At 39.4% G+C, this 54848-nt stretch overlaps 4 protein-coding genes across 5 annotated transcripts; 2 read left to right on the top strand and 2 right to left on the bottom strand.

The window, feature by feature from the left end:
* Window positions 1-1951: 1951 nt before the first annotated feature.
* Window positions 1952-8466, bottom strand: RAD1 (RAD1 checkpoint DNA exonuclease). Its single transcript, XM_082836348.1, has 6 exons — window positions 8368-8466; window positions 7639-7904; window positions 6644-6752; window positions 5025-5283; window positions 3053-3151; window positions 1952-2719 (listed from the first exon to the last, which is right to left on the bottom strand). The coding sequence occupies exons 2-6, from the start codon at window positions 7831-7833 to the stop codon at window positions 2542-2544; spliced, it is 840 nt and encodes a 279-aa protein (XP_082692474.1). The 5' UTR covers window positions 7834-7904; window positions 8368-8466; the 3' UTR covers window positions 1952-2541.
* A 170-nt stretch (window positions 8467-8636) lies between these two features.
* On the top strand, window positions 8637-16952 carry BRIX1 (biogenesis of ribosomes BRX1). Its single transcript, XM_082836813.1, has 10 exons — window positions 8637-8800; window positions 10940-11051; window positions 12420-12463; window positions 13980-14050; window positions 14189-14238; window positions 14343-14416; window positions 14577-14627; window positions 14757-14858; window positions 16130-16258; window positions 16504-16952. Exons 1-10 carry the CDS (start codon window positions 8642-8644, stop codon window positions 16771-16773), a joined length of 1062 nt encoding a protein of 353 aa, XP_082692939.1. The 5' UTR covers window positions 8637-8641; the 3' UTR covers window positions 16774-16952.
* Window positions 16953-20487: 3535 nt separating this feature from the next.
* On the top strand, window positions 20488-52372 carry DNAJC21 (DnaJ heat shock protein family (Hsp40) member C21). 2 transcript variants are annotated; one of them, XR_014326132.1, is made up of 13 exons: window positions 20517-20732; window positions 28051-28144; window positions 32118-32241; window positions 32555-32677; window positions 33053-33357; window positions 34586-34737; window positions 36696-36783; window positions 38970-39128; window positions 39537-39579; window positions 44023-44195; window positions 46972-47047; window positions 47576-47970; window positions 51133-52372. XR_014326132.1 is itself a non-coding variant. In XM_082837293.1 (12 exons), exons 1-12 carry the CDS (start codon window positions 20636-20638, stop codon window positions 47738-47740), a joined length of 1599 nt encoding a protein of 532 aa, XP_082693419.1. In that variant the 5' UTR covers window positions 20488-20635; the 3' UTR covers window positions 47741-48051. The 2 variants fall into 2 exon arrangements, 1 of the variants encoding a protein (XP_082693419.1); XM_082837293.1 differs by lacking the exon at window positions 51133-52372 and having other exon boundaries at window positions 20488-20732; window positions 47576-48051.
* Window positions 30295-31057, bottom strand: LOC309958776 (riboflavin kinase-like; the record flags this gene model as incomplete). The annotated part of the gene is made up of 1 exon (XM_082834892.1): window positions 30295-31057. The coding sequence occupies one exon, from the start codon at window positions 31055-31057 to the stop codon at window positions 30551-30553; it is 507 nt and encodes a 168-aa protein (XP_082691018.1). The 3' UTR covers window positions 30295-30550.
* Window positions 52373-54848: the final 2476 nt, after the last annotated feature.

Raw genomic sequence — 54848 nt, 5'->3', positions numbered from 1 at the left:
ACTCTGCTAATTACCAAAACTTCTGGCCATGACTAAGATATGGATGCCAGAAACACCTGTGACAGCCGCCTGTGGCATTTCTGATTAGAGCACGAGCTGTCCACTGCTGGAGTGAGAAACCCACGGGACAGCTGCCAACTGCCTGGCGCAGGGGTGCATGTAGCCTGACACGTGGATAAACACGCTACTAATACATACTTGGGAAAAGAGAAAATACTATACAATGTCCCTAATTTCTCAGGACCCAACAGCTTTAGTTTCACGTGGGGACAAGGGCCAGCAGTGTGAAGACAGGAAGGGGAGAAGGGAGTCTACACTGTTCTGAAAACCCCTCACCCTAAGCTATAGGGAACGCCAAATGCTGCCCTTTCAGCAACTGTAACTAATTCTTAGCAGGACTACTCAATAGCACCACAGAAATTCTGTGGCTTCTTGTAAAAATGATTATGTTACAAGACTTATTTTTATTAGAATAGAATTTAACAAATCATTTTATTTTTATTGTTTTGAATCATTCATTCTAGGTGGAAACACATCATCATCAAGTAGGGAATAAATGAATTAAAAAACGGAAAAAATATTACCTACCTATTCCTGGTAAGCACAATTTTACTGGAAAGAATATGAGATAAACTTCAAACAGGCAAAGATAATCTTAAAAGTAAGATTACAGTCTTCTATATGTGTGTGACACATGAACTGAATTTGTAGTCACCAAAGCATCCTGCTCTGCCTGAGGAAGTGCTCCCCCTAGTGGTCTTTCATAGGAACTTGAACAAAGTTAAACTAGACAAATAGAGTGCGCATAAAAAAAATTCTTTATTAAGTCACACCTTGATGTCAGGGTGATTTAGAAAGAATTAAATTCATTAGTTTCTGAATTCTAAATAACTCAAGATACGTGCGGCTAAAATAATAGTCTTAAATGTGCAAAAAAGTCTTATTAAGTCGATACATGTTTTAAATTCTTTACAGGTTCAACTTGAAAAAAATACATTAGGTCAAAATAAATTCAAACCGAAATAATGGAATTAAATAGTGACTAATAATCTGAAAGTGGGGGTTCTTTCACCTAACAAATATTATTGCATCCTAGGTACTGTTCTAGGTACTAGACATGCCAATGAAAAAACAACTGCCCTATTTTAAATTTAAAGGAAAACTGTAGTCCTTGAAATGTTTACTGATTAAATATTTTCATAATTATGTTTTAGACTTGTTTTGATCTTGTGTTTATCCAGACAAAAAACTATTTGGACATTTAGTAGATTTAATCATTTCCTTCTCAAACATATACTATACTTTACAAAACTCCAACTTCTTTTGTACCAGCTGGGCACCCTGAGATTGCCTGGAAGATTTCTTAGTTATCAGGTACTCACCCTGGACTAGACACCCAGAATTGCACAAATTGTACACGTGCCTGGAAGCAGTGCCTACATAACGTTCTGGAAGAGCTTTTCCCTGAAGTGCTTTGCTGAAACACTCTCCAAAGGCCAAAAGTGCCTGGCCACTGAGAGACACTGAGCTGTTGTCACATGGTGCAGAAACTTCATTTTAGTTATATACTTTTTCTAATAGAAACCAAGTTACATAATTTAGTGTTATGTTTTCTTAACCTACATACCACAAAAATTATTTCATTGAAAACTACCTATGAAAGTATAAAATCACTTAATAAATGGTTTTGTACACCTTGGTTTGATTGAGAAACTCTTACAGGCAAATAGAAGGTATCTAATAAGTACTTACTACACTGAACAGTTTTCAGAACAAGATGAAAATCTGTAACTCTGAAGACTGTTTTATAGCCTGTTCACAGATGTCTTCAAAATGTACACTTGAAAAATAAATCATATAATTATTCAGACTTGTCTGACGAAGCCTAAACTTCAGAACATTTGTGAAGAAATCACAGTTAAAAGCAGTCACTTCAATGCAATTAAAGACTATTTTTAAAAAAGTATCCTTTAAAACAGTGATTCTCAAACTTGAGCACTTGTCAGAATCTCCTGGTGGGAAGCTTATTAAACTACAGATTGCTGGCCCACCCCCAGAGTTACTGACAAGTTCCCAGGTGATCTAGGCACAACACTCTGAGAACCATTGCTTTAAGACAGATTATCCAGAATTTCAAATAGGGAGCGATGCCCGTATGCCACTGCTTTTTCTAACAGTAAATAAATAAATGAACATTTCAGATATGGCTTCACCAAACTTTAAATTTTTAGACTCTTGGAATGTCCTGCTTAAGTAGAATAAAACATAAAACTTACTCATCTTGGCTCATAACGATTCCCATGAGTTCAAAAGACAGAACCACAGGCTAGTCCAGTACTGGATAATCTGTGACTACGTGAAAACATTACTTATAAAATATACAGCAACTATTAGGGGGCAGGGACTTAGCTTCTATCTCTTCCATGCTTCTTTCCCTTAGAAAATCCAATAAGAAATCACAGAGAGTGCTACACTCAGAATGAGAACATGACCAATCATGAATGTGTACATAAATAGCACAGTGGATTGCCATACTTAAGACTAAGATTCAGGAACTTCTTCATCAGGACAGCAGTAATATTCCACAAAACATATTTGTCCATCTTCATTTCTAATCATATACTGTAATGAGAGGAATCCTCGGTTATCTGTTCGAATAGATACCTTACAAGATAGGACTAATGCCTTTGTAGAGGGTTTCAGTAAAGAAATCTTGTATCTGTAGAAAAATAAATAAAAAGCTGTTATTTGGACACACTTAAAGCAGTGCTCATAATTCCAAGTAAAGGACAAAAATTAGCCAAGAACTACCAAGTAGCAAATATAAGAATAAAATCAAATACTTGTCCAATTTGCAAGTATTTTCTCTTCATTTTAAAAATTTCATCCACTATTGCAATCCAAAATGCCCAAGTAAACCCAGCAACCTACTATTTATTTTTCTTAATGCTATACTTTTATCTACACATTGAAAGTTTTAAAAAATTTAATAGAAATGTGGTATTTAACCTCACCTTCATCACCAATGGCAACCTCTATATTAAGAACTGACCTGTTGACCTGGGTCTGATTACAGTGAAATGATTCCATCAAATCAGAATCTTTGGGATAGTCAAGGTGGGAGCTTCCTGCATTCCCAAAAGTAGATAACCTATAGTAGAAAATGAGCAACTCATTTATTCATTGGTCCAACAATAAGCCACATTAGGATCCAAATAAGAAAACACTCCCTTAAGAAGCTCATTCTCGTGAGTGAAACAGGTATGTAAACACCTGGTGACAAGACACTGTAACAAGTACATAATAAAGATTCCTGTAGGATGCTGTGGGAGTACAGGAGAGCTAGCCACTAATAAATGGCTTTGAAAAAAGCCAGTCACAAAAGGAATCCATAGGGGTTTGCCTCAATTTCATTACCTGAATTCTACTCTGATATTGTCCTTTCCTCCTCCTGAAATCAGAACCATATAACAGGAGAGAGCTGAGGAGTGACAGAAAACCCTGATCTTCATCAGCTGCAAGCCTGGGGTCCTGTTCCCTGTCTCTACTGCCCCACCAAGCAATTAGGGCTTTTCTGTATCCCAGACTGTTCTTCAGGCTGTTTTATGGTTTTCTTTGCTTGGTAATATCAGCAGTTTACTTAATCTGCATGAACTTACTGATCATTTGCTTTGGGGTGTACATGTGGATAAGCACTATATGAGCACAGCGATAAAGACCTAGGTGCTGGCTTTCCTCAGGATCCACCTTTTCTCTCTTCTAACGTCACCTCTTTCTCTCAGCTATGTTGTCCATGCCCAGCCATGCTGATGGTTCCCAAATCTAAATTTCCAGTCTAGACTGATCTCCTGAGCTCTAGATCTATATATCCAACTACTCCCTAGTGTCACAGGCTCAAGTTCAACGTATCCAAAAAAAAAATATTTCAACTTCCAGTTCCCCACCATCAAATAATTTCCTATATGGGAGATGAAAGATATCATGATCCATCTAGTTACTGATGCTGAGAGATCTTTTAGATGGGGAGCCTCTGGAATACTCTGTTTAAGTGCCTGGAATTTTAATTCATATCACTGCTTAAGTAGGGTTCCACTGATTTCCATTTTGATTAACATTTTAACCAATCTTGAGCCAAATTTTTAACTGCCTAACCTATGAGAAAGGCCTGCAGTTCTTCTAAAGTAGATACAAAAAGAACAATTACACCTCTCATACTATATGTATTTAACTCCTTTACTCTTTAATATTCTGAAATATTTCAAAAGAGAAGACATTTAAATTCTCTCTCTAAATTGATTCTAATCATGAAAAGAGTTTGGCCATTTCATAATTTGTTGGGTCAAAACATGGGAAGCAGCTTGATAGTTTTTGACACTGTATTCCTGATGAAAATTGCCCTCTCTTAGGAAGCTCACCTTGACCATTCCTGCCTAAGTGCTGGTTCCCTAAGTATTTATTATTTTGGAACTTAATGGCATGTAATTTTGTCCCCTCTGAGCTGTTTCACATATATCCTTGTCACCTTGATTTTAAGCTGTTCCTTCCTGTAGTGCTTAATAAGGCAAATATGCACACAGTAGGTGATCATTAGATACTTAGTGAGTGAACCATGTATAGAAAACACCTATTTCCTTTTGCATCCTGTACTAACTTGAAAGGAAAGAAAAAGAGATGCCATATACTACAAACACCTTTTCCAAAAGTTTAAGCCCAATTTTCCTCACGATGCAACCTATCTACAACAGTTAAGTAGTACAGCAATGAAAAGACCACTAGGTTATGAACTAGGAGACTGGACTACTCTTCTAGAAACCAACACTACCTATGAAGCTTTAAATAGTGAGTTAATCTTCCTGGGTCTTCCTAGTGTCTTGACCTAAAAAAGTATGAAGTAAGAGTAAAAGCTCTCTAAAGTTCTGAAACTTCTAGTAACCTGGATAATAAAAATTCTGCATCCTAAGCAAACGTGTAAGTAGGGAGATGGAGTAAACTACATTAACTATAACTGCACTGCTTTCAAGTACCTGAAATAAGGTTTATCTGGAGACATGGTGATCTGTAGGACCTCACTTGTCATATCCAATTCGGAAAATGCTTCACGGAGTCCCTCTGACTGCAGAATAATTTTATTAATGACATTGGTGCTGCAGAAATCAAAATCCAGAGTCTCCTCGGGCTCCTGAGTGTTGATTTTACAGACTGTCACCACTCCTCCTTCTTCCAGAAATAGCATCAAAGGGTAACCATAACCTTGGTAACACATCCTAAGTGCAGTTAAAGTCCCTGCAATGGAAACAAATCATACTTGGGGCTTAGCTTTTGAGCTCTGGGTTCAGCTTCTACTCAAATGATGCCTAAAACTCCTCAAGAATATCTTATCCTGTCCATTTCTAGCATATATGTATGTATATCCTTATAAGAAGGGATCACATCTTCCCTGATGATAGCTGTCTGTAGACAATTCCAAAAATAACTGTAAAAAATTGGGAACAAAATGTAATGTAACTCTTTGAAATCGTTTTCCAGGTTGCCAAAAAACACCTCAGAAAGAGTTAGTTGATTATATACAACTTCAGGATGGAGAATCTATATGGTCCAATACTTCATGTAATAACTGTTGTGGAATAGGCTATGCTATTAGTGAACGTTCAATTTGTGCAACAATGGATATCTTTGATATTGTCTTACTATAACATCAGTGTATTCACTGTGATAAGGACCCTTCCAACTTTTTCTGTTGGGAGATAGTCTTTACATTTCCTCAAATTTTAAGGTCTAACTGGGAGAAAAAGGATGGTTACTGGTGGTTAGGGTTTTACGTCTGCAAACCACTAGAGAGGAGGAGGAATGTGACAGGACACTCTAGTTCCTTTTCCTTACTGGGTGGAGAACTGGGTGAGGAATGGGGGAAGGCAGATGCTTTTATGGAAAACTAGCTGGGGAACACTGCATTAGAAAATATAATTTTAACCAATTCCAATAATAATGGAATTGTCATTACAAAATTAAAATATATTTTCTAGAAGACCATAACTGAATTTTCCCTAGCAAATATCCAGATTCCTTTCCTATGAAATAAAAATCATTCTTCTAGGGATTCCTTGTTGTTTTATATCTAGAGCAACCAAATTCACTATTCCTAAAAATATATAAATATTTTAAAGGAAAGCATTTAAGAAAATAAACGTAATTTATAAACAGGGATTAAAGAAAAAAGCAAACAAATTTCGAACACAGTAAACTGGGAGTCAGGACAATTGGTATCTATTTTTTCTGCCACTAACTGTAATTCTAGACAAGTTAGAAAAAAGAAGTAATTAAAACATATTTCTCAATGTTAAAGATATTTAAGACATGTTCAAAGTCTTCTTTTGATTAGTTCAAATTTAAAATCCTAAAATCTTCATAAATTAAAAAAAAGATGAATGTAAATATTTTTGCAAATATGAAAAGAACCGTAAGCATACTTTCTATTAACACTGTGAAAAATCAGAATCATGATTGTGGCAAATGAAAAATAAATTGGCAATTAATTTTCTAAACAAATGTTTATATTACTTATATTCTAATAACTTTGCCTGTATTTTTCTGAGCATTCTATATAATTCTTTTATGTTGTTATAATGATAATAAAATAGTTCACCTGGCATAGGGCTTGATCCAAAAATAGATAAACAGTCTAAAAGGATGTTTAAATTAATTCGAAAAGTAACAGACTCTTCTTGAACTCTAAACTCTTGAAATATTCCAGCCTATGAAAAAAAGTAAATGTGAAAATGTATATATATTAAAGAATGAAAACTCACATATAAGGTTCTAGATTTCACTTTATATGTTTTTAAAATAACAATATTGTGCTAACCCCATGAAAATAATTTCTGATTATCAATCAAAACATCTTAAACTTTTTCAATTGTGATCCATTACAATACTGCTACTCAACAGTTGAAGGTGTAACTGATTTCAGTCCCATGCGAAACTTTATGAAAGGTCCTTCATCTAGCTTCTTGGAGCTAAACTATCCTCCACATGCCTCTCCCTTGTCTCCATTTTGTGCCCATCAGTTTGGTGAAGGTCATTTGGAAAACAGCCAATTAGACACCGCATGAGTCATACTGGTTTTCAATTTCTTTTGAGAACAGGAACCAAGTCTTATTTATCCCTCTGTACCTGAGGTCACACTGTGCGCTTAGGTGTTCTAAAAAAAAATGCTGAAGTAAATCTGAAATCCTATCTGAACCATAAAATATTACTTTGTAAGAACAAATAGATTATAACCACTACAAGGAAAAAAATTAATAATAGGAAGGTAGTGCAAAAGAGCATATACTATGGAAACAAATGTTCTGGGTTCTCATCCCAACTATGCCACTTGCCAGCTGCAGGACTGTTGGCAGCATATAAAACACTCAGAAAAGTGCTCGCCTATAGTTTAGCTTAATATATTTCAGACTTTATTATTATTAACCATTATCTCTGTAAAACACGATGGGGAAAGAATTTACCAAAAGAGAAAAATAATTCAAATAATGCTATTTTGTTCTCTAACTGAAATGATGTCTGTTAAGACCCTCGGAATTCATTGAGCTGGGTGAAGAATATCATATGTCACAGGCTTAAAGGTGCCTACTTCCATACCTGAATAAAAGCATTTGCTTGCACACACTTTGCGTTTTCCACTGTAACCTTGATTCCATTTTTAGTAGCGAAACACGTGGCATGTTCTCGGAAATGAATGGCCTTCAAGATAGTGGAGAGATTCCTGACGTTGTCAAGGCTAGCCACTAAGCTGTAATCATTCTCATCTGGGATCTGCTGGGTTAGGAGGGGCATGGTCCACGACGCATTCGGCCCCGAGGGATGCTCCAGGTGCCAACACCCGCTCCCGCGGGGTCACAAAACACCTGAGGAGATGCGACAGATAAAACTCCGCGTCAGTGCTGACGAGGCCGGCGATTTCAGCCGGCGCTGAGCTGAGTGTAAGAGGTCTAGACGTTGAACTCGGCGGAGCAGGGATTGAACCCCACCTCTCTGCCACTTAACTTTCTAACTTGGGGGGAAATTACTGTCTGTAAGCTACGGTTTCGTCGTCCTTACTAAGGAGACAGTAACACACGAAAAGTTACGAAGGATAAAAATACGCCAACTAACACGGTCATTCGGGGCCAGCTTCAACCAAACTGGGGCTACGTATCCCCAGGGTCGGCTTTGAGGTGTCCCGCACCTCCAACCTTACTCCTAACAGAACAGGCGATAGAAGGGCGGGCTTGAGTCCTCGGAAGGTCCTCGAAGAGTCCTAGACAGCGCGGCTCACCAGCCCACGGCACCCGCTTACTAGTCTCGGGATCCCGAGCACCCAAACCTTACCTTTGCGCCGGGCCAGGACGCAGCTCCCGGAAAACTGGGGAAGAAGTGGAGAGGCTCCCGCCACTCTTTTCAGATGGCTCGGCCAGCTCGGCCACCGTCACCACAGAGATATACGAGGCCTAGAGAGCCGAGCGAGCCGTACCATAGAGACGGGAAGGAGGCACCATAGAGCAGGAGGAGGACTGCCGAGGCCGAGCCTCGGGACCATAGAGATGAGAAAGCTGAGCGAGCGGCCGAGCCGGAAGAAAGGCCCAGAGTGAAGGCGGGGAGCAAGATGGCGGTGGCCAAGAGGAAGCGGCGTGGAGGCCCGGCGTTTCAGGCGAAAAAGCTAAAAAGAAACGAAAAAGATGCTAAGACGCCTGCTAAGCCGAGCGACGTAGCAGAGGAGGCGGCGGAGGCAGAGAGAGATCGTATCCCAGGCCCGGTTTGCAAGGTAGGGGAGGCTGTATGGCCGTGGTTTCACGCGCCTTTGTTGGGGCTGGTTACCGCATGATGGCTCTGCGGGTTTCCGAGTTGCAGGGGTGTTTCGGGAGCTCGGTCCCATGTGTCCCGGCGGGACCCCCTACAGCGTTTACATTTAACTCTCGTGCACGTGGCTGCAGTCTTGGAGGCTGCGGGCTGAGCAACAGGGCCGACTTCTGAGCTCTTACCCGGCTCGCAGGAAGCGACTTACGGGGACTCAGTTACGGTGTTTGGTCTTCCAGTTACTCCATTTTTTGTTGTCGTTGAAGGATAGTACTTTTTCCCTAAAGTTGTTCCTCGCTCTCGAGTATATCCCTTCCAGTGATGAATTCCAGTGAATACCTTCCAGAATTCCACATTCTGCCATATTGAGCTGCAGTCAGTTAGGGATCCTGAAGCTTGTTATGTGGTCGTTTAAAAGTTGCTCTCCTTTGGGATTATGATTTTGACTTGTTTGATCTTTAACTCTAAAGGGGTAACGAAAACTGGAGTAGATAGTATGACCTTTATGTATATTCGACAAAGTTTTAACGTGGCAGGCACGTAAGAAGTTAGGTTTCCCCTGCTTTGGGATTGCAAAACTAGAACATGACCACTTCCTCCTAACATGTTGGAGTTTAGAAGAAAACTAAGAACTCATATGAGTTGATGGTTTTTATTCAAAAGAAGGTGAACACAAGTTGTTGGACTTAACTTTCAGTCAACTGAGGGCTCCGTAAGCTAGATCAGATACTGTGGAGACAAGAATTGTGTTTGATTTATTAATTTCTGTCTCCCACGCTCCCAAACTTAGCGTAAACCTCTGTCTACCACGTAGTGAGTGATAGATCAATGACCCTTTGTGGTGGTGGCAAGCACTGGGAAAGGAGTTAGCTTTTAGTAATGAAAGATGAGCTTGAATTCTAGCCCTGATATTAATGATCAGGGACGTTTCGAACTCTTCACTCACCTGTAAATTAAGAGCAAGAAAATGTGATTTACTTCTTGTGAAGAATAAACTGAACTTGTAGATTTTCTGTAAATGTTAGTGTTCTCACTCTTCACTTTAGGAGCTAGAAAGAAATATGATAGTAGCTATGATCTGAGTCACAATATAAAAAATATTACTGAAGTGCAAGAGATAAAGATTACTTTAGGATAACCAGGTAAGGGATCATGAAGGATTTAGCCTTTGAGCTGGATCCCAAGGTAAGGGCAAAATTCCGATATTCAAAAATGAGAGGGAACAATATAAGAGGGAGAGAGCGAGAGAGAGAGAAAAACTAATCAAAGGTGTTGAAGTGGACGAAATGCTGACAGTTTAAAAAGTACAGCCAAATTGGCTAAAGTGTAGGGTTTATTTGGGGCAATAGTAAGGTAGAAATATAGGTGTATTTTAGAATCCAGTGTTAAAGCTGTATCATTTTGGACTTTGTTTAGAAAACCCTGGAAGGTAAAGATGTGATTGGAGCATGTAGGCGGTAGTCTGCCTTGTCTGTTGGAGGAGCTTCTGGCTGGAAAGACCAGCATTTAGAAGATTTGCAATTGATCTAAGAATCTGAAGCTTGAAGGCAGTATCACTAGGAGAGGACTAAGTTGTTGCAAAGAGAGATTGATAGCATTTACTAGTGCTTATGATATGAGAGAACAAGGGCAAATGGAAGAGTCAAAGTGTGGGGGACTGAAATGATGGTGACATCATCAGAAAAATAAATAGCGAAGAAATTTACCGGATTTTAAGGGTTGGTATTCTAGAGTTGAATTTGAGGTAAGCCAAATACTTGGATTATTAGGGCTAGAAAGAGTTCCTTACCTTTCTGTAGAGTTAGTTGACAATCAAAGCTGTGAGAATGATTATGAGAACTCTGTCCTGGAGAGATCAGAAACAAAAAAGGGCTAAGAAAGGATCTTTAGAGTCAGGAGGAATTGGAGAGATTGAAGAAAAAAAACAAAAAGAAGGGAAGCCAAGGAGATTTCTGGGTAGCAGCTGGGGTCAGTGCTGCAGAGATTCTGAATTAAAGGTCAAGGTCAGGATTGTTTGGCTTGCTACTTGGAAGCTTTATCTGTAAACAAACAAACAAGGTAGACTCATTATGAAATGTTAAAATTCATCTCACTTTTTTTTCTTTAGGGCAAGTGGAAAAATAAGGAACGGATTCTCATCTTTTCTTCTAGAGGAATAAATTTCAGAACAAGACATTTAATGCAAGACTTGAGAATGTTGATGCCTCATTCTAAAGCAGGTACCTTTATATCATATACTTTAAAATTTTGTATTTGTAAACTTGCCTGTTTATATGTTTTCACTTTGAGTCACACTTTGTTCGTTCAGCATGTCAGGTAAAGAACCATGACTTCTCAGAAGTGTATCTGTTCAGTGCCAAGATTTTTCCAATTAATATTTTGTTAGAAATTCTTTGCAAAATTCATTAAACATTCTCTTTCCTTTCTTAAACAGATCCCAACTAGCAAAACATTTCTTAAAGGTCCAGGAATGCCTTCATTGTAATGTTCTCAGAGGTCATGAGCTGGTTTGTCCTTCTAAATGATTTGGGACTGCCATGTATTGCTTTCTGTATTTAAAATAACTTTTTATTAAAAAACTTAATGGGCCAGGAGTAGGATTTCAAGCACCTTCAAGTTGGGACTCAGTCTGCTCCTAAGTGCCAAGCTTTTCTTTTTAGTAATGGGGTATCTTACAGGCAAGTGAAGAACATCTAGTTTGGGGTTTATAACTGTGATAGCGCCCTCATGCAGGTGTTTTTGTGCCTGTGTTGGGAGGTGCTTTTGGTTTTAATTCTAGGTAATAACTTAGTTCTTTAGACCAGTGTTTCTCAAACTGAGGTCTGCTGTTACATCTTCAGGTCTCTGAAACTAATGAGAGAATTTTAATTTATGAGCTCTAAATGTGGTTTGTGAGAATTTTCCCATTTTTGAAAGGGATTCATAGAATTCAGGCATACCTCTTTTTATTGCGCTTCGCTTTATTGCAATTTTTTCCCCCATTTGAAGGTTTGTGGCAACCCTGCGTCGAGCGAGTTTCTTGGTGCCATTTTTTCAGTGGCATTTATTTGCTAACTTTGTGTCTGTGTCACATTTTGGTAATTCTTGGAATATTTCAAACTTTTTCATTGTTAGCATTTTTTAGCACTAAAATATTTTTAAATTAAGGTATGTACATTGTTCTTTTAGACATAATGCTATTGTACACTTAACAGACTACAGTATGGTATAAACGTAACATTTATATGCACTGGGAAACCAAAAAAATTTGTGTGACTCGCTTTATTGCGATATTCGCTTTGTTACGGTAGTCTGGAACTGAACCGGCAGCATCTCTGAGGTATGTCTGTACACAAGTAAGAGACACTGCTTAGAGCTTTATAATTCTTGAGGACTATTTTTAATCACTCTTGTTTACATTTCAAAAGAACAAGATTTTTAAACAGGTCATGTGTTTTCAGGTCTAATCATTTTGAAGATTAATAAAATCTCATTTAAACTGAAGATTATAAAAAATACTTAATATTTAATTTCCTAGAAAGTATGTGTGATTTGATTGAAGTAGCTTTGAAATTTTTTGTTTACTTAACCTGTTTTTCTTTTTATAGATACTAAAATGGATCGTAAAGATAAGTTATTTGTGATTAACGAGGTAATTTTAGAAATTAATTAAAGTAAAATATTCTAGCAACATTGTATTTAGGAACACAATATTTGGAACACTAGAAATAGTTCATTTAGAAAATAAGTCAGTTATTCAGTGACTTTTAAGTTGTTTTGTATAAGATACGCAAATTTTATGAACTTTATCTGCCTTTTAAATTTTTATAGTACTCATTGTCTATTTCACACAGTTTAGTGCTTCAGTATATAATTTCTTGATCATTCTTATATTTGTCTTCTCTCAACAAGCATACTGAAATTTCCTGAGGACAAGAATTAAATCATTCTTTTTTTTTCTCATTATGTCTAGTACAGTGCTAAATTCATAGTAGGCACTCATAAAAATTATCAATGTAAATAAAAAGCCCATTAAATATTTTTTAAAACTCATTGAAAAGTATTTTGCCAGTTTTAAAAGCGGTGCATGTGATATTTGCTCTTAAGATATTACAAACTAGTAATATGTTAAATTTTCAAAGTATTGTTGAAGAGTAAACTTGCGTTTTTAGAGCAGATTTTAAAACTTAGAATTGTTTTAAGATAACTCTCTTTAGCTATTAGAAATGCCTCTGTTATTTATTTAGCACAAATTTTTGAAGTGCTGCTCTATCATGGCATTATAGAAACAGTGTTTAAAAAAACGCCCCTATCATCATGGAGCTTACATTCTAATGAAGGAGACAGGCCGTAAACAAGTAGTATAATTTCAAGTGAAGATAGGAGAAATAAACAGGATATGGGTTGCCAGCAACTAAAGCTCACAACTTAGTGTGTAGATGTGTTTATTGTAAGACCAGTAAGGAACAAAAGCATTGGACTGAAGAATTCTTTAAGCCTCAGGTAGTGTATATGTATTAGTTTATGAACACTACAATAATATAGGACTTCATTCCTTTTGTATATTTCTCAATTGTGACTTTGTAAATCCTTAAGATGTTGAAGTTTAATTCAGCTTGAAATGGGTTTTGTATACTTGCCTTTCACCAGCTCCTTAGTGATTTTTACAGAACCACATCACAGAACGGTAGTACAGATGAGGAAGAAAAAACAAATTTCTTGAGCTTAAAATCGAAAAGCTAGAGAGTTAAAAATCAAAGTAACCATTATAAAGGATGTTTTTGGTTCTGTAAGGACTGTATTTTTCTACAGTTGGTGAGGCTAATTGTAATGTGCTTTATCCCTGGGGCATTTGTTTTAAATCTTTGTAGTTTGTACACAGGACCATGGTCAGAAGAAGAGGCTCCCCAAGGGAGGCCAGTAAAAATGCCAGGCCAGAAAGAGTAGCTGCTTCCACCAAAGAGGTGGGCAGAGCACAGTTTACCTTGGACAGAACACCTAAGAGGAACTTTAAACGTTTCCATGAATAAATTTACCTCGATTTAGACCTTTGTAGCCTATTAACCTGCTTAAGTATTTTTGAACGTATCTAAATATTCATTGCATTGAATTACTTTAGATCTTATTTTTATTATCCACTTCATTTTTCTATACTTTGCCCCGTTTAGGTTTGTGAAATGAAAAACTGCAATAAATGTATCTATTTTGAAGCTAAGAAAAAACAAGATCTCTATATGTGGTAAGAGAATGTATTAAATAAGATTAGAGAATATGTGAATATTATTAGCACATTATGGTGTCTTTTAAACTGAATTGGTAGTAAGCTTTTACTACGTTCTAAATTTTAATTAGTTGAAAAAGCTTTTATATTTTTTAGGCTTTCAAATTCACCTCATGGACCATCTGCTAAATTCCTTGTTCAAAATAGTAAGTTGACTCAATTTAAGTTTTTGTGAGAAAATTGAAAATAATCTTTCGGGATAATCGTGCCAAAGTTATAACTATTTTTGTTGCTGTTGTAATTTTTCTAGTTCATACCCTAGCTGAGCTAAAGATGACTGGAAACTGTTTGAAAGGTTCTCGGCCCCTCTTGTCTTTTGATCCTGTAAGTTTCTCATTTAGTGTATGAGGTCTAATTTTCTTACTGTGCATGGTTGTTTTTTGGTGGATATAGTTGTATAATTCAGTTTAGTTAATACAAAAACACAAACAAATTTTAAACAAAACTAATGTTGTCAAGTAATATGTTCACTCTATTTTTATAGGCTTTTGATGAATTACCACATTTTGCTTTGTTAAAAGAACTCTTAATTCAGGTAAATATCTTTACTAGAAACTATTTTTAGTAAAATGTTCTAAATGAGTGTCTTCCTTTTAACTTAGCTATCTGAAGCACACATGGTATGTCATAGAATACAGAACTAATGTGTCCTTTTTCCCACTAGATCTTTAGTACACCACGGTATCATCCCAAAAGTCAACCATTTGTGGACCATGTGTTTACGTTCACTATTTTGGATAATAGGATATGGTTTCGGAACTTTCAGGTTAGCTTTAATTAACTTTTAATTATACTTTGAAATAAATTAGGATTATATTGTTTTTATAGACATGGAAAATGCAAATGATAAATTCTTTTCTTTTCGTTTACATCGCTTTCTTTTCCCCACAGACTTGTAGTAAATAACCTTTATCTCATAACTTAGGTTCATGGCTATCAGCTAATATGGTGTATGGATTTTCTAACAAGCCACTATATATTGAGTAAAATATAAGTTTCTCTTCCAAGACGTTAAAATCTACCAGGGGTGAGGTGGGGTTTAAGACTTTGAAAAACATAACCCCTGTAGAAAGCATTCAATGAGAACTATTAGATGAGTCATACAGTGATTCATCCAGGAGGAGAGGTGATTCTGGACATCTGTGGAGAGGTGGAAGAGAGCAGCAAGGCAAAATTTCAGACAGCTTATGAAGTAAACTGGGCTCTTTTCTGCATGTTGTTGTTATATTGGATACTTTGCAGTGTGAGTTAAACATATCCCCTTCTTAACCCCTGAGGGCAGGCATACCTTAACCAACTGTAGTAATATTTGTAGTTCAGAAGTTGTCTCTTAATTCCACAGTCAGTAACCATTCAAAAATAAATTCTGCCAACGTCTTTTTATCTACCTTTTAATCTAATTTGAATTAAATTTATAAAAACAATTTAGGGGTTGATTTAAATTTTGAAAGGGTGCCCCATAGGGTGCTTTAATCCATTTTGTTATCATGGTTGCAGTTTTTAAAAATTTTTTATTTATTTTTTTTGCGCTACGCGGGCTCTCACTGTTGTGGCCTCTCCCGTTGCGGAGCACAGGCTCTGGACGTGCAGGCTTAGCGGCCATGGCTCACGGGCCCAGCTGCTCCACGGCATGTGGGATCCTCCCAGACTGGGGCACGAACCCGTGTCCCCTGCATCGGCAGGCAGGCCCTCAACCACTGTGTCACCAGGGAAGCCCATGGTTGCAGTTTTAAATATTCATTTAACCACAATTTTTCAAGAAGACACGCGTTGTGAGAAGCAAGATACAGACCAAATTGAAGTGACTCAATTTTAAAAACACACTGAAAAAGCATTTGTATTTTCCTATGACAACTACCTGTAACCAGTAATGTATTTCAGAAAGTATTGATGATTTGGCACTTGCCAAGTTTCACTTCCACCTTAACTTCATTGGTTATCAGTTCTTTTAGGCACATTTGTAATGAGGATATAGCCTGTATACGTTTTAGGAGTAGTATATCCAAACCAAAATGAAATGTTTCCTTTTTATTAAAGATCATAGAAGAAGATGCTGCTCTTGTAGAAATAGGACCCCGTTTTGTCTTAAATCTCATAAAGATTTTCCAGGGAAGTTTTGGAGGACCAACTTTGTATGAAAATCCTCACTACCAGTCACCAAACATGGTAAGCTGTTTTTGTTCAGTGGTCCTTTATGTCCCAGAACTCTTGGGCCAAAATAATTCTGTCAAGTAACTGTTGTGTTAACTGTGAAACTGAATTTGGTTTTTGCTGCGTACAGTCTTACAAATTGCTTTTTTTTTTTGATGACACAGGGTGAAGGGAAGTAGGGTTCATAAGTTAATGTCTTTGCCGTGTATAAAATGTTTATTTTTATTTCAAAAGCACCTTTAATATTTTTTTGTTTCTAGCATCGGCGTGTCATAAGATCCATCACAGCTGCAAAATACAGAGAGAAACAGCAAGTGAAAGACGTGCAGAAGCTGAGAAAGAAAGAACCAAAGACTATTCTTCCCCATGATCCCACTGCAGATGTTTTTGTTATACCAGCTGAGGAAAAGCCAATAGAAATACAGTGGGTAAAACCAGAGCCAAAAGTCGATTTGAAAGCAAGAAAGAAAAGGATTTATAAAAGGCAAAGGAAAATGAAACAGAAGATGAACAGTGGGAATGCAAAATGAATCAATGGATAACTAATTTGTTCTCATTTGTTTTATATTTATTTTATGTTCAATGTGTAAAAACACTTTTATTATTCGGGACAACCTTATATCTAATTAGTGTGACATTTAAAAGAGAAAAATTAAGATTTTGTGGCTTCGGGGGGGTGGGTCCTATTTTTTTCTAAATAAAATATCGCCAGAACTCATCACTTAATTTCTGTTTTTCTTTTCAAAGCTTGTTTGTATTATTAAAAACTTAGCACAATTAGGGTTTAGGCCTGCTCTCTTGGATTAAAATTTTGAGTTTAGTAAAGCTGAAATTCAAACAGATTTATTGGATCATTATTACATGTAAAAGAGCATTAGGCACTTTGAGAGCATAGTTTCAGATGGTGAAGTTGGGGTAGACTGCTAGAAGGGAAAACATCCTACTGAGGTTTGAGCCCCTGAGTCACAAATCAGTGAGGCCCCGGAAAAGCCAACCTCTCATCTTGTTTTCTTACCTTGAAAATGCATGCTAAAAATACTTAGGTTTTGGGCTTCCCTGGTGGTGCAGTGGTTGAGAGTCCGCCTGCCGATGCAGGGGGCACGGGTTCGTGCCCCGGTCCGGGAAGGTCCCACATGCCGCGGAGCGGCTGGGCCTGTGAGCCATGGCTGCTGAGCCTGCGCGTCCGGAGCCTGTGCTCCGCAACGGGAGAGGCCACAGCAGTGAGAGGCCCACATACCGCAAAAACAAAAAACAAAAAACAAAGGTTTTGCAAATCAAATGAGTTTATATGTGTTGAAAGCTTTTTGTAGATTACAAATTTAATTTAGAAGCAGTGCCTGTAAATTACTTATCAAATTAACAGTAAAAGAAAGAAAAACAGGACAGTTGTTAAGAGGGCACCAGAAGATTTGAATTTCTCCTGTTAAGAAAGAACTTTACTTGAAGTAAAGAGAGCACTGGGCTTACTACCCTGGAAATCGATTAGTAATGGAAAGACAAGATTCTGGATGCAAGTGGCCAGGGATGGGGGTCATGCATGTGGTGTTTTGTCACCCACTAATTTCATGCTAATCATTTTCTCCTGTCTTTTTCTGCAGCGTGATTAGTAATTCCATAGTATTCCACTCTGTCACACCTATCTAAGCAGTCCCTTGTTGGATATTTGAGTATTTCAATTTTATCTTTTTCTGGTATAGGTGCTTGCAGCAAACTTTCTATAGGTATTTTGTACAATATTTGTGGTTTCCTATAAGAACTCTGGTCAAAAATTATGAACGTGTTCCCCTAAATATTGTACCTCACCAGAGGTTAGTGTTCATTTCCTTACACCCTTGCTGAGATAATCTTTGTCAATTTGATAGGTAAAAAAATGAATACTGTGTTTTGGCTATGTACTGGGTTTTCTTTTGTGACTGGTCTTTTGTGTGGTAGTTACATGAATTTGTAAGGGCTCTTTTATATAGTGAGGTTTTTCTAGGCATCTTTCCTAGTTTGTCACTTGGGTTTTGATTTTGTCTTTATTTTAGATCTGTGTAGGCAGAATGATCAGTTTTTCCATTTTACTTTTTCCTAATTTTCTGCTAAGAAAGGCCTTCTTGAGTGTATAATTAGGCTACTTTATCTTGAAGTGGTATAAGTTAGGCTACTTAACCTTGAAATTTAAGTAATTCAAGTCAGAGGTTCACTTGAAATATTCAATACTTGTATGTGGCTAATGAAAGGCAAATCTGGTTAAGTGCAGGGGAAAAAAGGCCATTATTTAAGTGACAGAATATAGGCTGAAAATTAGCTGTATATTTCCCTTTCATAATCATTTATATGGATAACTCATTTGAATGAGAATTCCGCATCTCCCAAGTCCATGTTCATTTAGAAGTCAGCCTGTTTAGTGAAGATCTTTCTTTAGACTGAAATTTATATGCAGTGTAATTATCTTTAAATTTTGATACAATGTTATAAGTAAAAATAGATCCCTTTTTCCCTCAGGAGGAAAAAAAGAGGTAGCAAAACCAGATGGAGTTGGAGGAAGAAAAAAGTACTTTGTTTTTTCACTTTTTGTCCAACCCCCCCCTCCCCTAATTCCATTCTCAGATGGGGAAAGGTCCTGTTTTTCATTGCACTCAAATTTCTCAATCCCTACCTATTACCAATTTACAATCCACGACCAAATAGTATATTCCTTTGGAAAAGAGGCAAGTATGAATTTTGAGTAGTGGGTTGGACAGTGTTGTGCCTAGAAACTTGATGAGGTTTAGAGTTGGTTGGTTTTGATTGTGCAGGGGGCAGGGTATTAAGGAAGAAAGGGACAGCTTCCTAAACTTTGGATACCCAACCCTGTACAATAGATATTTGTTAGCAACAGAGCCAGCCCTTCTCTCTAACCATATGTGGTTGACAAAGACAACCTACATCTAACAGCTGATATATGTAAACATTCCACATTACAGTGAAATATTCTAGTGTACTGATGGATTTCTTTTAAAATTTTATTTATTTATTTTTGGCTGTGTTGGGTCTTTGTTGCTGTGTGCGGGCTTTCTCTAGTTGCAATGAATGGGGGCTACTCTTCATTGTGGTGCGTGGGCTTCTCACTGCGGTGGCTTCTCTTGTTGCAGAGCACGGGCTCTGGAGCACAGGCTCAGTAGTTGTGGCACACGGGCTTAGTTGCTCCACGGCATGTGGGATCTTCCTGGATCAGGGCTCGAACCTGTGTTCCCTGCGTTGGTAGGAGGACTCTTAACTACTGTGCCACCAGGGAAGCCCTATACTGAGGCATTTTAACGACAATTAGGATAGTATTTTGACACCTTATCAAATTGCTTGGAACAGTTGTTCAGATCTTACATCCCATAATACAGTGTATCAGTTAGATCAACCAAAACCTATTGGTTAAATACTATCTCTTAACTGCATTTTTTGGCTTTTTTGGGCAGCCCGCTGGTCTTGTGGGATCTTAGTTCCCCTGACCAGGATGGAACCCGGCCCTTGGCAGTGAAAGCGCCATGTCCTAACCACTGGACTGTCAGGGAATTCCCTTAACTTCATTCTTAAAGTAAACCAATCTTGGAAATGTAGGTTTAGAGGCCAAAAAGTTAGGATTAAAGAGTGATGGATGGGTGGACCAGCACAATTTCATTCACATTGGTGGTAAAACATGTAGTACTATGTTACTTCAAAACGTGTTGATGCTTCCTCTTAAATTGTTTCAGTTTAAGTCATCTACTCTTACTTCTCATGCACATTGGTCAGGACAAGCAATATTAGAGATCTCATTAAGTGGTAACCGAAGATATCTGAAGAGCTAAAAAAACCTGGATTCGATCCAACCGAATCCTGCCACTGATTGGTTGGGGAGGCTGGAGCAAACCACTTGCCTGAGTGTCGTCCTCATCTGTAAAAGCGGGGCTCACGTTAAAGAACCACAAGATGTTTTCCAGAATATCATCCCATGAGACTCCTATCTTAGCTCTCAGGTCGGCTGTCAAGTTGGTGTCACTCTGACTGCCCTCTGTGTCCCTCACAATAACACCCACCGTGGCCCCGCCTCCCGTGGCCCCGCCTCCGTTCTCCTAAGGCCCCACCTCCGTCCCTCCGCGGCCCCGCCTCCCTCCTGCGCGGCTATTTCCGGAGCAGGGTCCTCCCCCAGCCCATGCGGAGCCGCGGCCTCCGGTAACGCCCCCTCCGCGCTCCCGCGTGCCGCAACCGGCGCCGCCGCGCGCCGCCGTCGCCCCGTGCCGCCGTCGCTGCCGCCGCGCTCGCTGGCTGGCCCGGTGCGGGCGCCGGGCTCCTGCCACAGGAGAGAACCACCAGCGCCACCACCACCACTTCGGCCCGGGCCCGGGCACCGGCCCCGCCCCGGGCCCCGGCCTGAGCCCCCCGCCCGGCCGGACGATGGAGTGTCACTACGAGGCGCTGGGGGTGCGGCGCGACGCCAGCGAGGAGGAGCTCAAGAAGGCCTATCGGAAGCTGGCCCTGAAATGGCACCCGGGTAACTACTCCGCAACCGCCGTGGCCCCTCGCAGAAGCCTTGGCCCTCGCGACCTTTCTCAACCCTCTCCCTAGGGTAACTCCAGGGACCTGGCTGTGCCCGGAGCTGCCCGCTCGGTAACTCCCCTCGCCCTGGAAATCGGGCCGGCGCCCGGCCAGGTGCCCCTGCGCAGTTCTGGCGATGAGCGTCCTCGGCTCCTCGGTGGACGCAGCCCTCCACCCCCAGGCTTCACTCGAGCCCCGAGCACCTCGTCCCTTCCTAGACGCCCCTCCCCCCCCCCGGGTTCCCGCGTGGCTAACGGCTGGGGAAAGAGAAATGTCCTAGAGACTTCCCTGCCCCTCCCACTCCTTCGCAGACGGCCCCGAGCGGGGAGGAGTCGCGAGCTCTTAACCCAGTCCTGCCTCAGGCTAGTCCCTTGCTGGACTCCCCTGCAGCTCGGCTTCCCCGGGCTTCTCCTCGGCGGCCCTTAGCTTCATCAAGGAATCCCAGCTACTTAAGTGTAATTAAGACAAAGGAGCTAGTGAAATGTCTTTTAAATGGCTATGCCTTTTTTTTTCTCTTTTGGAGAAAAGACCCTGTACTTCACTTCGGATTTTGAGTGTCTTCCCTAGTGAAGTTCATGTGTTTACTTAGAAGTGTGCTTGCTTTGGATGTTTTATTTGGTTGTAGTCCAGGCCTTTGTGACTGTCGTGAAGTAATTTGATCTTCCAGACTGGGGAACTAAGAATTTGAATCTCAGCTTTTTGAGGTTTATAAGAGGCTTTCGTATTAGTACTAGTCCATAAGCATGTTTCTAGAGTCTCTGAAATGCTAAGATGGAAACCTCAGAGTCTTGTTTGGAAAACATGCCTTACACATACGAAAAGTTAAATACAAATGCAAACAAAATAGCATAGCATATATAATTGGTAGTTGTGTTGATAGAACAACTAATAACTGCCCCAGGAATTCAGGGTCCACTATGTACTGAAAGGCAGTGAGGCTCCCCCTTGGCAGAGGAGTCTAGCCATTAGCTGGATCCTGGAGGAATGGGATTGAGAGAAGTGAATATAACAGTATGGGAAAGAGCACTGAGTGTCCCAAAGATGGCCTAGGGGACAGTTCGACCGAAGGCAGTGTTTATCGGAAGTCTGAAAATATGGGTTGAGAGAAGAGCTGAAGGAAGGGCTCGGGACCCAAAGTCAGAAGGTAATGGTTATAGTTGATGGAACGGGAAATAAAGGTATGGGTTTGTTGCTTAAAGTTGTAATGATGACCAACAGAGGAACTAAAAAAAATCTGATGAATATTGGAAGGGAAGAGGTAAATGAGCTAAATGTTCATTAAGAAGTCATTAGCTATATACAAAATTAATAGGTCCAAAATTAGTGTAAGAGTAATAGGGGTTACCGTTAGAAATCGAGTTAAGAATTTGTTGACTCTGGGTGGGAAAGGGTGGGAAAGAGGATTACTGCTTGTCACCAAGTGCATATATAATTTTGATGACAGTATTAAAACGTTTTTGAGTAGTAGTTTGAGATTAGATTGTAAGGGGCTTTGAATGTTAGGCGAAGGACTGTGAAATTTGTTTATCCAATAGTGGAGAGTTGAGGCTGGTTTTATTAAGATGTCTTGGGAAGGTGCTATGAAGGCAGCTTAGTAGTATGAGGAGGGGTAGAGACAGAAGTCAGGTAGAGTCCGCCTTGGGCACCGATGGGCCAAAACTAGGCTTGGGGTCAGTGGGAAGGGTAAGGCCTGGGATGAAGAGAAGTTGCAAAAGAAAAATTACCAGATTTGGTGACTAGTTGGAAATCAGTGCAAAGAAGAAGGCAAATGTTACTAAAATATCAGTTAACTATTTTGAAACCAAATGTGTTAGTAACTAAATGTGAATAGCTTCTTTGAATGTCATCAGAATTCGTAACATCCTAAATATCTTGGTTTGAAAATGCCTATACATATAAGGGGTAAATACTGTCCCAGGAGATGCATGATTTTGATATGCTTTGCTTTGCTGGCTCATTAATTTGTTAAGTCTGACACTCAGCAAATGTTTAATTTCATTCTGTGTATAAGGTACTGTGTTAGATGTTAGAAGACATATGGGCTGTGCTTCAAAGACTAATACGTACCTCATATAGAAAGGCTGCCCATTTTCATTGTTAAAAAAGAAAGAGATTACCTTTATTTCTGTTATTGAGGAACTGAGAATGATTTCCAGTAGGGTCAATAGCACTGCGTAGTGAGGTTACTCCTTGTGAAAGCCAGGCTCTCAGTAATTCATCTGACGACTGTTCCCTGAACACCTTACTGTGGAACGAGACAGGGGTGGTCCCTGCCCTGCTGGCCCTGCTGTCTTCTGGGAAACACAGAGGAAAGCAGTCACTTTTCATCCGGTGAGATAAGGGCAGTATGAGGGCAAATACAAGGTGCTTATGAGCACATGTACCAATCTGGACTGGGTTTTCTAGTGGGTGGGATAGATGTGCATCCCTGAAGAAGTGACATCTAGGTCGAGACCTAAAGTGGGAACACAGGGAATACAGGAGGTGGAAGGCAAGAGAGGCCACGGCAGAGTCTAGGAAGGGAAAGAGGTGAGCCTGCCCAGGTGAGCAGGGGCCCGGTCTTGAAGGTTGTGGTAACCTGCATTAGGCAGATTGGGTTTTAACCTAAGGGTGTTGGGAAGCCATTGAAGGGTTGGAAGCAGGAGAAATGATAGGTTTTTATTTTTCTTGTATCTCTCGGGCTGTAGTGGGGAGAATGGATTGGAGAGGGCAAGGCTGGAGGTAGGGAGACCAGTAGGTCCAGGACACTGACATGACTAGGATGAGGATAGGACCTGGGGGTGGAGCCTGAGTCACATGGTAAAATCCTCAGTGAGTAGGGGGAGTAGTTGGGAGGCGAGTGGACAGTGAGAAGGAGGGGAAGACGGAGAGATGGCCAAATGGCCTGAATCTCGATGGAATGCTGGTTTGTCCTCGGGTGAATAGAGAATCAGTGACCAGGAGGATGTCAGCTTTACCACCAAACCTGCTGTATGACAGCTGTGCTGGAGCCCGAGAGGCCTGTAGGGAAGTGGTGTTCTCAGGGAACCTGGCTTCAGTCAAGGCAGGACTTAAAAGGCACAGTCCATGAAATGTTCTAGAAGGTAGTATGAAAACATTTGGGACAAAGTGGAAGAAGGTGTGAATGGATCAAGAGAAAAGCACAGGATGCCTTTTAAACTTTAATGACTGGATTTGCAATACCTGTGGCTTTTGCATTTGGCTAATAATTAAGGTGGGCTTTCCATTTTTTATGATTGCTTGTTAACTCGACTACAGTCATGTTCAACCTCCTGGTCAACCAGTTACAAGTATACTTAAGTGAAATAAAAAGCCATATGACAGATTGAAAAAACTAGTTAAAAAAGAAGCTCCAGCAAGTGATTAGATCTTACTTTCAGATGGTACACTGGTGGGTTTTTATGTGTAAAAGCTTTAGCTCTTACCAGACTTCTTTGAGGGAGGAAGGAAGGGAGTGGGAAGAAACAGGACAACAAAGTACAGATGAAAAGGTGAAGACAGCCACCACGTACCACCCCAAACAGCCGCCTTTTTTGTCTCATGTCAGGAGATTCAGTTGCTGGCTTTTTCTGCCTTTCTGCTTTAATTTTTTTTTAATTTAACATCTTTATTGGAGTATAATTGCTCTACAATGGTGTGTTAGTTTCTGCCGTATAACAAAGTGAATCAGCTATATGTATACATATGTTCCCATATCTCTTCCCTCTTGCGTATCCCTCCTTCCCACCCTCCCCATCCCACCCCTCTAGGTGGTCACAAAGCACCGAGCTGATCTCCCTGTGCTATGCGGCTGCTTCCCACTAGCTAGCTATTTGAACTATGCTTTTTTTGTTTATCTGACCAAAATGTTATTAATGATTTGACGAAGACACAGAAGTCATGAGCTGGACTGTCACCCTGGAGGCATATCAGGATTGTGTTCAGCTGCACGTGACAGGAAACTGGCAATTGTGGTCAAAACAAATAGTCATTTTATTTTCTTCATGTAGCAAGAAATCCAGAGGTGGCCCATCTTGGTAGCTCCAGATGAAGCCATCGAAGACCTGGTCCATCATCCTGACCATAAGACTTGAGTCCTTTCATCAAGTGTAAGCAGTTAAGCCTCAAAGAAGTTCATTACTCATGTGGAGGTGCAGAGAGAGGCAGGTGAGCCCCAGTGTAGCAGGTCTCCTCCATGAGGTCCTTGGACTCTGCTCAGCAGCTGTCAGATCAGGCCTCACTCACCATCTGAAACGGCAGCAGGGGATCCCAGGCAGCAGTGTGGAGGAGGAAAGATTAAAGCAGGGACAGAGTGTGTGCTGGTTGCCTTTCAAGGAAGTCTTAAAGCCACCATAGAATACTTTTATAGATTTTATTGACCGGAGCTTAGTCACATGGTCATGCCAAGCTTCAAGGGAGACTGGAAATGGAGTCTTTATTTGGGGGATCAGGTGCCCCCATAAAATCAGGAGTCAGTTGTTACCGGAAGAAGGGGATGAACTAGCAGTCTCTGCCTCAGTCCTCATAATCTGCCTGCAGGCAGTATACCCGGGCTTTGGGCAGGACACAGGGGATGAGTTAAGGGCATAAGGTGAGTGCCACCCAGGCCCATCCCTTTGATCAGGAGAAACAATCTTCTCCTAGGAGCTTCACTTAGTAGATTTGTGTTTGTATCTGATTGGCTAAAACTGGGTCACCTGACAACCCCAACTTCAAGAAAGTCTGGGGAGGTGAATTTTTAAAGTGTGTGTATTACCCCTGTGATCAAAATCAGGTTTTGTTAGGAGGAAGAGGAGAATGGATATCGAGTAGTTAACTAGTAGTATTTGCCACAGAGTAGTAATAAAAATCCAAAATAATTAAATCTAAAATTATCAAAACAGGATACTGGGTGTCCTGTGTTTAGAATCCAATTGCAGCAAGGCCACAACAAGATGGAATTTGATAGTATGCATTGGAAGTAATGGAAAACCTAGCCACAGTGGCTTAGTAAGTTAAGAATTTATTTTTCTCACCACAAGGAGTTTTGGAGGTAGGTGCCTGCTGGCATTGTTTCAGTGGCTAAGTAATGTCACAGTGAATCTCTTGACTTTTTCTTCATGGTCTCAAGATGGCTGCTGAAGCTCCAGCTCTCATGCCCATGTACAAGACAAAAAGAGGAAGGAAAGAAAATACACTAACAGACTTCTGCTTTCATCTCATTGGTCAGAACTGTGTCACGACCCTTCCTAGCAGCAAGCGAGGCTGGATAAGCTAAAATACTTGCTTATTTTTTAGCTTATCCAGCCTCCACAGTAAAGGCTGCAAGAGATAAAGGAGGGGGAGGTGTTAGATGATCTAACCTTTAGTATCTACCACAGAATGGATTGAGTACTATGTTTGAGTTAAAAAAATATTTGTTATACAGTTATATTGGCTTGTCAGGAATTTTTTTAAAAAATATTTATTTATTTATTTAGTTGCATCGGGTCTTAGTTATGGCAGGAAACTCTTAGTTGCGGCATGCATGTGGGATCTAGGTCCTGACCGGGGATCAAACCCCAGCTTCCTGTATTGGGAGCATGGAGTCTTAACCACTGTGCCACCAAGGAAGTCCCTCTTGTCAGTAATTAATATGAAAAATACTTGAAACTTTGTCACCTATAAATTCAATATGACTTACTGTGATATTGTTGCTAAAAGCTAATATAATTAGCTATAGTGATTAGAAGTAGAATGTTAAGGAATTAATGAATGGCTCCTTGATGATCACTGTCTTTGACAGCATTTGAAGTAGAGGGTATTATAGTGTGCATAAGAAATGGGAGATTTAGTCCAGAGAAGAGGTAGGCTAGGAGATGACCCATGGGCTGCTCTGTGGAAGGGGAGTTAGACCAGCGTTGTATTACTTATACAGCTAGGCTCCTGTGATGCAGTTTTTTTTGTTTCTGTTTATTACTTTTTTTTTTAATTCCAGGGGAGCATGATTCTATATCTAAAGCTTTTTGTGTTAAAGCATCTTAGTAAAAAGAGCTATGGCAAATTGCTGCACTTGAGAAAGTGTTGTCTGTGTCAGTTGTTGAGCAGAAGGCCGTTTGAAGGACTTGGGACTGTGTAATGGTATCTGAAAAGAGGAGGTAGGATACCCTTGAGGGCCTTGTTTTAAGACTACTTCTGTCATATTTTTTTCTTAGAGGCAGATATTGAGTTGTAGCTTAAAGAACATTGATGTACTCCACAGTAGGTTCAAAATATTTTACTTTCTGAGTGTATTAGTTATCTACTGCTGTGTAACAAATTACTGAAAACTTAGGGCTTAAAACAACAAACAGCAAATACTTTCTTTTTTTTTAGCAAATATTTTCATAATACGGACTCACACGGTTTCTGGGGATCAGAATCAGAATGGTGTAGCTGGGTGGTTTGGCTCAAGCTTTCTCACCAGGTTGAATCACCATTGTCGGGGAAAACCCACTTTCAAGCTCACCCCCACAGTAATGGCGGGCCTCAGTTCCTTGTTGGCTGTGGGCCGGAGGCCTCCATTCTTCACCACGTGGGCTTCTCATGGACCACTGGAGTGTCTGTGGCAGCTGGCTACTCCCAGCGATCCAAGAGAGAGCGAGCGCCCAAGATGCAAACTGCAGTCTTTCATGATCTAATCTTGGAAGTAATATCCTGTACCGTCACCACTCCTGCCACCTGCTTTTGGTCACAGAGACCAACCCCGGTGACATGGGAGGGGACCACACAGGGCATGAGTGCCAGGAGGTGGGGGTCCTTGGGGGCCATCTTGGAAGCTGGCTACCACCCTGAGGCAAAGATGCTTTCTGAATTCCGCAGTTAAGGAAGCACAACTAATTAGGGGAAAAGTAATTAGTTAGCACATCGTTTTTAAAGTTTATGAGATTTATTTTGGTATATGCTGGTAAGAAAGAAAACCTTAAGGATGGTGGTAAAGGTGGATTAAACATAATCTAGCACTGAATAGTAACAGCCTTTCTATAAATGATTGATTTATGTATTTTATTCCTTCTAAAAATAAAATGTGTACTACTCAGCATTTTCTGTTTGTGGATATCCAGGTTGAGTGCTCAGTGACGCACTGAGAGTTAGAGAAAAGCATGAAATTTCTACTCAAGTTCCCACTTATAACAGATCCTGATTATCAGCTGTCATCCATTTTCTGGTTTTCCTTAGTTGTTTTTCTTCATTTTTGTACACTCATCTATTTATGGCATTTCTGATGGAAGAGGTCCCTTTTAGAGTCTGTCCTTTACTTTTTTGATGACTGAATTTCTGTGCCTTTATTTTAACAGATAAAAATCTGGATAATGCCGCAGAAGCAGCTGAACAATTTAAACTAATCCAAGCAGCGTATGATGTGCTAAGCGACCCTCAGGAAAGAGCATGGTGAGCATCACGCTGTCCCTCCTTGTGTATCTTGTTGGGAAGAATGGTCAACAGAGGGTTTTTAAAAAATTTAATATATTAAATGGTTTGGGGTGTGTTCTAAAGCACCAGTCACCTGTTCATTATATAAAATGCAGTGTGTTGATAGGAAGGAACCTTAGAGATGATTACTCCAACTCTGATATTATAGATGATGAAACACAAAGCTTGGCAATCGTAGATAGTTATAATTTTGATACTTATGAAGTGCCTTCTCTTTGAATAAGGTCTTTTTGATGTCTGACAAATTTACTGATGTCAGAAAAGGAAGAATGTTGACTTTTCCTTAAAAAACAGATATAGTGTTTTCATCAAGAATTGTAATATTTTCCCAAGAACTACTTTATATAAGAAATTGAGTTAAGCTTCTACATCTATGACAGATTCTTTAACTCATGATGACCCAATCATTTAATGCCATTTCCAAACAAAAATTTCTCCGTTTGAAGTTCTGGGTTTCCAGATTCTCAGTGAACTTTTTGCTACAAAGTCCTGACATAACTGTGCAAGATCCCGCAGAGCAGGTGGGTGTTCAGTTCATCCGTGCAAGTCTTCTGTGTGATAGCATACAAGCACGGCCAGCTGTCAAGAGAGAAAGGCTGTAAAGAAAATTCTTTTTTTTTTTTTCACTTGGTCAAGATTTTATTTCAAGGCCTGAAAACACCAACTAATCGAAAATGGCCCTACTGCAATTTGTTATAATATATAAATAATATAAAACTTAAAAAAATGTAGACACTATTAACTAACTCCTAAACCACACACTATAGGCTTTTCAAAAGCAATAGTTATTTAACAAAATGTAAGGTGACAATATCAAAGAATTTTCACACTTAATGAGGACACAATCTGTCACAAGCTACTCACACAAACACAAATCTTTTTTACACTTTCCATGTTTGTTTTTAACTTTGTTTCATAGAACCACTGATAATTGAGGCTTCTTTCAAGTATAGGATTTCTAACATTAAATTACATTTTTGAAGTATTTCTATAAAGAAGAAATGAAAAAGACACATACTACATTGTTTACCATAAATTCATACACCAAAAACTCAAACAATCCAACTGAATTTATTCCTGCTTCCCCCTTCTCCAACATTAGCTTTAGATGTTCTTCTAAATATTATATAAACAGTTTTGTTAAAATCAGTTCTCTCATTTATGCACATTAGGGAAAAATGGTTTTATAATGAGTTATCTTTAAAATTCTAGATAACACTCTTTAGCCTTAAATTACATTGTGTACACACAACTACAACAGTTTGCATTTGCTCAGGAGCATATAATCACATTAAAAACAAATGACTTTGTAGTTCATAGTTTAGTTGGCTCTTAAATAGTTTCCCTGGGGGGGAAACAAGTATTTTGTGTTGTTTAAGAAACTGATATAGATAAATGAAATGCTAGGTGTTCGTTTAAACTTTGAGGAAACCTACAGATGAACTTTTGGGCGTTTTTTCTAAAATGCAAGAGATATGCGCTTAATCACTGTTCATATAGTGAAGGGATGGGATGGCAGATACAAACGCAGATGAAACTCTACATTTTGTAAATGTAGAGTTGGATATTCTAAATGGAAGAACTGACACTGACAATTGTTTACAAGAAACAAAGGTGAAGAAAAATGTTGAAGAATATCTACCCTTAGAAAGAGAGAAGTGTTTTACAAGACAAAAATGAGAACTAGAGATTCCAAAAACACTCATTTTACTGTTTTAAAAAAAAAACAAAAAAATAATAGGGAGAGAGTCTAGACCAATTAGAACTGAGGCAGCTGTAACAAAAATGGAACACAGTACAGTGATTTGAGCCCTTAAAGGAAATGACTGACTAAAATGAAATTTCACAAGTCTTCATGTCTATAATAATAAATAAATGTGCAAAATATCAAAAATACAAAGTCTGGATTTTTTCCCCTTAAGTTTGTAGTAAACTGTCTAGCCTCTGCTTAATATAGTTACTTTTATAAGCCTTCTGACTAGCAGAGCATGCTATACAGGCACATGCGTGCTAGAACTTTACCGTGAGAGTTACAGTTCTCATCTCAAGCTAGTGACTTGCCTGTTACCCATATTTATATATATTTCATTCCCATTGTAAAACACTTAAGGCCTTTCTAGTGGTACATTTTAATCAACATATTACATAAAAAAGCATCTTGATTTTTAAAATGAACCTTTTTAGTCCTGTAACATGGTGGGTTTAGTTGAACAGCTGGAACATAATATGGTAACTACATTGGACTGTTTAATTCACAGCTGTAGGAAAATGTTTGATTTTTAAAATATAACCAAGATGAGACTGTAGAGTTATGAGCAGTAAAATATTAGAAAACAGTGAATGAATAAATAAGATGCTTTTCCATCAGTGGCCGTTCATTGTTTTGCTTTTAGGAACCTGGAAGAAATTGTCTTCTTTGAGTTTCAAATGTTCTGGTAAATCTAGTCGTTTCTTAGCTTCCTCAGTATCACCTTGAATTGCTGAAATAAGTGACTCTAAAGAATCAGTTCTTTTCTGGTCTGAGGTAGCAAGAATTTCCCCATAGAATTCCTCTTTGAAAGTATGCATGATATGAGCTTCCATGGACTTTTTTGTATTCTTGTAGTATGGGTTCCATCCTATGCTCACCACCATCTTATGGACGTCTACACTTCCATCACTGGCCCAACCATGATATACGCCAGTGGATGCATCAGCCGGAAGATTATCTACTACTTGTTCAGGAAAGTTAGCTGTAGGAATGCCCAGGTGCTTGGGGCCGCGACCGAACCGCACCACCTGGCCGCGGCAGAAGTACGGCAGGTGCCTCATGACGCCGTCCGTTCGGGTTGCGGGCTGCGGTCCAGTCCGCGCATCAGGCAGAGCCGCCATCGAGGCGGTGCCCGGACCCCCGGGCCAGCCGGGGGACACGGGCAGGAGCTCCGCGGGCCGGGTGGGCGGGCGAGCGCACGGGCGTACAACGGGCCGAGCGGCGCGGACGACATGCCTCGGCGAGACCCTTACGCCGCTGACCAAACAGAAGGTGCCGGGCGACTCAGAGGCTGCGTCTGGAGGAAAATTCTTATTAAATTATCTTTTATATAAAAATCAGAGAATCCTAAATTTTTCTCCTCCTGAGGAATTTGGAAATCTGGCCTTAAGAAATGCTTTTGCCTTCCTTTGGAAACTTTGAAATTCTTTCCTGCCTTCCTTTTACTCTAGCTCTTCTCTAGATCTTAGGCTGTTTTCTTGTCCCGAGGATCCCCTTGTCTTTTTGTTTGAAGGCCCTGCCTATTAACTCTCCTGTCATCTGGAGGCAGTACTGCACGGTGGCGAGGAGCATGGGCCTCTGGTGCAGGACACGTGGTTTTGAATTCTAGCTCTGCTGCTCATTGGCTTTATGACTGTGGACAATGTTATGTAATATTGCTGAGCTTCAGTTTCCTGTTATATCAAATGAGGATAATAACCAGCTTTACAGAGTGAGGGGCAGTTGTATGTGTCTGAAGCTCCTAGATTGTTTACATAAACATTAGAAGAGTTTTATTCTGGTCCATGTTGGTAAATTCCCAGATCCCAAATGTGTAGTTAGCCTGTGGACCAGATGATGTCCACTACTGTCTTATTTAGTAAGGTCTCTTTCATGTGAAAGTGCAGCTACGTTTCTGGGAGAGTCATGGACATTCCCTGGCTCATTAAATTCCCCTCTTTGTATTGGCTAGTACCGTATACTGCCTGTAACGTACTGGGAGTTGCAGTCATAGTTTTAATCAGCACTTCTGTGAAAGATTATTAAGTCTTTGCCTGTTGATATTTTTCTTCAGATTTTTTGGTTGTGGGTTGACCATGTTAAAATGTACAATAATTATATTTTGACTGTTTCAGAGTAAGGAATCCTTTTGAATTCTTATTTATTCAGCCTTCACTGATGTCGCTAATTTTTTTGGTTTAGGTATGATAATCATAGAGAGGCTCTGCTTAAAGGTGGGCTTGCTGGAGAGTATCAAGATGACAGCTTAGATTTGCTTCACTATTTCACTGTGACCTGTTACTCTGGTTATGGAGATGATGAAAAGGTAAGAAATGAACTCACTGATAATTTCTTATCAAGTACTTTAAGTAAGACTCTCAAATGCAAAGAGAATTCCTAAAATTATTCTACAATAGAAGGTGAAGGAATGTTCATTTTGGAAACTGAAAAACAGAGCTTTCATATTTAAACTGTCAGCATATAAAGACCTTCAGTTGAAAACTAAATGTACTTTCAGTGACCGAGCTTGGGACTGTAATTCTGTAACATTAAAGTTTTTCATGTTGCATTTTAAAATCTTACTCTATAATTAAACTACAAGAGTGTTAAGAATTTGTGTTTCTGTTACTGTTTTTTAGGGCTTTTATACAGTGTATCGTAATGTTTTTGAAATGATTGCCAAGGAAGAACTAGAATCTTCTTTAGAAGAGGATGTTGAGGATTTCCCAACTTTTGGAGACTCCCAGAGTGACTATGATACGGTAGAAGAAAAATTCATTGCCATTTTGTAATTAGCATTTGTCAGTGTATCTTTTCCCTATTTTTTTATTTTAAGAAGAAGGGTTCTAGTTCTCAGTCTTTTACTGTGACTCTCTTCCTCTCTTTCTTTTCCTGATCGCCTCCCGTCTTTTCACTATTTAGTGATCTTGGTCCCATTCCATTAATTTCCTCATCAAATTCATTCTGAAGAGTTATTTTGTAAAGCCTTCAAAGGACTGTCTTCTCTGTTGATTAATAGTAAAGTTGTATATACGAAGAAAGGAGCTTAGATGTTTTGCATCAGCAATATTTGCTGCCTTACTAAAAAAGAAATCCAAATAAAAATCTAGCATTTTACCTGTTTTCTTTGTCACTAGGTAGTCCATCCTTTCTACGCTTATTGGCAGAGTTTCTGCACTCAGAAGAACTTTGCTTGGAAAGAAGAATATGATACACGACAGGCTTCAAACCACTGGGAGAAACGAGCCATGGAAAAAGAGAACAAAAAGGTTCGAGACAAAGCAAGGAAAGAGAAGAACGAGCTTGTCCGTCAGCTGGCAGCTTTCATCCGTAAAAGAGATAGAAGGGTGCAGGCTCATCGAAAACTTGTGGAAGAACAGAATGCAGAGAAGGCGAGGAAAGCCGAAGCAATGAGGCGGCAGCAGAAGCTAAAGCAGGCCAAGTATGTGGTGCTCGCTGGACCCTGTCTATGAGTAGGTGCTGGTCCCAGCAAGCATCAGTGGATACCTGGTGTGGTGCTTTCATGGGGGGTTTAATCCTCATTCTGCCTACATCCCTTTCTTTTACATTCTGGCATTGGATGATGTCTTTTCATCTGCTGTGAAAAAATTTTTCTTTTGAGTTGGATGTTTTCCTTCAGAGGCCCTTTATACTTGAGATTCTTTTCAGACTCTTGTAACGTTTAATAATAACTGACGTTAATCGAATTCTCATTCTGTACAAGGCCGTGTTGTAAGTGCTTTTCTTGCAACAATTCTGTGAAGTAAGTTCGGGTTTTTATCCTTTCTTTTGAGGAAATGAGGCCCAAGATCACATAGCTAATAAATTGCAGAGGTGGGAACTGGACCCTAGAAGTCAGTCCAGTGCGCTGCTTTTAAGTACCACACAATACTCTGTCCGTATACGCTTAGATATTTAGTTCATCTCAGTGCCTTTAAAGTTTTGTTGTTTTGAGTCACTGTAAAGGCGTTGTGTCCAGAGCATTATAGCATTCTTTAAAAAACTATTCACGTCTTGAAAGTTCTACCCACCTCATCTTTTGAAAAATTAGCACTTTACATGACACTTACGGTTTAAAACCACCTGAAGACTTTTTTTTTAAAATAAATTTTATTTATTTATTTATTTTTGGCTGCGTTGGGTCTTGTCGCTGTGCGCGGGCTTTCTCTAGTTGCGGCGAGCGGGGGCTACTCTTCATTGCAGTGTGTGGGCTTCTCATTGCGGTGGCTTCTCTTGTTGCAGAGCACGGGCTCTAGGCCCATGGGCTCCAGTAGTTGTGGCTCATGGGCTCTAGAGCGCAGGGTCCGTAATTGTGGCGCACGGGCTTAGTTGCTCCGTGGCATGTGGGATCTTCCCGGACCAGGGCTTGAACCTGTGTCCCCTGCGTTGGCAGGCGGATTCTTAACCACTGCGCCACCAGGGAAGTCCCCACCTGAAGACTTTTATTAAGTTGCGAAGAGTTATATGTTTCAAAACCCATTATCTAGTGGAGCAATTAAAATCAACCACATAACAGATAACAGATTTAAGTGACTTTGCCTGTTTCAGCCAAGCACAGGTTTTAAGTTTGTAGGCGCTGACAATTTGGGAGGAAGAAGCTCTCCAGGGGATGGGTTTTAAGCCCCCAAAATAAATAAAACCAATGCAGAGACTGTGCTGTGTGTGTCTAGACTGGCAGAGCAGTACAAAGAGCAGAGCTGGATGACGGTGGCCGATTTGGAGAAGGAGCTCAGGGAGATGGAGGCGCAGTATGAAAAGGAGTTTGGAGATGGATCAGGTGAAGATGAAGCGGAAGAACGGGAACTCCAAGACGGACAGGATGGTAACTTCCTCCATTCACTAAGAAACTGTAGGAAATAAATGTTTTTGTGTTCAGGGGTTGTGCACTCAGGATGCTCACAGATGTCCATAAAGGGCTCAGGTGTGAGACAACAACGAATGGGAGGGCAGATGAAAATCTGGAGAACACCTGGGTTCCGGCCGATTGTTGCCAGTTTCATGTTTGTTTGGTTTGTTTGTTTTTAAAGTGAGGCTGGAAAACTGGATTTTTATGTGCCATCTCCCAGTTTTTAAATATGGCAGATAATTGAAATGAAAAATAATTTGGCATGGCCAAGTGAAGGTAGACTATGGAAGTAGTATAATTGCAGTAATTTCATTAACGAACTCTTTTCTGACCATGTTTTGAACCATTTGGCTGCATAAATATATTGAGAAATGGGCATATTGTCAGGTGTAACTGGTTATTTTTAAAAAATGCAGTTAAGCAGTAGGTCAAGTTTTAATAGTAACTCTTTCCAGAAGAGCCGATACTGTGCACGAGTCTATCTGGCATATATAAATTGTCTCATTTCTGACTTGTAGAGGGGCTTCTCTTCGTGTCCTGAAATGTGTCTTTTCTCTTCCTCTATCATTAGAGCACAGGCATGTGACTGCCTTACAAGGAGAGGATTGGGCATTGTTGAGAATAGTGATTGCTATACCTGACTTTCTCCACTGTCTCTGGCTGTTCCATGAGAAATAAAAGTAACTGATCTAAACATGGTTTACTTAATTTTACCTTACTTACAAATGTTGGTTTTCAGACTAATAGCTCAAATGATAAAATGACAGACTTTTATTTATTCCACGTGATCAGGAAATTAAATGTTTTCTTAATGAATTGCAAGTAGTATGTGTGAAAGCGCCTTGATAGTTATGAAGCACTGTGTAAACGTGAGGTGGCATAATTATGTAGAGTTTTACAGTTTATAAGGTGCTTTCACATATAAGGTCTTGCTTGATCCTCACACTATGTCCCTTATATGTAGGTTTTGCTCATATAGTTATCTCTTTGTTACTGAGAAGCTCTGGCATATGTCTGAGAACATATGAGAACATTCTTAGATCCAGATTTTGACTTCAAATCCAGCATTCTTTATTAACTATTTGAATAATCAAACTATTTGAAAGTGTACACATAATTAGAAAGTATCTTATACGAAACATTGGAGGTATTTTGATCATTTATGATTTCAGTGAGAATGTCCTTCAGAATCATATTACCATTACTTATTATTAAAAAAAATGTAGAATATAGAAGAGATACCTTGGGTTCTTTATCGATCCCATAGTAAATCCAAAATGGCAATCAGTTTACTTGCTTATTTCTTATAAAGATAGAATATGGGATTGTGCAAAGACTTTCAACTGAGCTTAGATTTTGTGGTCTATATTGATAATAATTATTCCGTTGTAATAAAGCTTCAAGTTTATAAACGTCTGTAAAGATAATGTTAAACTTTATGTGTAATACGCTATTTTATGACCTGTCTTTCTAATAATGATGGAATGTCATAAACTAAGCTTATTTAAGCATTGAAGAGTAGATTACAATTATACATGTGTTCACACCAAATCTTGCTCAAGAGATAAACTAAAACACCTTTGTTGAAAAAACTGCTTTGTTATAGAACTATGAAAATGACATTTGATTTTCTGAACTTAGCCCATACCTAGGACTCTGAGAATTTTTTGAATTTTCTTCTAAGTAGGCTTATGAAAAGAACTTGAAAGGTAAAGTGATCTGTTTGGAAGCCTTCCCGTATAATTCAGTGCTGCTTTTGAGAGGCCAACTCAAATCTCGGTAACATTGTTTTTTCTTGGTGAGGAAGCAACAAATTTTAGTTTCTGATATGTGTGCAACTCTAGATACTTACTGAAGAGATGTTACTTGTTAACATGTTTTAGATTTATGTTCTAATCAAACAGGACTCTTAACTGTAGGCTTCCCTCTCATAGGTAAAGATGGTGACAAGGCTGAGGATGCAGAACTTTATGATAGCCTTTACTGCCCAGCATGTGACAAATCTTTCAAGACGGAAAAGGCGTAAGTTTAATATCTTTGAACTTACCTCCTCTTTTGAGGTGAAGTGTAGCACTTTGAAAGTCCTAAAAAAAATGCTTGTAGCAGTTGGTCACTAGCCCTCACCTGTCATCTTGGGGGATATCTTCCCAGCAGGGGAGGAAGAAGGATTTGTACCAGCAGGTAAGCCTGTTGGACTGATTCTCATTCATGTGATGTTCCTGTGTAATAGCTGCTTTTTAAACGTGTACGCTATCTCCAGAAAGAAACGTTGCTTGCTTTGGTGAGGAAGGCAGAGTCACACAGGCAAGGGGGCTAAACTGAGGCCAGTCATCTTTCTCCACAGTTGGTGCAAACTCACTTCCAGCCGTCACGCTCCCGTGAGGACCGTTGCCACCAGACCGAGAACTTCAGATGTGTCCTGCCTGTAGTATAGTTGCTGAAGTCGAAGAACTTTATCTTAGGGGAACAGTCACGAAGAGAGCAGTATTAGAAAGGATACTATCATAAGGCAGGCGGGGAGGGGCCGGCTAGAATCTGGGAAAAGATGAGAGTAGAATTAGCAAGGGGAAAAGAAGCAAAACACGTGCAGTAAAGGAGGAGGAGGCAAAGGATGGAAATGGAGCTCGGGAGTTCTGAGTGGTGTCACTGTGTAACCCCAGGGAAGAGCGATAGCGTAGCCGGAGGAGTGGCGCAAGGCGGGCAGAAACAAGCAAGGAAACAAAAGCAACGATGAAGGAGGCTTTAAAAGTAGCTTTTGTATTTGGAAAGGACGTCAAACTTACCGACAAGTTGCATGAATAGACTGTAGAGCGCCCGGTTCACCTGTTGCTCACATTTTGCCCCATTTGCACGTGCTCGTTCTCTCTCCACACACACAGACAAGGTTCTTTCTGAATAATCTGAGAGTAAGTTACATACATAGTGCTCCTTTACCTCTGAACACTTAGTATATATTCCTTAAGAATAAGGACATTCTTCTACATAATCACAGCCGTCAACTTCAGGAAATTTATAACGTTGATGTAGTACTTTTATTCCATTTACTGCCTATATTTCGCTTTTGTCAGTTGATCCTGTATTAATGTCCTATGTAGCATTTTCCCAACTTCAATACAGGATCTCGTCTAGGATCATGTATTGCATTTATTTATTTAGTCTCATTTAATCTGGACCAGTTCCCGTTTCTGTGCCATTGACATTTTGGAAGAGAACTGACCTTTAAAATGGTTTTTAAAAACAGACTATTTCTCATTTGGGTGTGTCCATTTCCTCATGATTAGATTCAGGTTGTGCATTCCTAGCTGGACTACTGTGTAAGCATGTGTTGCTCTCAGGGTTTCTATCTAGAAGGACAGAAGTCTGTCTGCCCCTCATTGGTGGTGATCGTTTTGATCATTCAGTCAAGGTGTTGTCTTGTTTTTCCACTGTATAGTTAGTATTTTTTCCCTTGCAGCGTGTTTAATATGCGGGGAGACACTTTAAAGCCATGCAGATATCTTTCTCTTCATCAAAATTTCCTTCCTGGATTTAGCACCCACTGATGGTTTCAGCTTGTACCAATCTTATCTATAATCATTTCAAAACGAGGCTTTTCCAGTGCCAGTGCTCCTACATCATAAGTCATCATTTGACCTTCTGCTGTGCACAAGAACATTTACCTGTCTGTTGTCAGTATGAATTTCTTTTCAGTGCTTTAAAATTCATTGTTGCCCTTCTCATGCTCAAATTTCCCAGATGTGGTTAGTGAGAATTCCTTCAACGTGGCTCCTGTGTCCTTCTGACATGTCCCAGCCATATTTTTGAGCACTCACTTTCTGGCACAAGATGTTCCAATTTCTCTAAGGAACCTCGGTCTTAAGGAGAGAATTTTAGTGGGAATGAAAAGTAGGCAACCCCAACTAGAAAAATCCAGATCTGAACAGGATGAGATAAAGTGGTGACACGAGTTTTCTACTTTTTAGTTTATATAACTCTCATAGCTTAAGTGTTGTCAGTTCTGTTTTGTGAAGTGTTATTTAGTTGCCCATGGGGGCACTGAACTAGACATTGCTTACAGAGTTTCACACAGAAGGGTAGAGGTGTGTCTTAGTTTACATTTAGGGTAGTGGCAGTGAGAAGGGAGACCCCTCTGGAAAAAAGCAAAAGGAGGTAAACTACTCTTGTGAATTAATCCCATTGCAGTCACTCATACCAGCTTGTTCTTTCAGCATGAGGAATCATGAAAAATCAAAGAAGCATCGGGAAATGGTTGCCTTGTTAAAACAACAGTTGGAGGAGGAGGAAGCAAATTTTTCAGGACCTCAAACTGATGAAAACAGTCTGGATGCCAATTCTGAGGAAGAAATGGAGGATGCACCAAAACAAAAGTACTTCTAAAAATGTCACTACACCTACTTAGCACACTAGAGATTGCATTTAAGTGCTGTTTTATCTCAAAGAAGTTATTCTGTTATGCTAATATTTTCTGTGTTTCTTCTAGTTAAGAGAACTTTATAGTATTGAAATGGTTAAAGACATGATGTCAGATATAATTTTTATAGACTATATTATGACTATTAAAATCGGTTTTATAACTGGGTAATTGATATGCTAACTACTATCAATTGAACCACTGTTACATTTTTCTAAAATGATAATGTGGATATTTTTATTTTAATGCTTTATGATATTAAATATGTTTTAATATCTTATTTCTGTTTGTATCACTAGTATTTCAGTATTTTTTCTTTCCACTTAGTCAAGTATTTGACGTTTTGATTTATATTTGTTCTTAGGCTTTCTAAAAAACAGAAGAAAAAGAAACAGAAACCAGCACAGGTATGTTGAAAAAGTTTTATTAACATTTAATATCAGATGTAAAGTTGGAGTGCTCTTGTTTATTCAGTATAATCTGTATTAAGGAGAGGGACTGTCGCTCCCTAATTTCATGTTGATTGTGAAACAGATTAAAAGGAGTTGAAAATATTTTGGTTTTTCAGTGCTTTACCTCATATATATGTGGCCAATTTACCTAGTTATTGTTGTCTGTGTGTTTAAAAATTTGGCATGTGGAATTCCCATAATACAGATTAGCTGAGGGGACCATATTAAAAAAATATTTGGACACATGTGATGACAAGATTTTTAAATCAATATAACAGTTCAACTCAGAAATATATGAAAATCTGGGGATTGATCATTGTAATAATGTACATGAAATTTCGGAAAGGGAAAATTTGCTTACCCACTCCTGGGCATGTGTCTGGAGAAAACTCTAATTTGAAAATATACATACACCCCAGTGTTCATAGAAGCACTGTTTACAATAGCCAAGACATGGAAGCAGCCTAATTGTCCATCAACAGATGAGTGGATAAAGAAGGTGCAGTATATATACACAATGAAATATTACTCAGCCATAAAAAAGGAGTGAAATAATGCCATTTGCGGCAACATGAATGGACTTAGAGATTATCATATTAAGTGAAGTAAGTCGGACAAAGACAAATATCATAAAATACCACCTATTTGTGGAATCGAAAAAAATGATACAAATGAACTTACTTACAAAACAGAAATAGAGTCACAGACATAGAGAACAAACTTATGGTTACCAGAGGGGATAGTGGTGGTGGGGGGGGTGAGGCAAATTAGGAGTTTGGGATTAACATGTACACAGTACTATATATAAAACAGATAGCCAACAGGGACCTACTGTATAGCATGGGGAACTATATTCAATATCTTGTAATAACGTATAATGGAAAAGAATCTGAAAAATAATATATATATATGTGTGTAGCTGAATCACTTTAGTGCACACCTGAAACTAATACAACATCGTAAATTAACTATACTTCATTAAAAAAAAGTGGTTAAAAAAAGGAGCATTTGCTTAGAAACTTGTAATGATTGTGATTCTTGAAAAAAAATGTTTTTTCAAGTTTAAATATTTCATACTGGGGGGTCCAAACTTAACCTCTTATCTTAAGAATTATTATTAAATAAAAGGGTATTGTGTTGTTATATGTATAACACAGTCTTGTGAATTTTTTGAATCTATAAAAACAAAATGAACTTGCCCATTTTACTAAGGGTATTTGGTAGTTCTACAGGGAATGGAATTGATTTCTGTGCTATTTTAATATAATCTAATTGTATTTGCTTATATTAAGTATTAAATGTTAAATGTAGCTCTTTTTAAAAATTGGAAATGTTTTTAAGAAAACTTAGGTAATACACTAACAATTTTTCATAAATCTTTAGATTTGGCTTATTTATCCAAATGTCTATAATATGTTTGATAATTTTGTCTTTCATATTCCAAAATGATACATGACACATGAGTTAATCACTATTAAAATTGTGACTTGGAACTTTTTGTCTCAGTTACAAAACCACATAGCAAATTATATGTTCCTTTTATAAAATGACTCATATCATCTTCCACCCAAAGACTCTGTAGTCATTTGTTTAGAACACTTTCTCTCTTGTGTGTCAGAACCACTGGAGTGAAGACAAAATGGAATGGAGAGGGACTTATACCTGATAGGTCCTAAAGATTGCAACAATAAGCACATGTATTTGTATTCTCTTACCAAGGAAGATGCTTCTGTTTACCAGCCCATTTTTTCCCTCCAAAGCTATATGTATTCCTTGATGATACCTCTTGTTTATGGTTTCTGATTATATCAGGGAGACAGCCCCAATTCAGATCAAGTTTTATGTAGCACTTTCCCTGCATATTTTCTCAGCTCTTTTTGAAGGGGAGGGTAGTGTGGAGACACGCACGGGTAGGTAAAAGAGCAGGAAGCAGCAGATGCTGAGACTCATGAAACTTCAGATTGGGAGTTTTCTGTATTGTCAGAAAAATTTGCATAAGCCAGCAAGGATTGTAAAAGAAAACCCCCAAAGCTGAAATTGACAGCAAGGAAGAATTAACGCAAAAAAGTTTAGAATGTGCTGCTCTGAACACCATCCTTGGGACATGCTCTAAAGACAGAATTAACTCTAAAAGAAGAAATCTTGAGCTTTACTTAGGGGATATTTTGGTGGTATTGGTGTGGTATTTCTGAAACTATCTTATGTGTATTGTAGGATAGAGCAAATATACTAAGGTTGTTGGGAACCCTATTCTCTTGTGGGAGAAGGGAAATACAGGTATCAATTGAGGGAAAGAGAGAGGAAGAACACTAATGTTGGACTGGAATTGGGGGTATCAGTATGAGCTCATGATATAAAAAAATAAATAATACATGCATGAGCAGTATACACTGAGGGCCCAGAAGCAGTGATACCCAGTAGCAATGAGCATATGTAGTTCACACATCTTTGTCTCTAAATCCCCTTCCCCAGTAAAAGGAGTCAGGGTTTGGTCCTTGGAGAAATGGCTGATTCTAGGGCTGAAACAGGGAAAATACAAGGTGAGCCTGCATTATCTATGCTAGAAATATAAGGGGTATTCAAAAATTGACGGGGATAAGTCAGAAGTACCCAGGAGTCAGCTTAAGGGCTTGCCGAATATGGGAAAATTTGAGTCATCAAAAAGAATAGTGGTCATAGATTTTTAGACATTTATTTTATTAAAAAAAAATCGTGTATCTATACTGAGCCTAAAAAAAGAGAGAGTTGGAGAAAGGAAGCAGATGGGAATGCTTCATTCCAAGAATATGAATTAACACAAATGCAAATGGCAGGACTAATAGAAGCAGAAAACATCACTGTTCTGTATCCACCAGTGTAATAAATGGTTCACATAAGAATCATCAGTAGATGCCAGATCCATTGGGTGAATGTTATTAGGGAACAGGATATTGACACAATCTCAAAGTAACACTCTGCACATATTAAAAAAAGAAAAAGGTACTTAACAGTAGAAAAACCTGGCAATACCATCTTAATCAAATGATGAAACTTTAATCACTGAAAAATGGGAACTGACATTTTGCTTCCTGATATAATGTATTGAGGACACAGAATTATCTTTATGATATTCCTGCTAGAAATGTTTAACCTGAATCTAATCACGAGGAAGTAATTAAAGTCAAACTATGGGACATGCTACAAAGCAGCCATCAAATTGTCAGTATCATGAAAGACCAAAAAACTGGAGGGGGGGTACTGTTCTGGAATAAAGGTGATTAAAGAGATCTGACAACTAAACGCAACATTGGTCCTGGATTATATCTACTATAATGCAGGGGTTACAAAAAAGGACATTACTGGAATGTGGATATGGATTGTGTAACAGATAATGTTAAATTCTTGAGTGTGAAGAGGGAATTGTGGTTATGTAGGAGAGTGTTTCTGTTCTTAGGAGATACGTGAGATCTACCTGCAGCTTGCTTTCATAGTTGGAGGGTGGGTGCAGAGAGAAGGAACATGGGAAGAAGAGAGGGAGAAAGCAGACACGGCAAAATGTTACCTGAGACAAAAACAGATCAGTTGTATTTAGCGAAGATGTGTTGGTCAGGTGTTTTTTCTTTTATCATGCCTGTTTGGTGGTGTTTTCTTTTTTTCCTGATTGTAAAATAGTTGCTCGTTGCAGATCATTTGGAAAATACGGAAGAGTATAAATATCATCCCTAATTCTGTCTATAGATATTACTTAATGTTGAATTGAGTTGTGATCAGAGGTTATATATAATTTTCTCTCTTTATTATAATTTTATATATATAAAATATATATATATATAATTTTCTCTCTCTCTCGTTTTTGCTAATATGTTCTATTTTTTCACATAATTGAATCAATATCTTTGGAAACATGATTTTTAAGAGCTCTATAATTTTCCTTCATATATTCAACCATTCACTTATTGAATATTTGGATTGTTTCCAATTTTCCCTAATTTAGTATTTCTGTAATGGGCATTCATGTTAAGTTATTGTCTGCCTCTCCTTTTTTTTTTTTTTTTTTTTTTTTCTTTTCTTTTCTTGCGGTACACGGGCCTCTCACTGTTGTGGCCTCTCCCATTGCGGAGCACAGGCTCCGGACGCGCAGGCTCAGCGGCCATGGCTCACAGGCCCAGCCGCTCAGCAGCATGTGGGATCCTCCCGGACTGGGGTACGAACCCGCGTCCCCTGCATCGGCAGGCGGACTCTCAACCACTGCGCCACCAGGGAAGCCCCTGCCTCTCCTTTTTATTTCCTGAAGATATCCTCCTACCAGAGTGTACAGCACATTACCATTGTTTATTGTAACTATTTGGCAACATAACATAAAAAGCCAGTAGTATTATATTATTTGTTTTGTAATGGCACACATGTTTTCTTACCTAGAATTATGATGATAATTTCAATGAAAATGGAACTGGAGAAGCAGTAAAGGTTGATCCAGAAGATAACAGCCTAAATCAAGGCAGTGCCAAAGGATTGGAAGATAGTCCCCAAGAAAATGTCGGTGTTACAGAGACTGTGGAACGGTGTGATGACCCCAAAAGTGAAGCTAAAAGGTAAGTAAGTCAGAGTTGCTTGTTGTTTTCTAATTACTTAATGCTGGTGGTGAGGATGGCTTTTCATCTATCAAATAAAACCCCCTTTCCCGTGATGGACACCATGAGTCAGATGTATCTGTGATTTACACCTACACACGTACGTTTACAGAGGACGGTGTTGGAGGGAGAATGCTAGACAGTATGCTCAGACATTGCAGCAACATGGCCCAAAGCAGAAAGGAGTCACGTGGACCCAGTTTTTGTTCCCTTTATCCTGCTCAGGTTCTTATTTTGCCCAGGGTCAGTAATCCTTGGCACTTGCCTGAGAACAAGACTACAGACCAGACTGTGCCCCATTCGCCTGAGTATCACTGACCAAACCTCCATGCTCGGGCCAGGCATCCTGCCTTCAGCCCCCGTGCAGGTCGTCAGGGCATATGTGCACAGCTTGGGGCCCTTGTGCTCTGGAGGCCCAGGAGTCCTGGTGCTGCACAGGCCACAGCGGCTGGCCAGGGGAAGGTCTCGCTCAGGGCAGGTGGCATTCCTTTTCCCCTCCTCTCCTTGTCTGACTTTCTCGCTCCCATCCTCCTCTGTTCCTCTGGAGCAGAATAATTTCTTATTCCTTGAGGAAAGATCTGAACAGTAGGCAACCGCAGGTTCCTGTCACAGGACCATGAAAAAAGAGTTCAAATGACAGAGTGAGGTGGAAGCCTGAGTTGAAAATGCTCAACGCTGGAGTAACAGTGAGGGGTGTGGGATTTAGGTGCCATAAATGAGGAGAGAAATGCCATGGAAGCCTAGAGTAGGCCTGGAGCTGTAGGAAAAGGAGAACAAGGAGCTCCATACACGGGTAGCCTGGATGCCTGCCTTGGAAGACTTTGGACAGTGGAAAGCTGGAAGGGGAGGTTACACACTGCTCTGATGCTTGGTGTGTGTTCCCATGTTAAACATGAGGAAACTGAGTCTGGGTTATGACTTGCCCCAGAACAAAAGCTGGTAAGTGGGAAAGTCGGCATTTAATCCCATCTGCCTGACTACTTGAAGGACCCAGTTCACTAGCTCCACGGGGCCCAAGCATCCTGTGAAGGTCCCTCAGAGGCTGCTTGGGTGTATGAGGGATGGGCCAGAAGTGGGGCTCCAGGCCCCTGGACACCTCCGTCATCTAGAGCTAAAGTATTTTCATTCATTTTCCACAGTACCTCCACGTGGGATTCATTTGGGGGAGGAAAAAGGGTTCTCATTGCTCAAACTCAGACTTTCGCAACTACTAGTGAAGTAGTGAAGTTCAGCTTTCTCACTTAATGATGTGAGAAAAAGAGTCAGAGAATTCAAATGGTGTCTTCACTGCTGAGGAGTGACGGGGCTGGGATAGATAGCCCGCCCCCACCGGCAGGTGTCCCCTCTGCTGCTGCTCTGCAGTGCGTGGATGCTACTAGCTACCTAAAACGTGTGTGTATCTAGGGCACATTTTTATTTCTTCCTTTTTATTGTTTTATTGAAATATAGTTAACATAGAATGTTATTTTAGTGTCAGGTATACAACATAGTGATTTGACATTTATATACATTACATTAACTGATCACCACAACAGGTCTAGGAACCGTCTGTCGCCATACAAAGTTAGGGCAGTATTATTGAGTATATTCATATGCTGTACATTATATCCTCTCTAGAGTACTTTTTAAAGATAACGTCTTAGATATTAGCTTCAGAGATGTAGCTGCTGCCTTTCATAATAAGGTGAATTGTTCTTTGGGAATATTATCCTGAATTTTCTTGGATATATTTGTGGCCTATCTGTGATGATATTCTGTAAATTAGTAAATGTTAATCTGTTGCCTTTTATGTCATTGTGTCTTTTTCTTGATGCTTTCAAACCTGGCTGAATACTGCATAATGCTGTGCTGTACTCCTAATCAGCATCGGGTGAATGTGTAGGCCGTTTAACTTAATACAGACTCCTGGGTTCCGCTCGAAGAATGGAATACTCGAGTGCTTGGCAGCATTATAACTCATTGGTTGTAACCCACTCCCTCTGGTCTGTAAATTCGGTTGTGCTCAGATTTTACCCTAAGAATTTGGTCAGCACAAATGAGGGAAAAAGTATGAGAGGACTAAGGAAAATGAAAATTCATACAGATTAAGCCAGAGGGATGTTGTGGAGTTAAAGCAGAACAGGAGGAAACTGACTATACTGGCTGGCAATTTCTGGGTTATAGAATACAGGGGAGAAAACCCCACAGATCAGCAGAAAGGACAAAATCTTAATAAAAGAAAATTCTTTACATTTAACAAATGTAATTCTATAAAAAATGCATTACAGTGTTTTTCTCATTTCACTGTGGAACTGATGAAATGTTTGTCATCAACTGGATCAGGTTTAACAAGTTGTGTCTTTGGAGAAACACACACTTAATGTCATAGATTATTTGTGAGTACTACTGGTTGGCCGTGAAGATGGTTTGCTTCAGTAAATGGAGTATTAATTAGCTTTTTTACAAAAATACACCATATAAAAGTTCGGAGCTCTTTTAGTATTCTTGTTTTAGCTTGTGTTTCAACTTTTAAGTAAATTCCTTCGTTTTTGTGTCAAATTTGATATCTGATGATCTCTAAAGTTGTTTTTTAAAGCTGTTCATTTGAGATGTGAAAATTAATTTACTTGGCCATTAAAATGAATGAATTAGCCTTTAAAATGCATGTCACTCTTTTGAGTCTTCTTGGGAGCAAGGTGACAGTTAAAAGGGGTACATTATTATTGGATTATACTGAATCCTTTCATTTATTTTCCAGTGTTTCTAAACCCAAAGGAAAGAAAGCCAGAGATACTAAAAAATCTGTCAGAGTACCTGCTGAACTACAGACAGTGGTAGGTCAAAATACTATTGACAACTCTTCAGTGGACCTTGTTATTTAAGCAGTATAATCTTAATTCTAATTCTGAAGACATTAAGTGTGTATTTGGTGAGCCCTTCTGCACCTGCTGCATAGATGTGGCTCCATCAGCGGTTTTCCTTGACGAACGTAGAATTTATGTATGTGCCGCTGACATTTTTTTCTTTAAGCAGAAGCACACTGGACATATCAGATTGTACCAGAACAGTTACTGTTCTGTTTTCCATTACTCTGAAATCCAAAGCCTTATCCATGTGGTATGTCCTGTTGAATGTCTCAGGACCCTTAAAGTTGATGGTGTTGGTTAATGGAACTCGACTTCCAAGAACAACTGCCTCTGTTGAGCCTGTCTTAGTAGCTGTCCATTGTGTTACAAGGTCTTTATTTTGCAGTTGTTTGATATTTAATCTCAACGTGAAAACACTGCTCTCAGATAATAATACTTGCTTTTGTTTATTTTTTTTATGTTGTTTTTTCTTTTTTTTTTTTTTCTCCTTCTCAGAGTGATGTTCTTATCAGCTGTACAACCTGCCATAGTGAATTTCCATCCCGGAATAAACTTTTTGACCATCTAAAGGCCACAGGTCATGCAAGAGCACCTTCATCATCATCTTTAAACAGTGTAACAGATAGTCGAAGCAAAAAAGAGAAACGTAAAAACAGATAGAAATCCTGCCAATGCTTTTTCTTTTTGATTGTCTCTAGATTTTGACACCAAAAACTGAACTGAAATCATCTAAAGAGTTAAAATTTCAGTCATCTGCAATTTATTGCATTGTGGGAGATTATTTTTATCTTGTAGAAACATTTTTTTGTTTAATATATATTTTTTAAACATTTCATTGGTGATTGAATTCTACTTTTGCCATCTGAATTGACTTGAATGTCTCAGAACAGGTAAATACTGTAAAGTATGCATTCTTGACTTCTCTTGGCTCATGTGGACAGAAATGTACAGAGAGAATTAAATTATTTTAACACGTACAAATGCTCCTTTCTGTTTCATTTTGTGAATTTCACATTAAGTGAAAGTATTTTTATATGATAAGCATTTTTCTATGATTCAGTGGTTTTGTGTTTTGTTATGCTTCACGATCTGTTGAAGACTCAGATCATTTTAAAATCGTCATGGATTTTTTCCACCTGATACCATGATTCCAGTTCTGATTTTAAAACTACTTCTAAATAACCTGTTGTTAATTACTGCATTTTTTTTCCCCTCAAGGACAATGATAAGTAGAAACTAATTGAACATATATGGTTGTTTTTCAAGAATAGTATCTCTTCAAGGTATAATTATATTGATTTAACTTGAGATTTTACTGGTAATTATCAATAAGATATATCTTTTGGTTTTTCAGTCTGATTTGGCTCACGGAGATGGAACAGATTTATAGGGTGTGTCCTCCTTAGGCATAGGGACAGCTGTAAAGCATGATTGATCAAGGTAGCAGATGGTTCAGAATTTATTCTATTTAACAAGGGGTATTCTGCCTTGGGTTTTTTCACTATTTTCAGAAGTTCTTTTGTTTTTTCCATCATTCAGTGGAGAGAAACTTTTCCTTTACCTTTTTTTTTTTTGCTGTATGCGGGCCTCTCACTGTTGTGGCCTCTCCCGTTGCGGAGCACAGGCTTCAGACGCGCAGGCTCATGGGCCCAGCCGCTCCGCAGCATGTGGGATCTTCCCGGACCAGGGCACGAACCCGTGTCCCCTGCATTGGCAGGTGGACTCTCAACCACTGCATCACCAGGGAAGCCCCAAGAGAGAAACTTTTTTAATGAAAGATTTTTCACTAGGGCTGATATTTATGCCCTAGATTATCTACTCTGTAGCAAAGATGAAAAAAGAAATACAGAGAATCTTTATAAGTGAGTGTGGTCAAGTATATGGATCAGTGATGAGTCAGGTTTTAGGGTGGATTAAATAGGCAATGCTTTTAGTTGGTCTTGAAAGTAACTTTGAACTCACTATCTTGAAATAAGTACTTGCTGTTCAGTGAAGTTATTTCTCTCCTTATATCCTTGATCTTCAAATGAAACAATCTTCAGTTATGCATAAGTTCTAAAACACAGGGTCCCCGAGGGCGAGGTCTTTTCTGAAAGCTTCATTGATAGTATTGATGATACGGATCATTCTGTGAGATGGACTTGAAAATATGCATTTGTAGCTTAATTTTTAGTTTGTTTCTTTTTCATTTAGATAGATGTTTATTTTCTTTACCTTCTTCCCTTTCTAACTTCTATTGCTAATTCCTCCTAATTGTTTTCCCCCCTTTCTTGGTCCCTTCAGGGGAAATGCCAGCCAGTTTTCTGTCTTTGGTCTTTTCCTCCCAGGCTTCATCTGAACACTCACCACCTTCCTCTAATTTGAACTAGATGAATTGGCCATAATTATGAATAGGAATATTAATGAATGGGAGGGCATATTAGTCACATGTTATTTATTGTTCAGTAAAAAATAGGAAGTCATCTTGAAAGGTAGAGAATGTCCTGCAAATGCCCTTCAGACCTTCCTTGCTTTCCCTTGTACCAACCATGCAGGCATATTTAAATTTATTCCTGCTACATGTGAGGATTGATTGGGGTTTCTTGTCACTTTTATTCTCATTGACAGAAGTCATCCATACTTTTTAAGAGATCTTCATCAGTTGTGATCAGAAATTAGATTTCAGTTCTAATCCTGTGTGTGACGCTGATAAGTCATTTAACTTCTCTGAACCTCGTTTTCCTTATCTCTAACACAGTTGTTAGCATAATAATATTGTCTCCATTTATCACCCAGGATTATTATGAAGATCAAACAAAATAGTACATATGAAAACGTTTTTTAAATACAAAAGCTTTATACACAATGTTATTGAATTTAGATGAGTTAAATCTTTTTCAGTTAAAATATTTGCAGATAGAACTGTATGTGCTGAATTAAATGCGCTTTAAGTTTTATGGGAATTTGCTTTCCAATCTACTTCTGAAGAGGAAAACAGAAACATATGTTATGGCAAGGGTAAAATGTTATTTTTGGTGGATCACAGACGTTCGATTTTGTTTGTCTGAGGCAGAGCAGAATATTCAAAAATACATGAGCACATATTTTACGTTAATCTCATTAAAGCTCATTGGTAACTACCATCTTGATTGAAGTTAGCTCAAGTGTAGAAGGTGCATAGCTTGAGGGTTCTGGAAGGAGAGGGTTAGGGGAAATCCCGTTTATTCCTCCACAATTCATTCAGTGGTACCAAAGCTAGGGTTCTCCATAAAGCCCAGTGAGACCTTCCCTATTTCAAAATAGGAACAGTATCCTTATCAAAAGCATAGCACTATAGGAAAATAGGATGGCATCAAAATGAAAACTTTTGCAGAACAATAGGCAACATAAGTAAAAAGACAAGCCTCAGACTGGGAGAAAATGTTTTGATACATATAACTGACAAAGGATTAGTATCCAGAATACATTAAACGACAAAAGAACCTCCTATAAATCAGTGAGCAATTGACAGTTATGCATTAATACCGAGCAGTTCTCAAACTTTTTGGTATCAAGATCCCTTTACAGTCTCAAAAATTGAGAACCCCAAAGTGGTTTTGTGTATGTAGTTTATATCTACTGATATTTACTCTATTAGAAATGAAAATAGAGGAATTTTTGAAGTATTACCTTATTTAAAATAATACATGTTAAATAACATTTATGGAAAATAACTTTTTCAAAATGAAAGTTTAATGAGAAGAGAGGCATTTGTTTTACATTTCTGAAAATCTCTTTAATGTCTGGCTCAATAGAAGACAGCTGGATTCTGATAGCTGCTTCTTCAATCAGTCTGTTGCTGTATGTTTTGGTTAAAGTATGTGAAGAAAATTGAGCCTCATGTGGATAGGAAATTGGAAAAAGAAGGACCTTGTGGATCTCCCAGGGTCCTCAGACCACGCTCAGAACCACTGCATTAGAAAAATGGGTAAAATATATGAACAGAAAAAGCTTGAATAGTCAAAACAGTATGAAAAGGTGATCATTGTCACTGATAATCAGGGAAATATGACTTAGTTGTTTCATGTTTTCAGATTGGCAAAAGGCAAAAAGTCTCACAAGATCAAGTGTTGGTGAGAATGGAGAAATGGGAACAATTGCTTCAGTTTGATGGTGGCTATGAAAGTTGAAGACGTACCCCCTGACCTGACAGCTCCAGGGGTATACTAGAGTCTCACAGTGTCTGCAGAGGCACAGCATGGGCTCTACCTGAGGACTGTCACCCAGGTCCCACTCCTGACCTGCTGGGTGAGAATTTGCAATTAACAAGACTTCTCAGGTGACTCGCATGCTTCTTGCATCTTGAGAAGCAGTGCTCTCAGGAATCCAGGCGCCTGTGGACAAGGAGACTTAGTGGCTGATCACAGCTGAATTGCTTGTATCTGGGAAAAGTTGGAGATGGACCCTAAATCTCCGTGAACAAGAAAGTGGATAAATTGTATAATGGACAAATAAGATGGCAAACAAGCAGTTCAAATGAGTGAACTGGATATGTAATACCAATGGCTAGCCTTAAAAAAATACTGAATGAAAACAAGCTGTCAGAAGGTGACATGTATGCCACTTATATATAGTTTTTTTAAAGTACTGTTGTTATTTATAGAGAGAAAATATAGAACCATCAATGGGAAACACATCATTCAGAAAAGTAGTTGCCTCTGGAAACGGAGGGAGAGGGGTGGAATGGGGGCGTGGCAGCAAAGGGGCCTTATCTGAGGCAAGACTTCTAATTAAGATCTGAAGGAAGATGTTAGCATTAATTCTGGGTGGTGGGTAATGAGGGTTTATCACTCTACTAACATGTTTTCATGAAATACTTCAAATATCCAGAGAAATACAAATTAATGTTCCATTTTTTGTTAATAGAAAATACACTTGCACGAAAGGGGAGATAAAGGTTTTCAGGTCTACATTTTATTCCTAGCATATTCCATAAGCTCACTGTGGCAGAGGCTGTTACTTGTTTCTCTCAATATTCATTCTCCCCTTCTTCCTTATAATTCTGATTTTTGATTGGGCACAAAGCCACCTAAAATTTTACCTTCCTAGCCTCCCTTGCAGCTAGGAGTCTGTAAGTTCTGGTCAGTGATCTGAGCAACTTTGGGGACATGTCCTGAAAGATGTGGGATGTCCTTATTCCTTCCTCCGCCAGCTTCAGTGAACGGGTAGGTAATGGTTGGCACTCTACCCCTGTCTGGGACCATGAATCCTCACAGGGCAGAGAAACTGAAGCCCAGGAGCTTCCATCCTTGACATGTAGAGGGACCCTATAAGACCCAGACAACCTCCTTCTGCATTCAAGAGAAATAAAACTCCTGCATTACTGAAGCCTCTGTTGTTTTGCATTTCCTGTTGCAGGTGACTCACGTCCTGATTGCTTTTTTTTTTTAATTGAAGTATAGTTGGTTTATAATGTGTTAATTTCTGCTGTACAGCAAAGCGATTCAGTCACGCATATATATACATTCTTTTTAATATTATTTCTCCTTATGGTTTATCTCAGGATATTGAATATAGCCAGTCGCTTCTTATTTCACCGTGTGTATTGTTCCCTCCCCATATGAGAGGTATAGCTTCAACAGTGGCAAGGATGTGGACTCTTAGCTCTGAGAGATCTGGGATCAGGTTACAGTGGCAGCACTAATTATGTGATCTTGGGCAAGTCGTTTAAACTTAAACCTCTTTTATTTTTTTTCATCTGTAAAATAAGGGTGAAATCAACCTTGCCGAATTGTAAAGGTGAAAACTTAAGTGTGAACACTGCCTGGCACATGATAGGCACTCGATAGCTATTAGCTTTTACTTATTTTCAATAATCTCTTCTGCTTATAAATTTTCTTGCTTTATTTAACTGTTCACTTTGGTTTCTGAAATCATCTAATGGGGATGGTAATTTGCAGAGAAATCCATGATTATATTGATCCTATGGTGTATTGTTGTTGTTGTTGTTGTTTTTTTTTGCGGTACGCGGGCCTCTCACTGTTGTGGCCTCTCCCGTTGCGGAGCACAGGCTCCGGATGCGCAGGCTCAGCGGCCATGGCTCACAGGCCCAGCCGCTCCGCGGCACGTGGGATCTTCCCGGACCGGGGCACGAACCCGTGTCCCCTGCATCGGCAGGCGGACTCCCAACCACTGCGCCACCAGGGAAGCCCTATTTTTTTTTTTTTTTTTTTTTAAGTACTAGTGTATATATTGAAATTCTTTCTGGCTCAAATGGAACAAAATTTTTACATGCTAAAGCTGAAAATATGCTATTTCAACGTGGTTGTGTGATACCAATGGAAACTGTCTTGACGATCATTGATCCTAATTATGTTAGAAGACTCAGTGCATTTGTACAGAGAATTACTTTGCCATTAAAATGAGACAGGGCCCCAGCATCACTGATGTCCTTTCGGATACAAAATGCCTTCTGAAAGCAAGGAAGGGTTCAAATTATCCTTCGCAGTATAAATTATTTGAATGTCACTTAGAGAAAGTTTCTAACAATTTCTAAAACAAAAAGGTCATGGTGTCTCTCCGCATTTAGATAAATTGGTATGTAGTTAATATATCTTCAGGTACTTTTCTTATTTTCAAATTTAATAATAACTCATACTTTTGTGTACGAGGTAACAGTAGTCTCAGCATATGTGAAGCAGAACTTCCAACAGTTCCATCCAATAGTGGAATCCGTCTCTTAGGATGTTCTGTAACTGTCCGGTCAGGGTTCTCTGCTGGAAATGCCATAGAAGGATGCCTGCCCTGGGGGTAGGGGGATTCCCTGAGTGACGGCAGGATCCTGGGCTGGGGTTCTCTACCTGCAGCTCCAGGGAAGCCCAGCAGCTTGATGAGCGCTCTGGCGAGTGAGCTCACACCACTCTCCGCTGAACAGCTTCTTCAAAAACCGGTGCTGCGTGCACGTGCTTTCTCTCCAAACTTGAATTGGGTTTTGAAAGCGCAGGCTCAGTGCAGATGGCTAATCACTGCAAGGAGATTGAGGAGAAAACTTATCCCAAGTGGGCGTGCCCATCTGCAGGCACTTTTTAGCTGAGCTGTGTGTTCTGCGATCTGGGCTCACCTGAGAGAAAGCTGTGCAGCTGGAGAGAGACGTCTTTGGTGCTCTCCACACCCGCTCTATAGGTGCCTTTAAACCAGTCCCCCTTTGTCTTCCAGAATCCGGTGGCCAGAGGTGGGCCCAGGGAGATCCAGTCTCTGTTCCCTAATCCCAGCCGCTCTTCCTGGGGCCTTGCCAGCCCTACTGCCCAAGGGCCCTACCCGCCTCAGGTCCTGGACAACTGAATCCTCATAACAGCAACAGTTTGAGAATCAAGGTAGGCACGCGAGGGAGCCTTTTGAGGTACGTCAAAACCAAAGAGAGTATTTCCTCCACGTACACAGGAGATCAGTATGGAGAGAGTATGGGTCTTGAAGTTAGATTCACATAGGTTCAAATCCCAGCTCCAAAGTTATAAGCTTGTTATCTAGGACATATCACACCAAAGCTTTGAGCCTGTTGCCTTTAAATCGGGATGGTAGTATCCATGTCACACGTTAGTGGTTCAAATAAGAAACTCTCGTATACAAAGAGCCCAGCAGAATGCTTGCCACACAAAGGCTTGCCCCAAATAGTGCCACACACTATTAAATCCTAGTTCCCATTCTATTCTGTTCCCTTTCCCCGTGAAGTACCCCAAGGGACATGGGCTTAGTTGCCCAGCTCTTCACCCAGTTCCCCCTGTACAGAGTGTTTTCCTTGCACTCACACTGG

Source organism: Leucopleurus acutus, assembly GCF_964270905.1.
Source record: "Leucopleurus acutus genome assembly, chromosome: 3".
In the NCBI taxonomy this organism is placed as follows: Eukaryota; Metazoa; Chordata; class Mammalia; order Artiodactyla; family Delphinidae; genus Leucopleurus; species Leucopleurus acutus.
This window is presented reverse-complemented; position numbering and strand designations above follow the sequence as displayed.

Bases quoted from the DNA above. Each gene is read 5' to 3' on its own strand.
- DNAJC21 (XM_082837293.1), top strand. From the start codon at position 20,636: ATGGAGTGTCACTACGAGGCGCTGGGGGTGCGGCGCGACGCCAGCGAG. The intron at 28,145-32,117 runs GTGAGCATCACG...TTTTTGGTTTAG, and splicing joins GACCCTCAGGAAAGAGCATG to GTATGATAATCATAGAGAGG. The intron at 33,358-34,585 runs GTATGTGGTGCT...GTGTGTGTCTAG, and splicing joins CAGAAGCTAAAGCAGGCCAA to ACTGGCAGAGCAGTACAAAG.
- RAD1 (XM_082836348.1), bottom strand. From the start codon at position 7,833: ATGCCCCTCCTAACCCAGCAGATCCCAGATGAGAATGATTACAGCTTA. The intron at 3,152-5,024 runs GTACTTGAAAGC...TTTCTACTATAG, and splicing joins CCAGATAAACCTTATTTCAG to GTTATCTACTTTTGGGAATG. The intron at 2,720-3,052 runs GTCAGTTCTTAA...ATTTTTCTACAG, and splicing joins AATCAGACCCAGGTCAACAG to ATACAAGATTTCTTTACTGA.
- BRIX1 (XM_082836813.1), top strand. From the start codon at position 8,642: ATGGCGGTGGCCAAGAGGAAGCGGCGTGGAGGCCCGGCGTTTCAGGCG. The intron at 14,051-14,188 runs GTAAGAGAATGT...TATATTTTTTAG, and splicing joins AAACAAGATCTCTATATGTG to GCTTTCAAATTCACCTCATG. The intron at 14,859-16,129 runs GTTAGCTTTAAT...TTTTTATTAAAG, and splicing joins TATGGTTTCGGAACTTTCAG to ATCATAGAAGAAGATGCTGC.